Source organism: Leuresthes tenuis, unplaced genomic scaffold (assembly GCF_036924035.1).
Source record: "Leuresthes tenuis unplaced genomic scaffold, fLeuTen1.0.hap1 SCAF_61, whole genome shotgun sequence".
NCBI classification, from domain to species: Eukaryota; Metazoa; Chordata; class Actinopteri; order Atheriniformes; family Atherinopsidae; genus Leuresthes; species Leuresthes tenuis.
The window spans coordinates 274,042-345,876 of NW_027325415.1; the positions used below are offsets into that span (position 1 = coordinate 274,042).

General features: G+C 42.4%; 10 non-coding genes across 10 annotated transcripts; 8 read left to right on the forward strand and 2 right to left on the reverse strand.

Moving 5' to 3' along the window:
- Positions 1–9,199: 9,199 nt before the first annotated feature.
- On the forward strand, positions 9,200–9,313 carry LOC140285853 (U5 spliceosomal RNA). Its single transcript, XR_011910797.1, has one exon. It is a non-coding gene; the product is annotated as a U5 spliceosomal RNA (small nuclear RNA).
- Positions 9,314–9,621: 308 nt separating this feature from the next.
- LOC140285841 (U2 spliceosomal RNA) lies at positions 9,622–9,805 on the forward strand. The gene has a single exon (XR_011910787.1). It is a non-coding gene; the product is annotated as a U2 spliceosomal RNA (small nuclear RNA).
- A 2,271-nt stretch (positions 9,806–12,076) lies between these two features.
- On the forward strand, positions 12,077–12,190 carry LOC140285849 (U5 spliceosomal RNA). Its single transcript, XR_011910793.1, has one exon. It is a non-coding gene; the product is annotated as a U5 spliceosomal RNA (small nuclear RNA).
- Positions 12,191–12,506: 316 nt separating this feature from the next.
- Positions 12,507–12,697, forward strand: LOC140285828 (U2 spliceosomal RNA). The gene has a single exon (XR_011910775.1). It is a non-coding gene; the product is annotated as a U2 spliceosomal RNA (small nuclear RNA).
- A 16,272-nt stretch (positions 12,698–28,969) lies between these two features.
- Positions 28,970–29,083, forward strand: LOC140285850 (U5 spliceosomal RNA). The gene has a single exon (XR_011910794.1). It is a non-coding gene; the product is annotated as a U5 spliceosomal RNA (small nuclear RNA).
- A 308-nt stretch (positions 29,084–29,391) lies between these two features.
- On the forward strand, positions 29,392–29,575 carry LOC140285838 (U2 spliceosomal RNA). The gene has a single exon (XR_011910784.1). It is a non-coding gene; the product is annotated as a U2 spliceosomal RNA (small nuclear RNA).
- A 3,251-nt stretch (positions 29,576–32,826) lies between these two features.
- On the reverse strand, positions 32,827–32,940 carry LOC140285859 (U5 spliceosomal RNA). Its single transcript, XR_011910801.1, has one exon. It is a non-coding gene; the product is annotated as a U5 spliceosomal RNA (small nuclear RNA).
- A 13,820-nt stretch (positions 32,941–46,760) lies between these two features.
- On the forward strand, positions 46,761–46,874 carry LOC140285846 (U5 spliceosomal RNA). Its single transcript, XR_011910790.1, has one exon. It is a non-coding gene; the product is annotated as a U5 spliceosomal RNA (small nuclear RNA).
- A 308-nt stretch (positions 46,875–47,182) lies between these two features.
- Positions 47,183–47,366, forward strand: LOC140285840 (U2 spliceosomal RNA). Its single transcript, XR_011910786.1, has one exon. It is a non-coding gene; the product is annotated as a U2 spliceosomal RNA (small nuclear RNA).
- A 3,248-nt stretch (positions 47,367–50,614) lies between these two features.
- On the reverse strand, positions 50,615–50,728 carry LOC140285860 (U5 spliceosomal RNA). Its single transcript, XR_011910802.1, has one exon. It is a non-coding gene; the product is annotated as a U5 spliceosomal RNA (small nuclear RNA).
- Positions 50,729–71,835: the final 21,107 nt, after the last annotated feature.

The window sequence follows — 71,835 nt, forward strand, 5'->3', positions numbered from 1 at the left end:
TTTTGTGTCCCCACTGTCCATAATGTAGAAAAGAGAGAAAAAAGCCTTTCTGATTTGGTGTGTGTGCTCATAGTGCAGAGTGTAGAGAAAAGAAAGCCGTTTTGGTGTCACGGGTGTTGTGACTTACACACACACATTTCTAAATTGAGAAAGGAAATTATTTTAGAGGAAGCACTAGAGTTTAGATCCCACATTTGTTGATAGGCATTCATTTATTTCTTCACTTCTGATGAAGTTTCAACAATAAACAACAAACTTTGTATTATGAGAAAGAACTTCTTCAGCAATAAGCATCTCTCGACATATGACGAAATACAGATTTTGCTATAAAATTAATTCCTTCTATCAGCCTGACTTAAAACTGTTTGTCCTCCTTATTTATCCACTTCAAATCAAGTTACAACAATTAAAAAAAATTTGTAGTTTGAGAAGAACAACTTAATCTTCAGCAATCAGTATAAAAAGAGGTGCAAATGCCAACCATACATACCTAAAAGGTGGAGCGGAAGTATTCAGCTGCAAGTAGGTGTGAATGTTCGACCATAATTTGTAAAAAGCGGGTAAGAAAAGGTTCGAATGCCCGACTATATATTAACAAAAGCGGGAGGAGAGGTCTTCGGATGAGAGTGGGTGAGAATTTCCAACCATAATCTATAAAATACGGTGAAAAAAAATATGTGAATGCCTCATAGAACACTAAAAGCGGAAGTGTTCGGCTGCAAGAAGGTGTGAATGTCCGACTATATTTGGTGAAAAGCAGGTGAAGCAAGGTCTGAATGCCCAACCTTACATCATCAAAAGCGAGATCAGAGGTGTTTGGCTGCAAGAAGGCCATAGTTTGCCAAAAGCGGGTAAGGTGCGAATGACCGACTAAATATCAACAAAAGTGGGGGCGGAGGTCTTCGGATGCAAGTGGGTGTGAATATCCCACCATACAAGTATGGTGGAGAGGAAGCTGTGAATGGCCGACCATAGTAAAAGGCGGGTGAGAGAAGGTGCGAATGTCAAACCATACATAATCAAAACAGGGAGCGGAGGTGTTCTGCTGTAAGAAGGTGTGAATGTCCAACCATAGTTGGTAAAAAGCGGGTAAGAAAAGGTTAAAATACCCGACTGTACACAATCAATAGCGGGAGCGGAGTTGTTCGGCTACTAAAAGGTGTGAAAGTCCGACCATGGTTTGTAAAAAGCGGGTAAGAAAAGGTGCAAATGCCCGACAATGTATGATCAAAAGAGGGAGTGGAGGTTTTCGGCTGCAAGAAGGTCTGAATGTCCAACCATAATTTGAAAAAACCGGGGAAGAAAAGGCTCGAAAGCCCGACTATACACCATCAAAAGTGGGAGCGGAGGTGTTCAGCTGCAAGACGGTCTGAATGTCCATCAATAATTGCTAGAAAACATGAAATAAAATTTTCGAATATCAAACTGCACATGATCATAAGCGGGAGAGGAGGTGTTCAGCTGCAAGAAGGTGTGAATGTCTACCCATAATTACTGAAAAATGGGTAAGAAAAGGTGCGAATGCCTAACCATACATCATCAAAAGAGGGAGCGGAGGTGTTCCGCTGTAAGACGGTGTGAATGTCCGACCATAGATGGTAAAAAGCGGGTAAGAAAAGGTTAAATTACCCGACTGTACACAATCAAAAGAGGGAGCGGAGTTGTTCAGCTAAGAGAAGGTGTGAAAGTCCGACCTTGGTTTGTAAAAAGCGGGTAAGAAAAGGTTCGTATGCCCGAATATACACCATCAAAAGCGGAAGCTGAGGTGTTCGGCTGCAAGATATTGTGAACGTCCGACCAAAGTTTGTAAAAAGCAGTTAAGAAAAGGTTCGAATATCTAACCAAACATAATCAAAAGCGGGAGCAGAGCTGTTCGACTGCAAGTAGGTGTGAATGTCAGATCATAATTTGCAAAAAGCTGATGAGAAAGGGTGAGAATGCCCGACTATACACCATCAAATGCGGTAGCGGAGTTGTTCGGCTGTGAGTAGGTGTGAATCTCCAACCAGAATTGCTGAAAAATGTGTTAGAAAAGGTAAGAATGCCGGTCCATACATCATCAAAAGCGAGAGAGGTGGTGTTCGGCTGCAAGTAGGTGTGAATGTCCAGCCATAATTACTCACAAACGGGTAAGAAAAGGTAGTATTGCCAGACCATATATGATCAAAACAGGGAGCGGAGGTGGTTCAGCTGCAAGAAGGTTTGAATGTCAAACTAAAGTTCAAATATATTAACAAAAGCGGGAGGAGAGGTCTTCGGATGAAAGTGGTTGAAAATTTCCAACCATAATGTATAAAATGCGGTGAAAAAAAAGGTGTGATAGAACACTAAAAGGTGGAGCGGAAGTGTTCGGCTGCAAGAAGGTGTGAATGTCCGACTATATTTGGTGAAAAGCAGGTGAAGCAAGGTCTGAATGCCCAACCTTACATCATCAAAAGCAAGATCAGAGTTGTTAGGCTGCAAGAAGGCCATAGTTTGCCAAAAGCGGGTAAGGTGCGAATGTCCGACTAAATATCAACAAAATTTGGGGCGGAGGTTTTCGGATGCAAGTGGGTGTGAATATCCCACCATACAAGTATGGTGGAGAGGAAGCTGTGAATAGCCGACCATAGTTTGGAAAAAGTGGGTAAGAAAAGGTTTGAATGCCCGAACATACACCATCAAAAGAGGGAGCGGAGGTGTTCCGCTGTACGAAGGTGTGAATGTCCGACCATACTTGGTAAAAAGCGGGTAAGAAAAGGTTAAAATACCCGACTGTACACAATCAATAGCGGGAGCGGATGTGTTCGGCTACAAGGTGTGACAGTCCGACCATGGTTTGTAAAAAGCGGGTAAGAAAAGGTGCGAATGTCCGACAATGTATGATCAAAAGAGAGAGCGGAGGTTTTCGGATACACGAAGGTTTGAATGTCCTACCAAAGTTTGTAAAAAGCGGGTAAGAAAAGGTTCGAATGCCCGACTATACACCATAAAAAGCGGGAGCGGAGGTGTTCCGCTGTAAGACGGTGTGAATGTCCGACCATAGTTGGTAAAAAGCGGGTAAGAAAAGGTTAAAATACCCGACTGTACACAATCAATAGCGGGAGCGGAGTTGTTCGGCTACAAGAAGGTGTGAAAGTCCGACCATGGTTTGTAAAAAGCAGTTAAGAAAACGTTCGAATATCCAACCAAACATAATCAAAAGCGGGAGCAGAGCTGTTCGACTGCAAGTAGGTGTGAACGTCCAGCCATAATTACTCACAAACGGAGGAAGAAAAGGTAGTATTGCCAGACCATACATGATCAAAACAGGGAGCGGAGGTTCAGCTGCAAGGTGTTAATGTCTGACTATAGTTTGTAAAAAGCGGGTAAGACAAGGTGCGAATGCCCAACAATGTATGATCAAAAGAGAGAGCGGAGGTGTTCGGCTGCAAGGTCTGAATGTCCAACCATAATTTGTAAAAACCGGGTAAGAAAAGGCTCGAAAGCCCGACTATACATCATCAAAAGCGGGAGCGGAGGTGTTCAGCTGCAAGAAGGTGTGAATGTTCGACTAAAGTTTGTAAAAAGCTGGTAAGACAAGGAGCGATGTCCCGACATTGTATGATCAAAAGCGGGAGCGGAGGTGTCCAGCTGTGAGTAGGTGTGAATGTCCGACCATAATTGCTGAAAAATGTGTTAGAAAAAGGTAAGAATACTGGACCATACATCATCAAAAGCGGGAGAGTTGGTGTTCGGCTGCAAGAAGGTGTGAAAGTCCGACAATGGTTTGTAAAAAGCGGGTAAAAAAAGGTTCAAATGCCCGAATATACATCATCAAAAGCGGAAGCGGAGGTGTTCGGATGCAAGAAGGTGTGAACGTCCGACCAAAGTTTGTAAAAAGCAGTGAAAAGCGAGAAAAAGCATTTCGTGAGTTCTGCATGATTTGGGATTTTGCTTATAAAATGCATTACTTCACTCAAACTATGTTAAAACTGATTTGTCCTTCATATTTACCATGTCTAGAAATATTTAAACAAAAAAACAACGTTGTACTTTGCAGTAAAAGAAAGAGCAAATCTAAAGTTTCAGGAATCCGAGTATAAGCCTGCTTTCATGAGTACTGCACGATTTCGGATTTTGCTATAAAATGAATTGCTTTGCTCAAACCAAGTTAAAACTGCTTTGTCCTTCCATATTCATCAATGTCTAGATCGACTTCAACAAAGAAAAACATTGGACTTTGCAGTAGAAGAAGTTGAAATCCATCTACACATTGATAAATATGAAGGACAAAGCAGTTCCCACTTGCCCATAAGAAAATAAGCTTATTCTCGGATTCCTGATCCTTCAGTGTTGCTCTTTCTTCTACTGCAAAATACAATGTTGTTCTTTGTTGAAGTCGATCTAGACATTGATAAATATGAAGGAAAAAGCAGTTTTAACTTGGTTTGAGTGAATGAATTCATTTTATACATAAAATCCGAAATCGTGCAGAACTCATGAAAATAAGCTTATTCTCGGATTCCTAAAACTTTTGATTGGCTCTTTCTTTTACTGCAAAGTACAACGTTGTTTTTTTTGTTTAAATATATCGAGACATTGATAAATATGAAGGTAAAAGCCGTTTTAACATAGTTTGAGTGAAGGAATTGATTTTATAGATAAAATCCCAAATCATGCAGAACTCCTCAAAAGGGGCGTATGGCTTAATCACAAGTGTGGTTCTTTCTCATTCAGGGTAGTATGAGGAAGTTTATGCTTGAAATATATGTAGAAATGGGTACATATGAAGGACAAAGCAGTGTTAACTTAGTTTGAGTGAAGGAATTCATTTTATACATAAAATCCCAAATCATGCAGAACGTATGAAAAGAAGCTTATTCTCGGATTCCTGATCCTTCAGTTTTGCTCTTTCTTCTACTGCAAAATACAATGTTGTTCTTTGTTGAAGTCGATCTAGACATTGATAAATATGAAGGAAAAAGCAGTTTTAACTTGGTTTGAGTGAATGAATTCATTTTATACATAAAATCCGAAATCGTGCAGAACTCATGAAAATAAGCTTATTCTCGGATTCCTAAAACTTTTGATTTGCTCTTTCTTTTATTGCAAAGTACGTTGTTTTTTTTGTTTAAATCTATCGAGACATTGATATATATGAAAGTAAAAGCCGTTTTAACATAGTTTGAGTGAAGGAATTAATTTTATAGATAAAATCCCAAATCATGCAGAACTCCTCAAAAGGGAGGTATGGCTTAATCACAAGTGTGGCTCTTTCTCATTCAGGGTAATATGAGGAAGTTTATGCTTGAAATATATGTAGAAATGGGTACATATGAAGGAAAAGGCAGTGTTAACTTAGTTTGCGTGAAGAAATTCATTTTATACATAAAATCCGAAATCGTGCAGAACTCATGAAAATAAGCTTATTCTCGGATTCCTAAAACTTTTGATTTGCACTTTCTTTTACTGCAAAGTACAACGTTGTTTTTTGTTGAAATCTATGTAGACATTGATTACATTCACACCTACTTGCAGTCGAACACCTTCTCATCCACTTATGATCATGTGCGGTTGGGCTTTCGCACCTTTTCTTAACCATTTTTCAGTAATTATGGGTGGACATTCAGACCTTCTTGCAGCCGAAAACCTCCGCTCCTCTTTTGATCATACATTGTCGGGCATTCACACCTTGTCTTACCCGCTTTTTACAAACTTTAGTCGGACATTCAAACCTTCTTGCAGCTGAACCACCTCCGCTCCCTGTTTTGATCATATATGGTCTGGCAATAGTACCTTTTCTTACCCGTTTGTGAGTAATTATGGCTGGACATTCACACCTACTTGCAGCCGAAAAACCACCTCTCCCGCTTTTGATGATGTATTGCCCGGCATTCTAGTCTTTTCTATCACATTTTTCAGCAATTATGATCTGACATTCACACCTACTTGCAGTCGAACAACTCTGCTCCCGCTTTTGATTATGTTCGGTTGTATATTCAAACCTTTTCTTAACTGCTTTTTACAAACTATGGTCGGACGTTCACACGTTCTTGCAGCCGAACACCCCGGCTTCCGCTTTTGATGGTATATATTCGGGTATTCGAACCTTCTCTTACCCGCATTTTACAAACCATGGTTGGACTTTCATACCTTCTTGTAGCCGAACAACTCCACTCCTGCTTTTGATGATTTATGGTTGGACATTCGCATCTTTTCCTACCCATTTTTCAGTAATTATGGGTGGATATTCACATCTTCTTGCAGCTGAACACCTCCTCTCCCGCTAATGATCATGTAAGGTTTGATATTCGAAAATTTTCTTTCATGTTTTAAAGCAATTATTAATGGACATTCACACCTACTTGCAGCCGAACACCACCTCTCCCGCTTTTGATGATGTATGGACCGGCATTCTTACCTTTTCTAACACATTTTTCAGCAATTATGGTTGGAGAATCACACCTACTCACACCCGAACAACTCCGCTCCCGCATTTGATGGTGTATAGTCGGGATTTCTCACCCTTTCTCATCAGCTTTTTGCAAATTATTCTCTGACATTCACACCTACTTGCAGTCGAACAGCTCTGCTCCCGCTTTTGATTATGTTTGGTTAGATATTCGAACCTTTTCTTAACTGCTTTTTTACAAACTTTGGTCGGACGTTCACACCTTCTTGCAGCCGAACACCTACGCTTCCGGTTTTGATAGTGTATTTTCGGGCATACGAACCTTTTCTTACCCGCTTTTTACAAACCATGGTCGGACTTTCACACCTTCTCTTAGCTGAACAACTCCGCTCCCTCTTTTGATTGTGTACAGTCGGGTATTTTACCCTTTTCTTACCCGCTTTTTACCAACTATGATCGGACATTCACACCGTCTTACAGCGGAACACCTCCGCTCCCTCTTTGATGGTGTATGTTCGGGTATTCAAACCTTTTCTTACCCGCTTTTTCCAAACTATGGTCGGCTATTCACAGCTTCCTCTCCACCATACTTGTATGGTTGGATATTCACACCCACTTGCATCCGAAGACCTCTGCCCCAAATTTTGTTGATATTTAGTCGGACATTCTCACCTTACCCGCTTTTGGCAAACTATGGCCTTCTTGCAGCCAAACACCTCTGATCTCGCTTTTGATGATGTAAGGTTGGGCATTCAGACCTTGCTTCACCTGCTTTTCACCAAATATAGTCGGACATTCACACCTTCTTGCAGCCGAACACTTCCGCTTTTAGTGTTCTATGAGGCATTCACATATTTTTTTTCACCGTATTTTATAGATTATGGTTGGAAATTCTCACCCACTCTCATCCGAAGACCTCTCCTCCCGCTTTTGTTAATATATAGTCGGGCATTCGAACCTTTTTTTACCCGCTTTTTACAAATTATGGTCGAACATTCACACCTACTTGCAGCTGAATACTTCCGCTCCACCTTTTAGGTATGTATGGTTGGCATTTGCACCTCTTTTTATACTGATTGCTGAAGATTAAGTTGTTCTTTCTCAAACTACAAATTTTTTTTAATTGTTGTAACTTGATTTGAAGTGGATAAATAAGGAGGACAAACAGTTTTAAGTCAGGCTGATAGAAGGAATTAATTTTATAGCAAAATCTGTATTTCGTCATATGTCGAGAGATGCTTATTGCTGAAGAAGTTCTTTCTCATAATACAAAGTTTGTTGTTTATTGTTGAAACTTCATCAGAAGTGAAGAAATAAATGAATGCCTATCAACAAATGTGGGATCTAAACTCTAGTGCTTCCTCTAAAATAATTTCCTTTCTCAATTTAGAAATGTGTGTGTGTAAGTCACAACACCCGTGACACCAAAACGGCTTTCTTTTCTCTACACTCTGCACTATGAGCATACACACCAAATCAGAAAGGCTTTTTTCTCTCTTTTCTACATTATGGACAGTGGGGACACAAAACCGCTCTCTCTCTTTTTTTTTTTTTATCGTGTGCCAGGGCGTTGTCTCACGTATTAGATTATGCTTAAGATACGAATGGGTTTATCAGTCACATCAGAATCCATACATACTGATCCTCCCGTAATAAAATGGTCGGATCTTATCAAACACACTTTGTTTCTTGTGACAATCAAGTCAGCGAAACAGCGTATACACGTCAAGACACTGAATCAAGTTTGCCACAAGAACTCATAAGTTTGGCAGTATTGCTCTGCCGTCAGCAATCATACACCCATTTTATTTTCGTGAGACATGTGCAAGCACCTGTTCATCTACTGTTCTATCACTATGAATTAGTGATCTATTATCAATAAGGATACTTCTACAACTACTATCAAAGTATGTCCGGACTTCTTATGTTGTCAGTTGCTATATATGAATAAGTGGGTAGCTACTGACAAGCATTAAGCATGTCACACAGCACAAACATATAACATTTCAGGACACACCACACAGTTAACAACCACAGTGAAGCGTGTCAAAGCCCAAACATGTAACATTCAACAGGACACTTACACAACACATTCAAATCAAACAGTCAGACAACATACAAGAACATATACCCCAGCCGGCATTGCTCCCTGCCTATTTTCGTACAGCACACTATGTGTGCGCACACCTTTATTCACAAACTCTTCAACTTATACTCTTTTACCGAAGCTGCTACAGCTCGATTGGCCGAATACCCTTAGATCCTATTTCGGTGAATTTGACATCTGCCTTACATGTAACAGATTAGCGGTTTAGCAGTTTTAATTTAGTTTGAGTGAAGGAATTCATTTTATAGCAAAATCCGAAATCTTGAAGAACTCATGAAAGTAAGCTTATTCTCGGATTCCTGAAACTTTAGATTTGCTCTTTCTTTTACTGCAAAGTACAACGTTGTTTTTTTTTTGTTTAAATCTTTCTAGACATGGTAAATATGAAGGACAAAGCAGTTTTAACATAGTTTGAGTGAAGGAATTCATTTTATAGATAAAATCCCAAGAGTCTGCTGAGAAAAGAGAGTGAATGCGAAGTAGACTTTAACACGGCTCTGGGAGCGAGCCGAGTGTGGGCTAACCGGGAGAATTGCTTGAAAGAAACGCGACACCGAATGAGCGGTCAGAACAAAGCCTCAATACGGTGTTCCCGTGGTGTTTTTGTTGCTGCCTTGTCGATTGCACAGGGGCAAGCGTTTCAACCAAGCAACGCTCACCATGGGGAAGGTGGCTATGGCAACTAGCCTGATGCCCTGCTCCCGCAGTGACGGATAATCGTACTCTGGTTTCTCTTCATAACATACAAGTCTTTCGCCTTTTACTAAAGACTTTCGTGGAGAGCAGCACTAATGAGTTGTTTCTATTTTTGGCAGGCTTTACCTTTGCAGGTGAAGCCCTTTCTGTCTGTGCAAAAGAAATCTTGTTACTGTGCAGAGTGACTTCTCTGAGTAGAGTCGCCTTACTTGTTGCGATTGTGCCGATGTTCGAAGCTGGAGTGCAAAGTTGTTGCTTGAATGGTGCTTGCTGGAGCATGCGGGAGTGCAAAGTTATACCATTTAAAAGGGCTGAAGAGTGCTCAGTGCAGCGGGTGGGCGGAGGTGCAATGTGACACTCTGGCCACCTATGGCCATAAAAAGAACACTGCTACAAGTGCGCATTGTGCCAGCAAGGGCCCTCGGACCTGAAACAGTGGACAGTTATCGCTTCTCGGTCTTTTGGCTAAGATCAAGTGTAGTATCTGTTCTTATCAGTTTAATATGTCCTCTATACGAGGACTACATATTAAATGGATTTTTAAGAATAGGAGTTGAAAAAGAAGCTTGCTCCGTTCACTCCAAGCATTGACCCAGTACTGCAGTGCCGCTGGGAACGGTGCGCTCTTCTCTGCTCTTGTGAAAAAGCAAACAGCGGTGCAGGATGGAAGTTTCAGGGAGCCCAAGATGAAACTTTCTTTTAATCTGCTGAGAAAAGAGAGTGAATGCGAAGTAGACTTTAACACAGCTCTGGGAGCGAGCCGAGTGTGGGCTAACCGGGAGAATTGCTTGAAAGAAACGCGACACCGAATGAGTGGTCAGAACAAAGCCTCAATACGGTTTTCCCGTGGTGTTTGTGGCTGCCTTGTCTTTTGCACAGAGTAAAAGACAAGGCAGCCATCGAATAGGGCCCAATTGTTCCTACTTGGTCAGCCGAGGAGCAAGGGGGGGGAGCAAGCGTCTCAACCAAGCAAATCTCACCAAGTAGGAACAATCGGGCCCTATTCGATGGCTGCAACACCTGAAAGAGATATTGATGCGAGACCCGATCAAAAGCTTTTTCAAAGTCTAAATTTAAGATGACAAGCCGGGTGTTTCTGTCTCTAGCGTAATCAATGATGTCTCGAATCAGTACGAGGCTGTCGGTGAGTTGTCTCTCTGAGATGGCACAAGCCTGGTCTGGGTGAATTACCTCCTCTAAAACAGAGGACATCCGTGTCGTTAAAACCTTGCTAAAAAGTTTACAGTCAAAGTTTAAAAATGTGATGGGCCTCCAATTCTTTAGGTCAGTCTTATCATTTTTATCAGAAGTGAAGAAATAAATGAATGCCTATCAACAAATGTGGGATCTAAACTCTAGTGCTTCCTCTAAAATAATTTCCTTTCTCAATTTAGAAATGTGTGTGTGTAAGTCACAACACCCGTGACACCAAAACGGCTTTCTTTTCTCTACACTCTGCACTATGAGCACACACACCAAATCAGAAAGGGTTTTTTCTCTCTTTCCTACATTATGGACTGTGGGGACACAAAACCGCTCTCTCTTTTTTTTTTTATCGTGTGCCAGGGCGTTGTCTGACGTATTAGATTGTGCTTAAGATACGAATGGGTTTATCAGTCACATCAGAATCCATACATACTGATCCTCCCGTAATAAAATGGTCGGATCTTATCAAACACACTTTGTTTCTTGTGACAATCAAGTCAGCGAAACAGCGTATACACGTCAAGACACTGAATCAAGTTTGCCACAAGAACTCATAAGTTTGGCAGTATTGCTCTGCCGTCAGCAATCATACATCCATTTTATTTTCGTGAGACATGTGCAGGCACCTGTTCATCTACTGTTCTATCACTATGAATTAGTTTATCTATTATCAATAAGGATACTTCTACAACTACTCTATCAAAGTATGTCCGGACTTCTTACGTTGTCAGTTGCTATATATGAATAAGTGGGTAGCTACTGACAAGCATTAAGCATGTCACACAGCCCAAACATATAACATTTCAGGACACACCACACAGTTAACAACCACAGTGAAGCGTGTCAAAGCCCAAACATGTAACATTCAACAGGACACTTACACAACACATTCAAATCAAACAGTCAGACAACATACAAGAACATATACCCCAGCCGGCATTGCTCCCTGCCTATTTTCCTACAGCTCACTATGTGTGCGCACACCTTTATTCACAAACTCTTCAACTTATACTCTTTTACCGAAGCTGCTACAGCTCGATTGGCCGAATACCGAATAATCCTAATTCGGTGAATTTGACATCTGCCTTACATGTAACAGATTAGCGGTTTAGCAGTTTTAATTTAGTTTGAGTGAAGGAATTCATTTTATAGCAAAATCCGAAATCGTGAAGAACTCATGAAAGTAAGCTTATTCTCGGATTCCTGAAACTTTAGATTTGCTATTTCTTTTACTGCAAAGTACAACGTTGGTTTTTTTGTTTAAATCTTTCTAGACATGGTAAATATGAAGGACAAAGCAGTTTTAACATAGTTTGAGTGAAGGAATTCATTTTATTGATAAAATCCCAAGAGTCTGCTGAGAAAAGAGAGTGAATGCGAAGTAGACTTTAACACGGCTCTGGGAGCGAGCCGAGTGCGGGCTAACCGGGAGAATTGCTTGAAAGAAACGCGACACCGAATGAGCGGTCAGAACAAAGCCTCAATACGGTTTTCCCGTGGTGTTTTTGTTGCTGCCTTGTCTTTTGCACAGAGTAAAAGACAAGGCAGCCATCGAATAGGGCCCGATTGTTCCTACTTGGTCAGCCGAGGAGCAAGGGGGGGGGGGGCAAGCGTCTCAACCAAGCAAAGCTCACCATGGGGAAGGTGGCTATGCCAACTAGCCTGATGCCCTGCTCCCGCAGTGACGGATAATCGTACTCTGGTTTCTCTTCATAACGTACAAGTCTTTCGCCTTTTACTAAAGACTTCTGTGGAGAGCAGCACTAATGAGTTGTTTCTATTTTTGGCAGGCTTTACCTTTGCGGGTGAAGCCCTTTCTGTCTGTGCAAAAGAAATCTTGTTACTGTGCAGAGTGACTTCTCTGAGTAGAGTCGCCTTACTTGTTGCGACTGTGCCGATGTTCGAAGCTGGAGTGCAAAGTTGTTGCTTGAATGGTGCTTGCTGGAGCGTGCGGGAGTGCAAAGTTATACCATTTAAAAGGGCTGAAGAGTGCTCAGTGCAGCAGGTGGGCGGAGGTGCAAAGTGACACTCTGGCCACCTATGGCCATAAAAAGAACAGGGGTGTTAGCGGACAAGTGCGCATTGTGCCAGGAAGGGCCCTCGGACGTGAACCAGTGGACAGTTGTCGCTTCTCGGCCTTTTGGCTAAGATCAAGTGTAGTATCTGTTCTTATCAGTTTAATATCTGATATGTCCTCTATACGAGGACTACATATTAAATGGATTTTTAGCAATAGGAGTTGAAAAATTAGCTTGCTCCGTTCACTCCAAGCATTGACCCCGTACTGCAGTGCCGCTGGGAACGGTGCACTCTTCTCTACTCTTGTGAAAAAGCAAACAGCGGTGCAGGATGCAAGTTTCAGGGAGCCCAAGATGAAACTTTCTTTTAGTCTGCTGAGAAAAGAGAGTGAATGCGAAGTAGACTTTAACACGGCTCTGGGAGCGAGCCGAGTGCGGGCTAACCGGGAGAATTGCTTGAAAGAAACGCCATACCAAATGAGCGGTCAGAACAAAGCCTCAATACGGTGTTCCCGTTGTGTTTTTGTTGCTGCCGCTGTTTGCTTTTTCACAAGAGCGCACCTGTTGAGGGGGGGCCTGGGGGGGCCTGGGTGATGGTGGGTCTCAGGCCCGGGCTGCTGCGACTGGTGTGACCGGGTGGTTTGTTTGTTTGTTTTTTGTTGTTGTTTGTTTGTTTTTTGTAGAGGTCCTCCGGAGTGGGGTTGGGTTGAGTGGGGTGGGGCGGGATGGGTACCTTCTGGGGGTACAGTAGCTCCCAGAATATGGTCGCTGCAGGCCCCGAGCCTGGTGGACATCAGGCCCTCCTGTCCTGTGTTGGCTCCCTGGTAGCGGGGATGCCTATTGCAGCCAGTCCCTGGCTGCCCCCAGTGTATATCCCCATACCCCTCTCCCTTCTGGCTCCTGTACACAGCACACACTCACACATGAAGGGTTTTGGGGGCGTGTGTGTTCGGTGGGGTGTAGTGGACTCTGCAGTAGTTGCCCTCTGCAGTTCCCACCCCTGTTTTAATTACACCTTAGACATTACTACTTATCAAACACACTCACACACACACATTAGGTCTTGGGGGGTGGTTACACTGAGTGGCATCTGGTGGGCGGGGCTCTTTGGGTATGTAGGCTGCCCAGAGGGCCACGCTCCCAGTTCTACAAGTTTGGCTGCCCCTCAATTTTAATTGCTCACTATTAGAAAATATTGAAGAGCCAGAAGGGTGAGGGGAGGGGTCTTCTTCGCACACCCCTGCTTCCTGGTTGCTGCTCGGGGCGGGAGGGGCCAGGAGGATTAATTAATTGTTCTGCTGGTTTGGGGTCTGTGGTGGCTGGGGGGCTGCTGGCCCCCTGGTGTGCCCGCTGCACTACACCCCAGCGGAGTCGAGGGAGGGAGGACGTGTGGATGTATGGGACATGAAAGTGTGTGTGGTAATGATTGGGCCTGGATCTTGGACTTGCTGTCGCCTGGCCTGCCTGTGCTTCTCCCGATGGGGGGGGCGGCGTGGCCTCTCTCCGCTGCTCGCGACTTCACCCACCTGTGGGCACGTCTTGACTCCCAGGGCACTTGGCCAGGGGTGCTGGGGCAGGCACTGACCCACTGTGTGGCTGTCTGGGGCGCTTGGCCCTCCTGGGTATTGGGTGGGGCCTCTGCCGGGGGGTTTGGGGGCGCTCGGGCTCCTGGGGCCCGGATCCAGTGCACGGCCCATGTCTGGGCGGCTGGGGCCTGGCGACGTCGGTGGGCTGTTGCCCCTGGCTCCCGGAAGGCCTCTGCCCTATGCTTATGGGGGCTCTTTCCGGGGGCTTCCTCTGTAGTCTTCTGGGTGGATGCGTGGTTGCCCCTGCGGTGGGCTTCCTGGGTTCTGTGCTCTGTGGGGGCTGCTGGTGGCCTGGGTCTTGTGGCCCTCTCTGCCTGCTTCTGATTGCTTGGGGGGGCTGTGGATTGTGGCCCTGTACGCTTATACACTCATAACTAAGCACGGTTATCATGTAGGTCCTGTGCCATGGGTGTTGCATGTTCTCACACACACACAACCACATTCATTAGTCCAGTAGCATGGTCGCTAAGCAGTTGATGTATTATCATGTCGTCTCAGGTCATCTATATCCACAGCTGTGTTGTATGCGATGTATGTTCTGTTTTTCTCTTCTTTCCTCTTCTTCTTCTTCTTCTTTCCTTGTCCCCCGGTCCGGTTCAGTTCTATTACATGTCATATATTGTAAACAGAAATAAATATATTTATTATATATATAAAAATCATATTTACCATGTCTTGAAAGATTTAAACAAAAAAACCAACGTTGTACTTTGCAGTAAAAGAAATAGCAAATCTAAAGTTTCAGGAATCCAAGAATAAGCTTACTTTCATGAGTTCTTCACGATTTCGGATTTTGCTATAAAATGAATTCCTTCACTCAAACTAAATTAAAACTGCTAAACCGCTAATCTGTTACATGTAAGGCAGATGTCAAATTCACCGAAATAGGATCTAAGGGTATTCGGCCAATCGAGCTGTAGCAGCTTTGGTAAAAGAGTATAAGTTGAAGAGTTTGTGAATAAAGGTGTGCGCACACATAGTGAGCTGTAGGAAAATAGGCAGGGAGCAATGCCGGCTGGGGTATATGTTCTTGTATGTTGTCTGACTGTTTGATTTGAATGTGTTGTGTAAGTGTCCTGTTGAATGTTACATGTTTGGGCTTTGACACTTTACTGTGGTTGTTAACTGTGTGGTGTGTCCTGAAATGTTATATGTTTGGGCTGTGTGACATGCTTAATGCTTGTCAGTAGCTACCCACTTATTCATATATAGCAACTGACAACATAAGAAGTCTGGACATACTTTGATAGTAGTTGTAGAAGTATCCTTATTGATAATAGATAAACTAATTCATAGTGATAGAACAGTAGATGAACAGGTGCCTGCACATGTCTCACGAAAATAAAATGGGTGTATGATTGCTGACGGCAGAGCAATACTGCCAAACTTATGAGTTCTTGTGGCAAACTTGATTCAGTGTCTTGACGTGTATACGCTGTTTCGCTGACTTGATTGTCACAAGAAATAAAGTGTGTTTGATAAGATCCGACCATTTTATTACGGGAGGATCAGTATGTATGGATTCTGATGTGACTGATAAACCCATTCGTATCTTAAGCATAATCTAATACGTGAGACAACGCCCTGGCACACAATCAAAAAAAAAAAGAGAGAGCGGTTTTGTGTCCCCACAGTCCATAATGTAGAAAAGAGAGAAAAAAGCCTTTCTGATTTGGTGTGTGTGCTCACAGTGCAGAGTGTAGAGAAAAGAGAGAAAAGAAAGCCGTTTTGGTGTCACGGGTGTTGTGACTTACACACACACATTTCTGAATTGAGAAAGAAAATTATTTTAGAGGAAGCACTAGAGTTTAGATCCCACATTTGTTGATAGGCATTCATTTATTTCTTCACTTCTGATGAAGTTTCAACAATAAACAACAAACTTTGTATTATGAGAAAGAACCAGACTCATTCTTCAGGAATCCGAAAATAAGCTCTATTTTACGAGTTATGCACGAATTCGGATTCTCCTATAAAACGAATTCCTTAACTCTAACCAAGTTAAGACTGCTTTGTCCTTCATATTTATTCATGTCTAATCAAGTTTCAACGATATACAACGTTGTACTTTGTAGAATGAGAAAGAACTTCTTCAGCAATAAGCATCTCTCGACATATGACGAAATACAGATTTTGCTATAAAATTAATTCCTTCTATCAGCCTGACTTAAAACTGTTTGTCCTCCTTATTTATCCACTTCAAATCAAGTTTCAACAATTAAAAAAATGTTGTAGTTTGAGAAAAAACAACTTCATCTTAAGCAATCAGTAGGGTAAGAAAGGGTAAGAAAAGGTGCAAATGCCAACCATACATCACTAAAAGGTGGAGCGGAAGTATTCGGCTGCAAGTAGGTGCGAATGCCTGACAATGTATGATCAAAAGAGGGAGCGGAGGTTTTCGGCTGCCAGGTCTGAATGTCCAACCATAATTTGTAAAAACCGGGGAAGAAAAGGCTCGAAAGCCCGACTATACACCATCAAAAGCGGGAGCGGAGGTGTTCGGCTGCAAGTAGGTGTGAATGTTCGACCATAATTTGTAAAAAGCGGGTAAGAAAAGGTTCGAATGCCCGACTATATATTAACCAAAGCAGGAGGAGAGGTCTTCGGATACGAGTGGGTGAGAATTTACAACCATAATCTATAAAATGCGGTGAAAAAAAAGGTGTGAATACCCCATAGAACACTAAAAGGTAGAGCGGAAGTGTTCGGCTGCAAGAAGGTGTGAATGTCTGACCATAGTTTGTAAAAAGCGGGTAAGAAAAGGTTCGAATGCCCGAACATACACCATCAAAGGAGGGAGCGGAGGTGTTCCGCTGTAAGAAGGTGTGAATGTCCGACCATAGTTGGCAAAAAGCAGGTAAGAAAAGGTTAAAATACCCGATTGTACACAATCAATAGCGGGAGCAGAGTTGTTCCACTACTAAAAGGTGTGAAAGTCCGACCATGGTTTGTAAAAAGCGGGTAAGAAAAGGTGTGAATGCCCGACAATGTATGATCAAAAGAGGGAGAGGAGGTTTTCGGCTGAAACAAGGTCTGAATGTCCATCCATATTTTGTAAAAATCTGGGAAGAAAAGGCTCGAAAGCCCGACTATACACCATCAACAGCTGGAGCGGAGGTGTTCAGCTGCAAGAAGGTCTGAATGTCCATCAATAATTGCTAGAAAACATGGAAGAGAATTTTCGAATATCAAACCGCACATGATCATAAGCGGGAGAGGAGGTGTTCAAATGCAAGAAGGTGTGAATGTCCACCCATAATTACTGCAAAATGGGTAAGAAAAGGTACGAATGCCCAACCATACATGATCCTAACAGGGAGCGGAGGTGTTTGGCTGCGACAAGGTGTGTATGTACACCCATAATTAATGAAAAGCGGGCAACAAGTAGGTTTGAATACCCATCATCAAAAGCAGGAGTGGATGTGTTCGGCTACAAGAAGGTTTGAATGTCTGACCATAGTTTGTAAAAAGCGGGTAAGAAAAGGTTCGAATGCCCGAACATACACCATCAAAGGAGGGAGCGGAGGTGTTCCGCTGTAAGAAGGTGTGAATGTCCAACCATAATTGGCAAAAAGCAGGTAAGAAAAGGTTAAAATACCCTATTGTACACAATCAATAGCGGGAGCAGAGTTGTTCCGCTACTAAAAGGAGGTTTTCGGCAGAAAGAAGGTCTGAATGTCCATCCATAATTTGTAAAAATCGGGGAAGAAAAGGCTCGAAAGCCCGACTATACACCATCAACAGCTGGAGCGGAGGTGTTCAGCTGCAAGACGGTCTGAATGTCCATCAATAATTGCTAGAAAACATGGAAGAGAATTTTCGAATATCAAACCGCACATAATCATAAGCGGGAGAGGAGGTGTTAAAATGCAAAAAGGTGTGAATGTCCACCCATAATTACTGCAAAATGGGTAAGAAAAGGTACGAATGCCCAACCATACATCATCAAAAGCAGGAGTGGATGTGTTCGGCTACAAGAAGGTTTTAATGTCCGACCATAGTTTGTAAAAAACGGGTAAGAAAAGGTTCGAATGCCCGAACATACACCATCAAAAGAGGGAGCGGAGGTGTTCCACTGTAAGAAGGTGTGAATGTCTGACCATAGTTGGTAAAAAGCGGGTAAGAAAAGGTGAAAATACCCGACTGTACACAATCAATAGCGGGAGCGGAGTTGTTCGGCTACTAAAAGGTGTGAAAGTCCGACCCTGGTTTGTAAAAAGCGGGTAAGAGAAGGTGCGAATGCCCGACAATGTATGATCAAAAGAGGGAGCGGAGGTTTTCGGCTGCAAGAAGGTCTGAATGTCCAACAATAATTTTGTAAAAACCGGGGAAGAAAAGGCTCGAAAGCCCGACTATACATCATCAAAAGCGGGAGCGGAGGTGTTCACCTGCAAGAAGGTCTGAATGTCCATCAATAATTGCTAGAAAACATGAAAGAAAATTTTCGAATATCAAACCACACATCATCATAAGCGGGAGAGGAGGTGTTAAAATGCAAAAAGGTGTGAATGTCCACCCATAATTACTGCAAAATGGGTAAGAAAAGGTACGAATGCCCAACCATACATCATCAAAAGCAGGAGTGGATGTGTTCGGCTACAAGAAGGTTTTAATGTCCGACCATAGTTTGTAAAAAACGGGTAAGAAAAGGTTCGAATGCCCGAACATACACCATCAAAAGAGGGAGCGGAGGTGTTCCACTGTAAGAAGGTGTGAATGTCTGACCATAGTTGGTAAAAAGCGGGTAAGAAAAGGTGAAAATACCCGACTGTACACAATCAATAGCGGGAGCGGAGTTGTTCGGCTACTAAAAGGTGTGAAAGTCCGACCCTGGTTTGTAAAAAGCGGGTAAGAGAAGGTGCGAATGCCCGACAATGTATGATCAAAAGAGGGAGCGGAGGTTTTCGGCTGCAAGAAGGTCTGAATGTCCAACAATAATTTTGTAAAAACCGGGGAAGAAAAGGCTCGAAAGCCCGACTATACATCATCAAAAGCGGGAGCGGAGGTGTTCACCTGCAAGAAGGTCTGAATGTCCATCAATAATTGCTAGAAAACATGAAAGAAAATTTTCGAATATCAAACCACACATCATCATAAGCGGGAGAGGAGGTGTTCAGCTGCAAGAAGGTGTGAATGTCCGACCATAGTTTGTAAAAAATGGGTAAGAAAAGGTGCGAATGCTCAACCATACATCATCAAAAGCAGGAGTGGATGTGTTCGGCTAAATGAAGGTTTGAATGTCCGACCATAGTTCGTAAAATGCGGGTAAGAAAAGGTTCGAATGCCCAAACATACACCATCAAAAGAGGGAGCGGAGGTGTTCCGCTGTAAGACGGTGTGAATGTCCAACAATAGTTGGTATAAAGTGGGTAAGAAAAGGTTAAAATACCCGACTGTACACAATCAATAGCGGGAGCGGAGTTGTTCGGCTACAAGAAGGTGTGAAAGTCCGACCATGGTTTGTAAAAAGCGGGTAAGAAAAGGTTCGAATGCCCGAATATATACCATCAAAAGCGGAAGCGGAGGTGTTCGTCTGCAAGAAGGTGTGAATGTCCGACCAAAGTTTGTAAAAAGCAGTGAAGAAAAGTTTCGAATATCCAACCAAACATAATCAAAAGCGGGAGCGGAAGTGTTCGGCTGTGAGTAGGTGTGAATGTCAAACCATAATTGCTGAAAAATGTGTTAGAAAAGACTAGAATGCCGGACCATACATCATCAAAAGCGGGAAAAGTGGTGTTCGACTGCAAGTAGGTGTGAATGTCCAGCCATAATTACTCACAAACCGGTAAGAAAAGGTAGTATTGCCAGACCATACATTATCAAAACAGGGAGCGGAGGTGGTTCAGCTGCAAGGTGTGAATGTCTGACTAAAGTTTATAAAAAGCGGGTAAGACAAGGTGCGAATGCCTGACAATGTATGATCAAATGAGGGAGCGGAGGTTTTCGGCTGCAAGGTCTGAATGTACAACCATAATTTGTAAAAACCGGGGAAGAAAAGGCTCGAAAGCCCGACTATACACCATCAAAAGCGGGAGCGGAGGTGTTCGGCTGCAAGTAGGTGTGAATGTTCGACCATAATTTGTAAAAAGCGGGTAAGAAAAGGTTTGAATGCCCGACTATATATTAACAAAAGCAGGAGGAGAGGTCTTCGGATAAGAGTGGGTGAGAATTTCCAACCATAATCAATAAAATGCGGTGAAAAAAAAGGTGTGAATACCCCATAGAACACTAAAAGGTGGAGCAGAAGTGTTCGGCTGCAAGAAGGTGTGACTGTTCGACTATATTTAGTGAAAAGCAGGTGAAGCAAGGTCTGAATGCCCAACCTTACATCATCAAAAACGAGATCAGAGGTGTTTGGCTGCAAGAAGGCCATAGTTTGCCAAAAGCGGGTAAGCTGCGAATGACCGACTAAATATCAACAAAAGTGGGGGCGGAGGTCTTCGGATGCAAGTGGGTGTGAATATCCCACCATACAAGTATGGTGGAGAGGAAGCTGTGAATGGCCGACCATAGTAAAAAGCGGGTGAGAAAAGGTGCGAATGTCCAATCATACATGATCAAAACAGGGAGCGGAGGTGTTTGGCTGCGACAAGGTGTGTATGTCCACCCATAATTAATGAAAAGCGGGCAACAAGTAGGTTTGAATACCCATCATCAAAAGCAGGAGTGGATGTGTTCGGCTACAAGAAGGTTTGAATGTCTGACCATAGTTTGTAAAAAGCGAGTAAGAAAAGGTTCGAGTGCCCGAACATACACCATCAAAAGAGGGAGCGGAGGTGTTCCGCTGTAAGACGGTGTGAATGTCCAACAATAGTTGGTAAAAAGCGGGTAAGAAAAGGTTAAAATACCCGACTGCACACAATCAATAGCGGGAGCGGAGTTGTTCGGCTACAAGAAGGTGTGAAAGTCCGACCATGGTTTGTAAAAAGCGGGTAAGAAAAGGTGCGAATGCCCGACAATGTATGATCAAAAGAGGGAGTGGAGGTTTTCGGCTGCAAGAAGGTCTGAATGTCCAACCATAATTTGTAAAAACCGGGGAAGAAAAGGCTCGAAAGCCCGACTATACACCATCAAAAGTGGGAGCGGAGGTGTTCAGCTTCAAGACGGTGTTCAGCTTCAAGACGGTCTGAATGTCCATCAATAATTGCTAGAAAACATGAAAGAAAATTTTCAAATATCAAACTGCACATGATCATAAGCAGGAGAGGAGGTGTTCAGCTGCAAGAAGGTGTGAATGTCTACCCATAATTACTGAAAAATGGGTAAGAAAAAGTGCGAATGCCTAACCATACATCATCAAAAGAGGGAGCGGAGGTGTTCCGCTGTAAGACGGTGTGAATGTCCGACCATAGATGGTAAAAAGCGGGTAAGAAAAGGTTAAATTACCCGACTGTACACAATCAAAAGAGGGAGCGGAGTTGTTCAGCTAAGAGAAGGTGTGAAAGTCCGACCTTGGTTTGTAAAAAGCGGGTAAGAAAAGGTTCGTATGCCCGAATATACACCATCAAAAGCGGAAGCGGAGGTGTTCGGCTGCAAGATATTGTGAACGTCCGACCAAAGTTTGTAAAAAGCAGTTAAGAAAAGGTTTGAATATCCAACCATACATAATCAAAAGCGGGAGCAGAGCTTTTCGACTGCAAGTAGGTGTGAATGTCCAACCATAATTGCTGAAGAATGTGTTAGAAAAGGTAAGAATGCTGGACTATACATCATCAAAAGCGGTAGAGGTGGTGTTCGGCTGCAAAAAGGTGTGACTGTTCGACTAAAGTTTGTAAAAAGTGGGTAAGACAAGGTGCGAATGCCTGACAATGTATGATCAAAAGCGGGAGCGGAGGTGTTCAGCTGCAAGAAGGTCTACATGTCCATCAATAATTGCTAGAAAACATGAAAGAAACTTTTCGAAAATCAAACCGCACATGATCATAAGTGGGAGAGGAGGTGTTCAGCTGCAAGGTGTGAATGTCCACCCATAATTCCTGAAAAATGGGCAAAAAAAAGGTGTGAATGCCCAACCATACATCATCAAAAGCAGGAGTGGAAGTGTTCGGCTACAAGAAGGTGTGAACGTCCAACCAAAATATGTAAAAAGAAGTTAAGAAAAGGTTCGAATATCCAACCAAACATAATCAAAAGCGGGAGCAGAGCTGTTCGACTGCAAGTAGGTGTGAATGTCAGATCATAATTTGCAAAAAGCTGATGAGAAAGGGTGAGAATGCCCGACTATACATCATCAAATGCGGGAGCGGAGTTGTTCGGCTGTGAGTAGGTGTGAATCTCCGACCATAATTGCTGAAAAATGTGTTAGAAAAGGTAAAAATGCCGGTCCATACATTATCAAAAGCGAGATAGGTTGTGTTCGGCTGCAAGTAGGTGTGAATGTCCAGCCATAATTACTCACAAACGGGTAAGAAAAGGTAGTATTGCCAGACCATATATGATCAAAACAGGGAGCGGAGGTGGTTCAGCTGCAAGAAGGTTTGAATGTCAAACTAAAGTTCAAATATATTAACAAAAGCGGGAGGAGAGGTCTTCGGATGAAAGTGGTTGAAAATTTCCAACCATAATGTATAAAATGCGGTGAAAAAAAAGGTGTGATAGAACACTAAAAGGTGGAGCGGAAGTGTTCGGCTGCAAGAAGGTGTGAATGTCCGACTATATTTGGTGAAAAGCAGGTGAAGCAAGGTCTGAATGCCCAACCTTACATCATCAAAAGCAAGATCAGAGTTGTTAGGCTGCAAGAAGGCCATAGTTTGCCAAAAGCGGGTAAGGTGCGAATGTCCGACTAAATATCAACAAAATTTGGGGCGGAGGTTTTCGGATGCAAGTGGGTGTGAATATCCCACCATACAAGTATGGTGGAGAGGAAGCTGTGAATAGCCGACCATAGTTTGGAAAAAGCGGGTAAGAAAAGGTTTGAATGCCCGAACATACACCATCAAAAGAGGGAGCGGAGGTGTTCCGCTGTACGAAGGTGTGAATGTCCGACCATACTTGGTAAAAAGCGGGTAAGAAAAGGTTAAAATACCCGACTGTACACAATCAATAGCGGGAGCGGATGTGTTCGGCTACAAGAAGGTGTGACAGTCCGACCATGGTTTGTAAAAAGCGGGTAAGAAAAGGTGCGAATGTCCGACAATGTATGATCAAAAGAGAGAGCGGAGGTTTTCGGATACACGAAGGTTTGAATGTCCTACCATAGTTTGTAAAAAGCGGGTAAGAAAAGGTTCGAATGCCCGACTATACACCATAAAAAGCGGGAGCGGAGGTGTTCCGCTGTAAGACGGTGTGAATGTCCGACCATGGTTTGTAAAAAGCAGTTAAGAAAAGGTTCGAATATCCAACCAAACATAATCAAAAGCGGGAGCAGAGCTGTTCGACTGCAAGTAGGTGTGAATGTCCAGCCATAATTACTCACAAACGGGGGAAGAAAAGGTAGTATTGCCAGACCATACATGATCAAAACAGGTAGCGGAGGTTTGCTGCAAGGTGTTAATGTCTGACTATAGTTTGTAAAAAGCGGGTAAGACAAGGTGCGAATGCCCAACAATGTATGATCAAAAGAGAGAGCGGAGGTGTTCGGCTGCAAGGTCTGAATGTCCAACCATAATTTGTAAAAACCGGGTAAGAAAAGGCTCGAAAGCCCGACTATACATCATCAAAAGCGGGAGCGGAGGTGTTCAGCTGCAAGAAGGTGTGAATGTTCGACTAAAGTTTGTAAAAAGCTGGTAAGACAAGGAGCGATGTCCCGACATTGTATGATCAAAAGCGGGAGCGGAGGTGTCCGGCTGTGAGTAGGTGTGAATGTCCGACCATAATTGCTGAAAAATGTGTTAGAAAAGGTAAGAATACTGGACCATACATCATCAAAAGCGGGAGAGGTGGTGTTCGGCTGCAAGAAGGTGTGAAAGTCCGACAATGGTTTGTAAAAAGCGGGTAAAAAAAGGTTCAAATGCCCGAATATACATCATCAAAAGCGGAAGCGGAGGTGTTCGGATGCAAGAAGGTGTGAACGTCCGACCAAAGTTTGTAAAAAGCAGTGAAAAGCGAGAAAAAGCATTTCGTGAGTTCTGCATGATTTGGGATTTTGCTTATAAAATGCATTACTTCACTCAAACTATGTTAAAACTGATTTGTCCTTCATATTTACCATGTCTAGAAATATTTAAACAAAAAAACAACGTTGTACTTTGCAGTAAAAGAAAGAGCAAATCTAAAGTTTCAGGAATCCGAGTATAAGCCTGCTTTCATGAGTTCTGCACGATTTCGGATTTTGCTATAAAATGAATTGCTTTGCTCAAACCAAGTTAAAACTGCTTTGTCCTTCCATATTCATCAATGTCTAGATCGACTTCAACAAAGAAAAACATTGGACTTTGCAGTAGAAGAAGTTGAAATCCATCTACACATTGATAAATATGAAGGACAAAGCAGTTCCCACTTGCCCATAAGAAAATAAGCTTATTCTCGGATTCCTGATCCTTCAGTGTTGCTCTTTCTTCTACTGCAAAATACAATGTTGTTCTTTGTTGAAGTCGATCTAGACATTGATAAATATGAAGGAAAAAGCAGTTTTAACTTGGTTTGAGTGAATTAATTCATTTTATACATAAAATCCGAAATCGTGCAGAACTCATGAAAATAAGCTTATTCTCGGATTCCTAAAACTTTTGATTGGCTCTTTCTTTTACTGCAAAGTACAACGTTGTTTTTTTTGTTTAAATATATCGAGACATTGATAAATATGAAGGTAAAAGCCGTTTTAACATAGTTTGAGTGAAGGAATTGATTTTATAGATAAAATCCCAAATCATGCAGAACTCCTCAAAAGGGGCGTATGGCTTAATCACAAGTGTGGTTCTTTCTCATTCAGGGTAGTATGAGGAAGTTTATGCTTGAAATATATGTAGAAATGGGTACATATGAAGGACAAAGCAGTGTTAACTTAGTTTGAGTGAAGGAATTCATTTTATACATAAAATCCCAAATCATGCAGAACGTATGAAAAGAAGCTTATTCTCGGATTCCTGATCCTTCAGTTTTGCTCTTTCTTCTACTGCAAAATACAATGTTGTTCTTTGTTGAAGTCGATCTAGACATTGATAAATATGTAGGAAAAAGCAGTTTTAACTTGGTTTGAGTGAATGAATTCATTTTATACATAAAATCCGAAATCGTGCAGAACTCATGAAAATAAGCTTATTCTCGGATTCCGAAAACTTTTGATTTGCACTTTCTTTTACTGCAAAGTACAACGTTGTTTTTTGTTGAAATCTATCTAGACATTGATTACATTCACACCTACTTGCAGTCGAACACCTTCTCATCCACTTATGATCATGTGCGGTTGGGCTTTCGCACCTTTTCTTACCCATTTTTCAGTAATTATGGGTGGACATTCAGACCTTCTTGCAGCCGAAAACCTCCGCTCCTCTTTTGATCATACATTGTCGGGCATTCACACCTTGTCTTACCCGCTTTTTACAAACTTTAGTCGGACATTCAAACCTTCTTGCAGCTGAACCACCTCCGCTCCCTGTTTTGATCATATATGGTCTGGCAATAGTACCTTTTCTTACCCGTTTGTGAGTAATTATGGCTGGACATTCACACCTTCTTGCAGCCGAACACAACCTCTCCTGCTTTTGATGATATATGGTCCGGCCTTCTTACCTTTTCTAACACATTTTTCAGCAATTATGGTCGGACATTCACACCTACTCACAGACGAACACCTCCGCTCCCACATTTGATAGTGTATAGTCGGGCATTCTCACCCTTTCTCATCAGCTTTTTGCAAATTATGATCTGATATTCACACCTACTTGCAGTCGAACAGCTCTGCTCCCGCTTTTGATTAAGTTTGGTTGGATATTCGAACCTTTTCTTAATGCTTTTTACAAACTTTGGTCGGACGTTCACACCGTCTTGCAGCCGAACACCTCCGCTTCCGCTTTTGATGGTGTATAGTCGGGCATTCGAGCCTTTTCTTACCCACCTATTACTTACTATGGTTGGACATTCAAACCTTCTTGTAGCCGAACACATCCGCTCCTGCTTTTGATGATGTATGATTTGGCATTCGCACCTTTTCTTACCCATTTTTCAGTAATTATTGGTCGGACATTCAGACCTTCTTGCACCTGAACACCTCTGCTCCCGCTTTTGATGGTGTCTAGTCGGGCTTTCGAGCCTTTTCTTCCCCGATTTTTACAAATTATGGTTGGACATTCAGACCTTGCAGCCGAAAACCTCCGCTCCCTCTTTTGATCATACATTGTCGGGCATTCGCCCCTTGTCTTACACGGTTTTTACAAACTTTAGTCATACATTCACACCTTGCAGCTGAACCACCTCCATTCCCTGTTTTGATCATGTGTGGTCTGGAAATACTACCTTTTCTTCCCCCGTTTGTGAGTAATTATGGCTGGACATTCACACCTACTTGCAGCCGAAAAACCACCTCTCCCGCTTTTGATGATGTATTGTCCGGCATTCTAGTCTTTTCTATCACATTTTTCAACAATTATGATCTGACATTCACACCTACTTGCAGTCGAACAGCTCTGCTCCCGCTTTTGATTATGTTCGGTTGGATATTCAAACCTTTTCTTAACTGCTTTTTACAAACTTTGGTCGGACGTTCACACCTTCTTGCAGCCGAACACCCCCGCTTCCGCTTTTGATGGTATATATTCGGGTATTCGAACCTTCTCTTACCCGCTTTTTACAAACCATGGTTGGACTTTCATACCTTCTTGTAGCTGAACAACTCCACTCCTGCTTTTGATGATTTATGGTTGGACATTCGAATCTTTTCCTACCCATTTTTCAGTAATTATAGGTGGATATTCACATCTTCTTGCAGCTGAACATCTCCTCTCCCGCTAATGATCATGTAAGGTTTGATATTCGAAAATTTTCTTTCATGTTTTAAAGCAATTATTAATGGACATTCACACCTACTTGTAGCCGAACACCACCTCTCCCGCTTTTGATGATGTATGGACCGGCATTCTTACCTTTTCTAACACATTTTTCAGCAATTATGGTTGGAGAATCACACCTACTCACAGCCGAACAACTCCGCTACCGCATTTGATGGTGTATAGTCGGGATTTCTCACCCTTTTTCATCAGCTTTTTCTTTTCTTTTCTTTTCTTTTCTTTACCTTTTCTTAACTGCTTTTTTACAAACTTTGGTCGGACGTTCACACCTTCTTGCAGCCGAACACTTACACTTCCGGTTTTGATAGTGTATATTCGGGCATACGAACCTTTTCTTACCCGCTTTTTACAAACCATGGTCGGACTTTCACACCTTCTCTTAGCTGAACAACTCCGCTCCCTCTTTTGATTGTGTACAGTCGGGTATTTTAACCTTTTCTTACCCGCTTTTTACCAACTATGATCGGACATTCACACCGTCTTACAGCGGAACACCTCCGCTCCCTCTTTTGATGGTGTATGTTCGGGCATTCGAACCTTTTCTTACCCGCTTTTTACAAACCAGGGTTGGACTTTCACACCGTCTTACAGCGGAACACCTCCTCTCCCGCTTATGATCATGTACGGTTTGATATTCGAAAATTTACTTTCTTGTTTTAAAGCAATTATTGATGGACATTCAAACCTTCTTTTTGATGGTGTATAGTCGGGCTTTCGAGCCTTTTCTTCCCGGTTTTTACAAACCATGGTCGGACTTTCACACCTTCTTGTAGCCGAACAACTCCGCTCCTGCTATTGATTGTGTACAGTCGGGTATTTTAACCTTTTCTTACCCGCTTTTTACCAACTATGGTCGGACATTCACACCGTCTTACAGCGGAACACCTCTGCTCCCGCTTTTGATGGTGTATAGTCGGGCATTCGAACCTTTTCTTACCCGCTTTTTACAAACTATGGTTGGACTTTCACACCTTCTTGTAGCCGAACACATCCGCTCCCGCTATTGATTGTGTACAGTCGGGTATTCAAACCTTTTCTTACCCGCTTTTTCCAAACTATGGTTGGCTATTCACAGCTTCCTCTCCACCATACTTGTATGGTTGGATATTCACACCCACTTGCATCCGAAGACCTCTGCCCTAAATTTTTTTGATATTTAGTCGGACATTCGCACCTTACCCGCTTTTGGCAAACTATGGCCTTCTTGCAGCCAAACACCTCTGATCTCGCATTTGATGATGTAAGGTTTGGCATTCAGACCTTGCTTCACCTGCTTTTCACCAAATATAGTCGGACATTCACACCTTCTTGCAGCCGAACACTTCCGCTCCACCTTTTAGTGTTCTATCACACCTTTTTTTCACCGCATTTTATACATTATGGTCGGAAATTTTGACATCTGCCTTACATGTAACAGATTAGCGGTTTAGCAGTTTTAATTTAGTTTGAGTGAAGGAATTCATTTTATAGCAAAATCCGAAATCGTGAAGAACTCACGAAAGTAAGCTTATTCTCGGATTCCTGAAACTTTAGATTTGCTATTTCTTTTACTGCAAAGTACAACGTTGGTTTTTTTGTTTAAATCTTTCAAGACATGGTAAATATGAAGGACAAAGCAGTTTTAACATAGTTTGAGTGAAGGAATTCATTTTATTGATAAAATCCCAAGAGTCTGCTGAGAAAAGAGAGTGAATGCGAAGTAGACTTTAACACGGCTCTGGGAGCGAGCCGAGTGCGGGCTAACCGGGAGAATTGCTTGAAAGAAACGCGACACCGAATGAGCGGTCAGAACAAAGCCTCAATACGGTTTTCCCGTGGTGTTTTTGTTGCTGCCTTGTCTTTTGCACAGAGTAAAAGACAAGGCAGCCATCGAATAGGGCCCGATTGTTCCTACTTGGTCAGCCGAGGAGCAAGGGGGGGGGGGGGGTGGGGGGGGTGGGGGGGGGGTTGGGCAAGCGTCTCAACCAAGCAAAGCTCACCATGGGGAAGGTTGCTATGCCAACTAGCCTGATGCCCTGCTCCCGCAGTGACGGATAATCGTACTCTGGTTTCTCTTCATAACGTACAAGTCTTTCGCCTTTTACTAAAGACTTCTGTGGAGAGCAGCACTAATGAGTTGTTTCTATTTTTGGCAGGCTTTACCTTTGCGGGTGAAGCCCTTTCTGTCTGTGCAAAAGAAATCTTGTTACTGTGCAGAGTGACTTCTCTGAGTAGAGTCGCCTTACTTGTTGAGACTGTGCCGATGTTCGAAGCTGGAGTGCAAAGTTGTTGCTTGAATGGTGCTTGCTGGAGCATGCGGGAGTGCAAAGTTATACCATTTAAAAGGGCTGAAGAGTGCTCAGTGCAGCGGGTGGGCGGAGGTGCAACGTGACACTCTGGCCACCTATGGCCATAAAAAGAACACTGCTACAAGTGCGCATTGTGCCAGCAAGGGCCCTCGGACCTGAAACAGTGGACAGTTATCGCTTCTCGGCCTTTTGGCTAAGATCAAGTGTAGTATCTGTTCTTATCAGTTTAATATGTCCTCTATACGAGGACAACATATTAAATGGATTTTTAAGAATAGGAGTTGAAAAAGAAGCTTGCTCCGTTCACTCCAAGCCTCGACCCGGTACTGCAGTGCCGCTGGGAACGGTGCGCTCTCCTCTGCTCTTGTGAAAAAGCAAACAGCGGTGCAGGATGGAAGTTTCAGGGAGCCCAAGATGAAACTTTCTTTTAATCTGCTGAGAAAAGAGAGTGAATGTGAAGTGGACTTTAACACGGCTCTGGGAGCGAGCCGAGTGCGGGTTAACCGGGAGAATTGCTTGAAAGAAACGCGACACCGAATGAGTGGTCAGAACAAAGCCTCAATACGGTGTTCCCGTGGTGTTTGTGGCTGCCTTGTCTTTTGCACAGAGTAAAAGACAAGGCAGCCATCGAATAGATTGTTTCTACTTGGTCAGCCGAGGAGCGGGGGGGGGGGGGGGGGGCAAGCGTCTCAACCAAGCAAAGCTCACCAAGTAGGAACAATCGGGCCCTTTTCGATGGCTGCAACACCTGAAAGAGATATTGATGCGAGACCCGATCAAATGCTTTTTCAAAGTCTAAATTTAAGATGACAAGCTGGGTGTTTCTGTCTCTAGCGTAATCAATGATGTCTCGAATCAGTACGAGGCTGTCGGTGAGTTGTCTCCCTGAGATGGCACAAGCTTGGTCTGGGTGAATTACCTCCTCTAAAACAGAGGACATCCGTGTCGCTAAAACCTTGCAAAAAAGTTTACAGTCAAAGTTTAAAAGTGTGATGGGCCTCCAATTCTTTAGGTCAGTCTTATCATTTTTTTATAAAGTAGAGTCACTATTCCCACTCTAAAACTGTCAGGCAGTCGGTCGAGTTTTTCAAAATCTTTAAAAACATCTAAAATGTCTGATGATAAAAGGTCCCAATAGGTCAGATAGAATTCTGCAGGAAGCCCGTCTAAACCCGGAGCTCGACTTCTCTTAAAACCTGTTAGGCATTTTTTTAACTCTAAAGCAGTAAAATTCTGTGTCAAGTGTGCATTCTCTTTTACGGTTTTGTCAACGAATTTTAAGATTTCTGCCGATGTTTCCAAGTGCACTGGTTTCTCTTTGTACATGTTACTATAAAAGGTATGTACAGTTTCAATCATCTCTTGTGTGGATTTTGTTAAAAACCCATATTCTCTTTTTAGATTTTGAATACACTCCTTTTTATTTTCTTAACTTTCTTTCTTTTTCACCTTCCTCAATTTCCTGCTCCCTGCTTCTTACAAAAATTCCTTTACTCTTTATTTCTGCTAAAACTGACATTTCCTTTTTGACATCTTTGATTTCTTCTTTAAAGTCTATGCCACACTGATTTAGTTTAAAGTAGCGCTGTAAGCGTTTATGTAGTCCCATCATACATCTATTCTCTTTCCTTTTTTTACGTTTACCTTGCTGTTTAAAAAAAGTCTGGGTCGTTTCCTTCACCATTTCCCACCATTGTGCATGTGTTTCGTAGAGGTCTTGAAGGGTCTGCCACTCTTTATAACATTCCCTGTACTGACTGACTATGATTTCATCCTCCAACAGGGAACAGTTGAGTTTCCACAGACCACTTCCTACCGTCACACCAGAAGGGGGTGAAAGGGTGCAGGAGAGCATAAGGTGGTCTGAAAAGAAAACAGGGGTTAATCTAACATCAGTGGGTGGGCAATCTCTAGTAAAGAAATAATCAATGCGAGAGGCTCTGGTGCCATCATGACTAAACCAGGTGAAGCCCTCCTCTCTGGGATGCATGGTTTTAAAACAGTCAGTAAGCTTAAAATCCCTGCATATGCCCTGAAGTAAAATCGAAGTCTTATCCACTTTAAAATCTACCCCTGCTCTTTTTCTATCTTTCCTGCTCAAGATACAGTTAAAATCCCCTACTACAACTAAAGGTACTTGCCCTAGCATGTAAAGCTGTATATCTTCTAAAAGGTCATACCTTTCATTTTTTCCATTGAAACCATAAATATTTAAGAGGTTAAAGTCTTGCCCCATAAAATTCAAGTGTGCTAAAAGTGCCCGTCCGTCTCTCACCACTGTGCTACCTTTCACCAGAACATGCGGATTTTTAATTAGAATGGCCACACCATCATTTTTATTTTGATTTGAGCCACTCCATATCGATAAATGGGGCCACATTTCCTCCCATTGTCTATGGTTTTTTTAAAAAGGTAGTCCACATTCTTGTATTAAAAACACATCTGATTTTATGGAGTCTAAGAAGGATAAAATACTCTGGGCTCTTGTCTTTGATTTCACACTTCTCACATTTAGTGTTGAGAAGGTGAGAACCATTAAAAGCATAAAGGAAAGTAGGTATGTCATTTTCGTTTTTCTAAGTTATCAAAACAAATTACACACAGGTTATTTCTTGGGAAACTAGCTCTTCCTTCATTTCTTTAGGTGAAAAGTGAGTAGGGTGATCTATATTTCCTTTTCGGACTCTCGGTGTTGGCCTCTGACGCAATGTTGCATTTAACTTTGAGTCCCTGGGGGTTGATTGCAGAGCTGAAGTTAAAAAGGAGACCTCATTTGGTGAGTCGGAGGGGAAGACTCTAGGTTCTTCCACTGAAGAACTGTCTGAAAGGGACCTAACCCTTCCCCTCTTCTCTGATACCACTGGGGAATCAGAGGCTCAGATGCCGTCCTCTTCGGCTGTTGACCTTCGGGGAGGTGAGTATCTTCACTAGACTCACCTGTCTGCTCTTCCTCCTCATTTAGCGTAGCTCCACCCTCTGCCTGTGAATTCTCACAGACTTCAACACTGAGTGGTAAGGCCTCTACAGGCCCCTCCCCTTTTTGCTCCTCACTTCCAATCCAAGCTTTTGGCGGGAAGTTTGAATTTATTGGGTCAACCTCTTCACTTTGTTCACCAACTGCCACCTTTGGTCCTTCTCTTTGTTGGCTTGACTGTGGCTTTACCGTCTTTAATTTGTTGGCAAAATATTTAGGGCAATCTCTGAAGAGGTGATTTAATTCTCCACAGAGATTACATTTCCTGCCATTTGGACACTCTCCAAAAGTTTGCCCAATTTCTCTGCTCTTCCCACATAACACCTTGGTACAAGCCTCAATCAGGTGCCCATGCTCACCACACTTGCGGCAGAACTTGGGCTGCCCCTGGTAGTGGATGTAACCTCGGTTTTCAAGGTGGCCAGAGTGTCGCCCACCCGCTGCACTGAGCACTCTTCAGCCCTTTTAAATGGTATAACTTTGCACTCCCGCACGCTCCAGCAAGCACCATTCAAGCAACAACTTTGCACTCCAGCTTCGAACATCGGCACAGTCGCAACAAGTAAGGCGACTCTACTCAGAGAAGTCACTCTGCACAGTAAGAAGATTTCTTTTGCACAGACAGAAAGGGCTTCACCCGCAAAGGTAAAGCCTGCCAAAAATAGAAACAACTCATTAGTGCTGCTCTCCACAGAAATCTTTAGTAAAAGGCGAAAGACTTGTACGTTATGAAGAGAAACCAGAGTACGATTATCCGTCACTGCGGGAGCAGGGCATCAGGCTAGTTGGCATAGCCACCTTCCCCATGGTGAGCTTTGCTTGGTTGAGACGCTTGCTCCCCCCCCCCCCCCCTTGCTCCTCGGCTGACCAACTAGGAACAATCGGGCCCTATTCGATGGCTGCCTTGTCTTTTACTCTGTGCAAAAGACAAGGCAGCAACAAAAACACCACGAGAATCCCGTATTGAGGCTTTGTTCTGATCGCTCATTCGGTGTCGCGTTTCTTTCAAGCAATTCTCCCGGTTAGCCCACACTCGGCTCGCTCCCATAGCCGTGTTAAAGTCTACTTCGCATTCACTCTCTTTTCTCAGCAGACTCTTGGGATTTTATCTATAAAATGAATTCCTTCACTCAAACTATGTTAAAACTGCTTCGTCCTTAATATTTACCATGTCTAGAAAGATTTAAACAAAAAAAACAACGTTGTACTTTGCAGTAAAAGAAAGAGCAAATCTAAAGTTTCAGGAATCCGAGAATAAGCTTACTTTCATGAGTTCTTCACGATTTCGGATTTTGCTATAAAATGAATTCCTTCACTCATACTAAATTAAAACTGCTAAACCGCTAATCTGTTATATGTAAGGCAGATGTCAAATTCACCGAAATAGGATCAAAGGGTATTCGGCCAATCGAGCTGTAGCAGCTTCGGTAAAAGAGTATAAGTTGAAGAGTTTGTGAATAAAGGTGTGCGCACACATAGTGTGCTGTACGAAAATAGGCAGGGAGCAATGCCGGCTGGGGTATATGTTCTTGTATGTTGTCTGACTGTTTGATTTGAATGTGTTGTGTAAGTGTCCTGTTGAATGTTACATGTTTGGGCTTTGACACGCTTCACTGTGGTTGTTAACTGTGTGGTGTGTCCTGAAATGTTATATGTTTGGGCTGTGTGACATGCTTAATGCTTGTCAGTAGCTACCCACTTATTCATATATAGCAACTGACAACATAAGAAGTCCGGACATACTTTGATAGTAGTTGTAGAAGTATCCTTATTGATAATAGATCACTAATTCATAGTGATAGAACAGTAGATGAACAGGTGCTTGCACATGTCTCACGAAAATAAAATGGGTGTATGATTGCTGACGGCAGAGCAATACTGCCAAACTTATGAGTTCTTGTGGCAAACTTGATTCAGTGTCTTGACGTGTATACGCTGTTTCGCTGACTTGATTGTCACAAGAAACAAAGTGTGTTTGATAAGATCCGACCATTTTATTACGGGAGGATCAGTATGTATGGATTCTGATGTGACTGATAAACCCATTCGTATCTTAAGCATAATCTAATACGTGAGACAACGCCCTGGCACACGATAAAAAAAAAAAAAGAGAGAGAGCGGTTTTGTGTCCCCACTGTCCATAATGTAGAAAAGAGAGAAAAAAGCCTTTCTGATTTGGTGTGTGTGCTCATAGTGCAGAGTGTAGAGAACAGAAAGCCGTTTTGGTGTCACGGGTGTTGTGACTTACACACACACATTTCTAAATTGAGAAAGGAAATTATTTTAGAGGAAGCACTAGAGTTTAGATCCCACATTTGTTGATAGGCATTAATTTATTTCTTCACTTCTGATGAAGTTTCAACAATAAACAACAAACTTTGTATTATGAGAAAGAACTTCTTCAGCAATAAGCATCTCTCGACATATTACGAAATACAGATTTTGCTATAAAATTAATTCCTTCTATCAGCCTGACTTAAAACTGTTTGTCCTCCTTATTTATCCACTTCAAATCAAGTTACAACAATTAAAAAAAATTTGTAGTTTGAGAAAGAACAACTTAATCTTCAGCAATCAGTATAAAAAGAGGTGCAAATGCCAACCATACATACCTAAAAGGTGGAGCGGAAGTATTCAGCTGCAAGTAGGTGTGAATGTTCGACCATAATTTGTAAAAAGCGGGTAAGAAAAGGTTCGAATGCCCCACTATATATTAACAAAAGCGGGAGGAGAGGTCTTCGGATGAGAGTGGGTGAGAATTTCCAACCATAATCTATAAAATACGGTGAAAAAAAATATGTGAATGCCTCATAGAACACTAAAAGCGGAAGTGTTCGGCTGCAAGAAGGTGTGAATGTCCGACTATATTTGGTGAAAAGCAGGTGAAGCAAGGTCTGAATGCCCAACCTTACATCATCAAAAGCGAGATCAGAGGTGTTTGGCTGCAAGAAGGCCATAGTTTGCCAAAAGCGGGTAAGGTGCGAATGACCGACTAAATATCAACAAAAGTGGGGGCGGAGGTCTTCGGATGCAAGTGGGTGTGAATATCCCACCATACAAGTATGGTGGAGAGGAAGCTGTGAATGGCCGACCATAGTAAAAGGCGGGTGAGAGAAGGTGCGAATGTCAAACCATACATAATCAAAACAGGGAGCGGAGGTGTTCTGCTGTAAGAAGGTGTGAATGTCCAACCATAGTTGGTAAAAAGCGGGTAAGAAAAGGTTAAAATACCCGACTGTACACAATCAATAGCGGGAGCGGAGTTGTTCGGCTACTAAAAGGTGTGAAAGTCCGACCATGGTTTGTAAAAAGCGGGTAAGAAAAGGTGCAAATGCCCGACAATGTATGATCAAAAGAGGGAGTGGAGGTTTTCGGCTGCAAGAAGGTCTGAATGTCCAACCATAATTTGAAAAAACCGGGGAAGAAAAGGCTCGAAAGCCCGACTATACACCATCAAAAGTGGGAGCGGAGGTGTTCAGCTGCAAGACGGTCTGAATGTCCATCAATAATTGCTAGAAAACATGAAATAAAATTTTCGAATATCAAACTGCACATGATCATAAGCGGGAGAGGAGGTGTTCAGCTGCAAGAAGGTGTGAATCTCTACCCATAATTACTGAAAAATGGGTAAGAAAAGGTGCGAATGCCTAACCATACATCATCAAAAGAGGGAGCGGAGGTGTTCCGCTGTAAGACGGTGTGAATGTCCGACCATAGATGGTAAAAAGCGGGTAAGAAAAGGTTAAATTACCCGACTGTACACAATCAAAAGAGGGAGCGGAGTTGTTCAGCTAAGAGAAGGTGTGAAAGTCCGACCTTGGTTTCTAAAAAGCGGGTAAGAAAAGGTTCGTATGCCCGAATATACACCATCAAAAGCGGAAGCTGAGGTGTTCGGCTGCAAGATATTGTGAACGTCCGACCAAAGTTTGTAAAAAGCAGTTAAGAAAAGGTTCGAATATCTAACCAAACATAATCAAAAGCGGGAGCAGAGCTGTTCGACTGGAAGTAGGTGTGAATGTTAGATCATAATTTGCAAAAAGCTGATGAGAAAGGGTGAGAATGCCCGACTATACACCATCAAATGCGGTAGCGGAGTTATTCGGCTGTGAGTAGGTGTGAATCTCCAACCATAATTGCTGAAAAATGTGTTAGAAAAGGTAAAAATGCCGGTCCATACATAATCAAAATCGGGAGAGGTGGTGTTCAGCTGCAAGAAGGTCTAAATGTCCATCAATAATTGCTAGAAAACATGAAAGAAAATTTTCGAAAATCAAACCACACATGATCATAAGTGGGAGAGGAGGTGTTCAGCTGCAAGATATTGTGAACGTCCGACCAAAGTTTGTAAAAAGCAGTTAAGAAAAGGTTCGAATATCTAACCAAACATAATCAAAAGCGGGAGCAGAGCTGTTCGACTGCAAGTAGGTGTGAATGTCAGATCATAATTTGCAAAAAGCTGATGAGAAAGGGTGAGAATGCCCGACTATACACCATCAAATGCGGTAGCGGAGTTGTTCGGCTGTGAGTAGGTGTGAATCTCCAACCAGAATTGCTGAAAAATGTGTTAGAAAAGGTAAGAATGCCGGTCCATACATCATCAAAAGCGAGAGAGGTGGTGTTCGGCTGCAAGTAGGTGTGAATGTCCAGCCATAATTACTCACAAACGGGTAAGAAAAGGTAGTATTGCCAGACCATATATGATCAAAACAGGGAGCGGAGGTGGTTCAGCTGCAAGAAGGTTTGAATGTCAAACTAAAGTTCAAATATATTAACAAAAGCGGGAGGAGAGGTCTTCGGATGAAAGTGGTTGAAAATTTCCAACCATAATGTATAAAATGCGGTGAAAAAAAAGGTGTGATAGAACACTAAAAGGTGGAGCGGAAGTGTTCGGCTGCAAGAAGGTGTGAATGTCCGACTATATTTGGTGAAAAGCAGGTGAAGCAAGGTCTGAATGCCCAACCTTACATCATCAAAAGCAAGATCAGAGTTGTTAGGCTGCAAGAAGGCCATAGTTTGCCAAAAGCGGGTAAGGTGCGAATGTCCGACTAAATATCAACAAAATTTGGGGCGGAGGTTTTCGGATGCAAGTGGGTGTGAATATCCCACCATACAAGTATGGTGGAGAGGAAGCTGTGAATAGCCGACCATAGTTTGGAAAAAGTGGGTAAGAAAAGGTTTGAATGCCCGAACATACACCATCAAAAGAGGGAGCGGAGGTGTTCCGCTGTACGAAGGTGTGAATGTCCGACCATACTTGGTAAAAAGCGGGTAAGAAAAGGTTAAAATACCCGACTGTACACAATCAATAGCGGGAGCGGATGTGTTCGGCTACAAGGTGTGACAGTCCGACCATGGTTTGTAAAAAGCGGGTAAGAAAAGGTGCGAATGTCCGACAATGTATGATCAAAAGAGAGAGCGGAGGTTTTCGGATACACGAAGGTTTGAATGTCCTACCAAAGTTTGTAAAAAGCGGGTAAGAAAAGGTTCGAATGCCCGACTATACACCATAAAAAGCGGGAGCGGAGGTGTTCCGCTGTAAGACGGTGTGAATGTCCGACCATAGTTGGTAAAAAGCGGGTAAGAAAAGGTTAAAATACCCGACTGTACACAATCAATAGCGGGAGCGGAGTTGTTCGGCTACAAGAAGGTGTGAAAGTCCGACCATGGTTTGTAAAAAGCAGTTAAGAAAACGTTCGAATATCCAACCAAACATAATCAAAAGCGGGAGCAGAGCTGTTCGACTGCAAGTAGGTGTGAATGTCCAGCCATAATTACTCACAAACGGAGGAAGAAAAGGTAGTATTGCCAGACCATACATGATCAAAACAGGGAGCGGAGGTTCAGCTGCAAGGTGTTAATGTCTGACTATAGTTTGTAAAAAGCGGGTAAGACAAGGTGCGAATGCCCAACAATGTATGATCAAAAGAGAGAGCGGAGGTGTTCGGCTGCAAGGTCTGAATGTCCAACCATAATTTGTAAAAACCGGGTAAGAAAAGGCTCGAAAGCCCGACTATACATCATCAAAAGCGGGAGCGGAGGTGTTCAGCTGCAAGAAGGTGTGAATGTTCGACTAAAGTTTGTAAAAAGCTGGTAAGACAAGGAGCGATGTCCCGACATTGTATGATCAAAAGCGGGAGCGGAGGTGTCCAGCTGTGAGTAGGTGTGAATGTCCGACCATAATTGCTGAAAAATGTGTTAGAAAAAGGTAAGAATACTGGACCATACATCATCAAAAGCGGGAGAGTTGGTGTTCGGCTGCAAGAAGGTGTGAAAGTCCGACAATGGTTTGTAAAAAGCGGGTAAAAAAAGGTTCAAATGCCCGAATATACATCATCAAAAGCGGAAGCGGAGGTGTTCGGATGCAAGAAGGTGTGAACGTCCGACCAAAGTTTGTAAAAAGCAGTGAAAAGCGAGAAAAAGCATTTCGTGAGTTCTGCATGATTTGGGATTTTGCTTATAAAATGCATTACTTCACTCAAACTATGTTAAAACTGATTTGTCCTTCATATTTACCATGTCTAGAAATATTTAAACAAAAAAACAACGTTGTACTTTGCAGTAAAAGAAAGAGCAAATCTAAAGTTTCAGGAATCCGAGTATAAGCCTGCTTTCATGAGTACTGCACGATTTCGGATTTTGCTATAAAATGAATTGCTTTGCTCAAACCAAGTTAAAACTGCTTTGTCCTTCCATATTCATCAATGTCTAGATCGACTTCAACAAAGAAAAACATTGGACTTTGCAGTAGAAGAAGTTGAAATCCATCTACACATTGATAAATATGAAGGACAAAGCAGTTCCCACTTGCCCATAAGAAAATAAGCTTATTCTCGGATTCCTGATCCTTCAGTGTTGCTCTTTCTTCTACTGCAAAATACAATGTTGTTCTTTGTTGAAGTCGATCTAGACATTGATAAATATGAAGGAAAAAGCAGTTTTAACTTGGTTTGAGTGAATTAATTCATTTTATACATAAAATCCGAAATCGTGCAGAACTCATGAAAATAAGCTTATTCTCGGATTCCTAAAACTTTTGATTGGCTCTTTCTTTTACTGCAAAGTACAACGTTGTTTTTTTTGTTTAAATATATCGAGACATTGATAAATATGAAGGTAAAAGCCGTTTTAACATAGTTTGACTGAAGGAATTGATTTTATAGATAAAATCCCAAATCATGCAGAACTCCTCAAAAGGGGCGTATGGCTTAATCACAAGTGTGGCTCTTTCTCATTCAGGGTAGTATGAGGAAGTTTATGCTTGAAATATATGTAGAAATGGGTACATATGAAGGACAAAGCAGTGTTAACTTAGTTTGAGTGAAGGAATTCATTTTATACATAAAATCCCAAATCATGCAGAACGTATGAAAAGAAGCTTATTCTCGGATTCCTGATCCTTCAGTTTTGCTCTTTCTTCTACTGCAAAATACAATGTTGTTCTTTGTTGAAGTCGATCTAGACATTGATAAATATGAAGGAAAAAGCAGTTTTAACTTGGTTTGAGTGAATGAATTCATTTTATACATAAAATCCGAAATCGTGCAGAACTCATGAAAATAAGCTTATTCTCGGATTCCTAAAACTTTTGATTTGCTCTTTCTTTTATTGCAAAGTACGTTGTTTTTTTTGTTTAAATCTATCGAGACATTGATATATATGAAGGTAAAAGCCGTTTTAACATAGTTTGAGTGAAGGAATTAATTTTATAGATAAAATCCCAAATCATGCAGAACTCCTCAAAAGGGAGGTATGGCTTAATCACAAGTGTGGCTCTTTCTCATTCAGGGTAATATGAGGAAGTTTATGCTTGAAATATATGTAGAAATGGGTACATATGAAGGAAAAGGCAGTGTTAACTTAGTTTGCGTGAAGAAATTCATTTTATACATAAAATCCGAAATCGTGCAGAACTCATGAAAATAAGCTTATTCTCGGATTCCTAAAACTTTTGATTTGCACTTTCTTTTACTGCAAAGTACAACGTTGTTTTTTGTTGAAATCTATGTAGACATTGATTACATTCACACCTACTTGCAGTCGAACACCTTCTCATCCACTTATGATCATGTGCGGTTGGGCTTTCGCACCTTTTCTTAACCATTTTTCAGTAATTATGGGTGGACATTCAGACCTTCTTGCAGCCGAAAACCTCCGCTCCTCTTTTGATCATACATTGTCGGGCATTCACACCTTGTCTTACCCGCTTTTTACAAACTTTAGTCGGACATTCAAACCTTCTTGCAGCTGAACCACCTCCGCTCCCTGTTTTGATCATATATGGTCTGGCAATAGTACCTTTTCTTACCCGTTTGTGAGTAATTATGGCTGGACATTCACACCTTCTTGCAGCCGAACACAACCTCTCCCGCTTTTGATGATATATGGTCCGGCATTCTTACCTTTTCTAACACATTTTTCAGCAATTATGGTCGGACATTCACACCTACTCACAGACGAACACCTCCGCTCCCACATTTGACAGTGTATAGTCGGGCATTCTCACCCTTTCTCATCAGCTTTTTGCAAATTATTCTCTGACATTCACACCTACTTGCAGTCGAACAGCTCTGCTCCCGCTTTTGATTATGTTTGGTTAGATATTCGAACCTTTTCTTAACTGCTTTTTTACAAACTTTGGTCGGACGTTCACACCTTCTTGCAGCCGAACACCTACACTTCCGGTTTTGATAGTGTATATTCGGGCATACGAACCTTTTCTTACCCGCTTTTTACAAACCATGGTCGGACTTTCACACCTTTTAGTAGCCGAACAACTCCGCTCCCGCTATTGATTGTGTACAGTCGGGTATTTTAACCTTTTCTTACCCGCTTTTTACCAACTATGGTCGGACATTCACACCTTCGTACAGCGGAACACCTCCGCTCCCTCTTTTGATGGTGTATGTTCGGGTATTCAAACCTTTTCTTACCCGCTTTTTCCAAACCATGGTCGGCTATTCACAGCTTCCTCTCCACAATACTTGTATGGTTGGATATTCACACCCACTTGCATCCGAAGACCTCTGCCCCAAATTTTTTTGATATTTAGTCGGACATTCGCACCTTACCCACTTTTGGCAAACTATGGCCTTCTTGCAGCCAAACACCTCTGATCTCGCATTTGATGATGTAAGGTTTGGCATTCAGACCTTGCTTCACCTGCTTTTCACCAAATATAGTCGGACATTCACACCTTCTTGCAGCCGAACACTTCCGCTCCACCTTTTAGTGTTCTATCACACCTTTTTTTCACCGCATTTTATACATTATGGTCGGAAATTTTCAACCACTCTCATCCGAAGACCTCTCCTCCCGCTTTCTTTAATATATTTGAACTTTAGTCGGACATTCAAACCTTCTTGCAGCTGAACCACCTCCGCTCCCTGTTTTAATCATATATGGTCTGGCAATACTACCTTTTCTTACCCGTTTGTGAGTAATTATGGCTGGACATTCACACCTACTTGCAGCCGAACACAACCCCTCTCGCTTTTGATGATGTATGGACCGGCATTTTTACCTTTTCTAACACATTTTTCAGCAATTATGGTCGGAGATTCACACCTACTCACAGCCGAACACAACCCCTCTCGCTTTTGATGATGTATGGACCGGCATTTTTACCTTTTCTAACACATTTTTCAGCAATTATGGTCGGAGATTCACACCTACTCACAGCCGAACAACTCCGCTCCCGCATTTGATGATATATAGTCGGGCATTCTCACCCTTTCTCATCAGCTTTTTGCAAATTATGATCTGACATTCACACCTACTTGCAGTCGAACAGCTCTGCTCCCGCTTTTGATTATGTTTGGTTGGATATTCGAACCTTTTCTTAACTTCTTTTTACATATTTTGGTTGGACGTTCACACCTTCTTGTAGCCGAACACTTCCACTCCTGCTTTTGATGATGTATGGTTGGGCATTCACACCTTTTTTTTGCCCATTTTTCAGGAATTATGGGTGGACATTCACACCTTGCAGCTGAACACCTCCTATCCCACTTATGATCATGTGCGGTTTGATTTTCGAAAAGTTTCTTTCATGTTTTCTAGCAATTATTGATGGACATGTAGACCTTCTTGCAGCTGAACACCACCTCTCCCGATTTTGATGATGTATGGACCGGCATTTTTACCTTTTCTAACACATTTTTCAGCAATTATGGTTGGAGATTCACACCTACTCACAGCCAAACAACTCCGCTACCGCATTTGATGGTGTATAGTCGGGCATTCTCACCCTTTCTCATCAGCTTTTTGCAAATTATGATCTGACATTCACACCTACTTCCAGTCGAACAGCTCTGCTCCCGCTTTTGATTATGTTTGGTTAGATATTCGAACCTTTTCTTAACTGCTTTTTACAAACTTTGGTTGGACGTTCACACCTTCTTGTAGCCGAACACATGCACTCCTGCTTTTGATGATGTATGGTTGGGCATTCGCACCTTTTTTTTTACCCATTTTTCAGGTATTATTGGTGGATATTCACACCTTCTTGCAGCTGAACACCACCTCTCCCGATTTTGATTATGTATGGACCGGCATTTTTACCTTTTCTAACACATTTTTCAGCAATTATGGTTGGAGATTCACACCTACTCACAGCCAAACAACTCCGCTACCGCATTTGATGGTGTATAGTTGGGCATTCTCACCCTTTCTCATCAGCTTTTTGCAAATTATGATCTGACATTCACACCTACTTCCAGTCGAACAGCTCTGCTCCCGCTTTTGATTATGTTTGGTTAGATATTCGAACCTTTTCTTAACTGCTTTTTACAAACTTTGGTTGGACGTTCACACCTTCTTGTAGCTGAACACATGCACTCCTTCTTTTGATGATGTATGGTTGGGCATTCGCACCTTTTTTTTTACCCATTTTTCAGGTATTATGGGTGGACATTCACACCTTCTTGCAGCTGAACACCACCTCTCCCGATTTTGATTATGTATGGACCGGCATTTTTACCTTTTCTAACACATTTTTCAGCAATTAAGGTTGGAGATTCACACCTACTCACAGCCGAACAACTCCGCTACCGCATTTGATGGTGTATAGTCGGGCATTCTCACCCTTTCTCATCAGCTTTTTGCAAATTATGATCTGACATTCACACCTACTTGCAGTCGAACAGCTCTGCTCCCGCTTTTGATTATGTTTGGTTAGATATTCTAACCTTTTCTTAACTGCTTTTTACAAACTTTGGTCGGACGTTCACAATATCTTGCAGCCGAACACCTCCGCTTCCACTTTTGATGGTGTATATTCGGGCATACGAACCTTTTCTTACCCGCTTTTTACAAACCAAGGTCGGACTTTCACACCTTCTCTTAGCTGAACAACTCCGCTCCCTCTTTTGATTGTGTACAGTCGGGTAATTTAACCTTTTCTTACCCGATTTTTACCATCTATGGTCGGACATTCACACCGTCTTACAGCGGAACACCTCCGCTCCCTCTTTTGATGATGTATGGTTAGGCATTCGCACCTTTTCTTACCCATTTTTCAGTAATTATGGGTAGACATTCACACCTTCTTGCAGCTGAACACCTCCTCTCCCGCTTATGATCATGTGCAGTTTGATATTCGAAAATTTTCTTTCATGTTTTCTAGCAATTATTGATGGACATTCAGACCGTCTTGCAGCTGAACACCTCCGCTCCCACTTTTGATGGTGTATAGTCGGGCTTTCGAGCCTTTTCTTCCCCGGTTTTTACAAATTATGGTTGGACATTCAGACCTTCTTGCAGCCGAAAACCTCCACTCCCTCTTTTGATCATACATTGTCGGGCATTCGCACCTTTTCTTACCTGCTTTTTACAAACCATGGTCGGACTTTCACACCTTTTAGTAGCCGAACAACTCCGCTCCCGCTATTGATTGTGTACAGTCGGGTATTTTAACCTTTTCTTACCTGCTTTTTACCAACTATGGTTGGACATTCACACCTTCTTACAGCAGAACACCTCCGCTCCCTGTTTTGATTATGTATGGTTTGACATTCGCACCTTCTCTCACCCGCCTTTTACTATGGTCGGCCATTCACAGCTTCCTCTCCACCATACTTGTATGGTGGGATATTCACACCCACTTGCATCCGAAGACCTCCGCCCCCACTTTTGTTGATATTTAGTCGGTCATTCGCACCTTACCCGCTTTTGGCAAACTATGGCCTTCTTGCAGCCAAACACCTCTGATCTCGCTTTTGATGATGTAAGGTTGGGCATTCAGACCTTGCTTCACCTGCTTTTCACCAAATATAGTCGGACATTCACACCTTCTTGCAGCCGAACACTTCCGCTTTTAGTGTTCTATGAGGCATTCACATATTTTTTTTCACCGTATTTTATAGATTATGGTTGGAAATTCTCACCCACTCTCATCCGAAGACCTCTCCTCCCGCTTTTGTTAATATATAGTCGGGCATTCGAACCTTTTCTTACCCGCTTTTTACAAATTATGGTCGAACATTCACACCTACTTGCAGCTGAATACTTCCGCTCCACCTTTTAGGTATGTATGGTTGGCATTTGCACCTCTTTTTATACTGATTGCTGAAGATTAAGTTGTTCTTTCTCAAACTACAATTTTTTTTTAATTGTTGAAACTTGATTTGAAGTGGATAAATAAGGAGGACAAACAGTTTTAAGTCAGGCTGATAGAAGGAATTAATTTTATAGCAAAATCTGTATTTCGTCATATGTCGAGAGATGCTTATTGCTGAAGAAGTTCTTTCTCATTCTACAAAGTACAACGTTGTTTATCGTTGAAACTTGATTAGACATGAATAAATATGAAGGACAAAGCAGTCTTAACTTGGTTTGAGTTAATGAATTCGTTTTATAGGAGAATCCAAATTCGTGCATAACTCATAAAATAGAGCTTATTTTCGGATTCCTGAAGAATGAGTCTGGTTCTTTCTCATAATACAAAGTTTCTTGTTTATTGTTGAAACTTCATCAGAAGTGAAGAAATAAATGAATGCCTATCAACAAATGTGGGATCTAAACTCTAGTGCTTCCTCTAAAATAATTTCCTTTCTCAATTTAGAAATGTGTGTGTGTAAGTCACAACACCCGTGACACCAAAACGGCTTTCTTTTCTCTACACTCTGCACTATGAGCACACACACCAAATCAGAAAGGCTTTTTTCTCTCTTTTCTACATTATGGACTGTGGGGACACAAAACCGCTCTCTCTTTTTTTTTTTGATTGTGTGCCAGGGCGTTGTCTCACATATTAGATTATGCTTAAGATACGAATGGGTTTATCAGTCACATCAGAATCCATACATACTGATCCTCCCGTAATAAAATGGTCGGATCTTATCAAACACACTTTGTTTCTTGTGACAATCAAGTCAGCGAAACAGCGTATACACGTCAAGACACTGAATCAAGTTTGCCACAAGAACTCATAAGTTTGGCAGTATTGCTCTGCCGTCAGCAATCATACACCCATTTTATTTTCATGAGACATGTGCAGGCACCTGTTCATCTACTGTTCTATCACTATGAATTAGTTTATCTATTATCAATAAGGATACTTCTACAACTACTATCAAAGTATGTCCAGACTTCTTATGTTGTCAGTTGCTATATATGAATAAGTGGGTAGCTACTGACAAGCATTAAGCATGTCACACAGCCCAAACATATAACATTTCAGGACACACCACACAGTTAACAACCACAGTGAAGTGTCAAAGCCCAAACATTCAACAGGACACTTACACAACACATTCGAATCAAACAGTCAGACAACATACAAGAACATATACCCCAGCCGGCATTGCTCCCTGCCTATTTTCTTACAGCTCACTATGTGTGCGCACACCTTTATTCACAAACTCTTCAACTTATACTCTTTTACCGAAGCTGCTACAGCTCGATTGGCCGAATACCCTTAGATCCTATTTCGGTGAATTTGACATCTGCCTTACATGTAACAGATTAGCGGTTTAGCAGTTTTAATTTAGTTTGAGTGAAGAAATTCATTTTATAGCAAAATCTGAAATCGTGAAGCACTCATGAAAGTAAGCTTATTCTCGGATTCCTGAAACTTTAGATTTGCTCTTTCTTTTACTGCAAAGTACAACGTTGTTTTTTTTGTTTAAATCTTTCTAGACATGGTAAATATGAACGACAAAGCAGTTTTAACATAGTTTGAGTGAAGGAATTCATTTTATAGATAAAATCCCAAGAGTCTGCAGAGAAAAGAGAGTGAATGCGAAGTAGACTTTAACTAGGCTATGGGAGCGAGCCGAGTGTCGGCTAACCGGGAGAATTGCTTGAAAAAAACGCGACACCGAATGAACGGTCAGAACAAAGCCTCAATACGGGATTCTCGTGGTGTTTTTGTTGCTGCCTTGTCTTTTGCATAGAGTAAAAGACAAGACAGCCATCGAATAGGGCCCGATTGTTCCTACTTGGTCAGCCGAGGAGCAAGGGGGGGGGGGGGGGGGGGGGGGGCAAGCGTCTCAACCAAGCAAAGCTCACCATGGGGAAGGTGGCTATACCAACTAGCCTGATGCCCTGCTCCCGCAGTGACGGATAATCGTACTCTGGTTTCTCTTCATAACATACAAGTCTTTCGCCTTTTACTAAAGACTTCCGTGGAGAGCAGCACTAATGAGTTGTTTCTATTTTTGGCAGGCTTTACCTTTGCAGGTGAAGCCCTTTCTGTCTGTGCAAAAGAAATCTTCTTACTGTGCAGAGTGACTTCTCTGAGTAGAGTCGCCTTACTTGTTGCGATTGTGCCGATGTTCGAAGCTGGAGTGCAAAGTTGTTGCTTGAATGGTGCTTGCTGGAGCATGCGGGAGTGCAAAGTTATACCATTTAAAAGGGCTGAAGAGTGCTCAGTGCAGCGGGTGGGCGGAGGTGCAACGTGACACTCTGGCCACCTATGGCCATAAAAAGAACACTGCTACAAGTGCGCATTGTGCCAGCAAGGGCCCTCGGACCTGAAACAGTGGACAGTTATCGCTTCTCGGCCTTTTGGCTAAGATCAAGTGTAGTATCTGTTCTTATCAGTTTAATATGTCCTCTATACGAGGACAACATATTAAATGGATTTTTAAGAATAGGAGTTGAAAAAGAAGCTTGCTCCGTTCACTCCAAGCCTCGACCCGGTACTGCAGTGCCGCTGGGAACGGTGCGCTCTCCTCTGCTCTTGTGAAAAAGCAAACAGCGGTGCAGGATGGAAGTTTCAGGGAGCCCAAGATGAAACTTTCTTTTAATCTGCTGAGAAAAGAGAGTGAATGCGAAGTGGACTTTAACACGGCTCTGGGAGCGAGCCGAGTGCGGGCTAACCGGGAGAATTGCTTGAAAGAAACGCGACACCGAATGAGTGGTCAGAACAAAGCCTCAATACGGTGTTCCCGTGGTGTTTGTGGCTGCCTTGTCTTTTGCACAGAGAAAAAGACAAGGCAGCCATCGAATGGATTGTTTCTACTTGGTCAGCCGAGGAGCAGGGGGGGGGGGGGGGCAAGCGTCTCAACCAAGCAAAGCTCACCAAGTAGGAACAATCGGGCCCTTTTCGATGGCTGCAACACCTGAAAGAGATATTGATGCGAGACCCGATCAAATGCTTTTTCAAAGTCTAAATTTAAGATGACAAGCCGGGTGTTTCTGTCTCTAGCGTAATCAATGATGTCTCGAATCAGTACGAGGCTGTCGGTGAGTTGTCTCCCTGAGATGGCACAAGCTTGGTCTGGGTGAATTACCTCCTCTAAAACAGAGGACATCCGTGTCGCTAAAACCTTGCTAAAAAGTTTACAGTCAAAGTTTAAAAGTGTGATGGGCCTCCAATTCTTTAGGTCAGTCTTATCATTTTTTTTATAAAGTAGAGTCACTATTCCCACTCTAAAACTGTCAGGCAGTCGGTCGAGTTTTTCAAAATCTTTAAAAACATCTAAAATGTCTGATGATAAAAGGTCCCAATAGGTCAGATAGAATTCTGCAGGAAGCCCGTCTAAACCCGGAGCTCGACTTCTCTTAAAACCTGTTAGGCATTTTTTTAACTCTAAAGCAGTAAAATTCTGTGTCAAGTGTGCATTCTCTTTTACGGTTTTGTCAACGAATTTTGAGATTTCTGCCGATGTTTCCAAGTGCACTGGTTTCTCTTTGTACATGATACTATAAAAGGTATGTACAGTTTCAATCATCTCTTGTGTGGATTTTGTTAAAAACCCATCTTCTCTTTTTAGATTTTGAATACACTCCTTTTTATTTATAACTTTCTTTCTTTTTCACCTTCCTCAATTTCCTGCTCCCTGCTTCTTACAAAAATTCCTTTACTCTTTATTTCTGCTAAAACTGACATTTCCTTTTTGACATCTTTGATTTCTTCTTTAAAGTCTATGCCACACTGATTTAGTTTAAAGTAGCGCTGTAAGCGTTTATGTAGTCCCATCATACATCTATTCTCTTTCCTTTTTTTACGTTTACCTTGCTGTTTAAAAAAAGTCTGGGTCGTTTCCTTCACCATTTCCCACCATTGTGCATGTGTTTCGTAGAGGTCTTGAAGGGTCTGCCACTCTTTATAACATTCCCTGTACTGACTGACTATGATTTCATCCTCCAACAGGGAACAGTTGAGTTTCCACAGACCACTTCCTACCGTCACACCAGAAGGGGGTGAAAGGGTGCAGGAGAGCACAAGGTGGTCTGAAAAGAAAACAGGGGTTAATCTAACATCAGTGGGTGGGCAATCTCTAGTAAAGAAATAATCAATGCGAGAGGCTCTGGTGCCATCATGACTAAACCAGGTGAAGCCCTCCTCTCTGGGATGCATGGTTTTAAAACAGTCAGTAAGCTTAAAATCCCTGCATATGCCCTGAAGTAAAATCGAAGTCTTATCCACTTTAAAATCTACCCCTGCTCTTTTTCTATCTTTCCTGCTCAAGATACAGTTAAAATCCCCTCCTACAACTAAAGGTACTTGCCCTAGCATGTAAAGCTGTATATCTTCTAAAAGGTCATACCTTTCATTTTTTCCATTGAAACCATAAATATTTAAGAGGTTAAAGTCTTGCCCCATAAAATTCAAGTGTGCTAAAAGTGCCCGTCCGTCTCTCACCACTGTGCTACCTTTCACCAGAACATGCGGATTTTTAATTAGAATGGCCACACCATCATTTTTATTTTGATTTGAGCCACTCCATATCGATAAATGGGGCCACATTTCCTCCCATTGTCTATGGTTTTTTAAAAAAGGTAGTCCACATTCTTGTATTAAAAACACATCTGATTTTATGGAGTCTAAGAAGGATAAAATACTCTGGGCTCTTGTCTTTGATTTCACACTTCTCACATTTAGTGTTGAGAAGGTGAGAACCATTAAAAGCATAAAGGAAAGTAGGTATGTCATTTTCGTTTTTCTAAGTTATCAAAACAAATTACACACAGGTTATTTCTTGGGAAACTAGCTCTTCCTTCATTTCTTTAGGTGAAAAGTGAGTAGGGTGATCTATATTTCCTTTTCGGACTCTCGGTGTTGGCCTCTGACGCAATGTTGCATTTAACTTTGAGTCCCTGGGGGTTGATTGCAGAGCTGAAGTTAAAAAGGAGACCTCATTTGGTGAGTCGGAGGGGAAGACTCTAGGTTCTTCCACTGAAGAACTGTCTGAAAGGGACCTAACCCTTCCCCTCTTCTCTGATACCACTGGGGAATCAGAGGCTCAGATGCCGTCCTCTTCGGCTGTTGACCTTCTGGGAGGTGAGTATCTTCACTAGACTCACCTGTCTGCTCTTCCTCCTCATTTAGCGTAGCTCCACCCTCTGCCTGTGAATTCTCACAGACTTCAACACTGAGTGGTGAGGCCTCTACAGGCCCCTCCCCTTTTTGCTCCTCACTTCCAATCCAAGCTTTTGGCGGGAAGTTTGAATTTATTGGGTCAACCTCTTCACTTTGTTCACCAACTGCCACCTTTGGTCCTTCTCTTTGTTGGCTTGACTGTGGCTTTACCGTCTTTAATTTGTTGGCAAAAGATTTAGGGCAATCTCTGAAGAGGTGATTTAATTCTCCACAGAGATTACATTTCCTGCCATTTGGACACTCTCCAAAAGTTTGCCCAATTTCTCTGCTCTTCCCACATAACACCTTGGTACAAGCCTCAACCAGGTGCCCATGCTCACCACACTTGCGGCAGAACTTGGGCTGCCCCTGGTAGTGGATGTAACCTCCGTTTTCAAGGTGGCCAGAGTGTCGCCCACCCGCTGCACTGAGCACTCTTCAGCCCTTTTAAATGGTATAACTTTGCACTCCCGCACGCTCCAGCAAGCACCATTCAAGCAACAACTTTGCACTCCAGCTTCGAACATCGGCACAGTCGCAACAAGTAAGGCGACTCTACTCAGAGAAGTCACTCTGCATAGTAAGAAGATTTCTTTTGCACAGACAGAAAGGGCTTCACCCGCAAAGGTAAAGCCTGCCAAAAATAGAAACAACTCATTAGTGCTGCTCTCCACAGAAATCTTTAGTAAAAGGCGAAAGACTTGTACGTTATGAAGAGAAACCAGAGTACGATTATCCGTCACTGCGGGAGCAGGGCATCAGGCTAGTTGGCATAGCCACCTTCCCCATGGTGAGCTTTGCTTGGTTGAGACGCTTGCTCCCCCCCCCCCTTGCTCCTCGGCTGACTAACTAGGAACAATCGGGCCCTATTCGATGGCTGCCTTGTCTTTTACTCTGTGCAATAGACAAGGCAGCAACAAAAACACCACGAGAATCCCGTATTGAGGCTTTGTTCTGATCGCTCATTCGGTGTTGCGTTTCTTTCAAGCAATTCTCCCGGTTAGCCCACACTCGGCTCGCTCCCATAGCCGTGTTAAAGTCTACTTCGCATTCACTCTCTTTTCTCAGCAGACTCTTGGGATTTTATCTATAAAATGAATTCCTTCACTCAAACTATGTGAAAACTGCTTTGTCCTTAATATTTACCATGTCTAGAAAGATTTAAACAAAAAATACAACGTTGTACTTTGCAGTAAAAGAAAGAGCAAATCTAAAGTTTCAGGAATCCGAGAATAAGCTTACTTTCATGAGTTCTTCACGATTTCGGATTTTGCTATAAAATGAATTCCTTCACTCAAACTAAATTAAAACTGCTAAACCGCTAATCTGTTATATGTAAGGCAGATGTCAAATTCACCGAAATAGGATCAAAGGGTATTCGGCCAATCGAGCTGTAGCAGCTTCGGTAAAAGAGTATAAGTTGAAGAGTTTGTGAATAAAGGTGTGCGCACACATAGTGTGCTGTACAAAAATAGTTAGGGAGCAATGCCGGCTGGGGTATATGTTCTTGTATGTTGTCTGACTGTTTGATTTGAATGTGTTGTGTAAGTGTCCTGTTGAATGTTACATGTTTGGGCTTTGACACGCTTCACTGTGGTTGTTAACTGTGTGGTGTGTCCTGAAATGTTATATGTTTGGGCTGTGTGACATGCTTAATGCTTGTCAGTAGCTACCCACTTATTCATATATAGCAACTGACAACGTAAGAAGTCCGGACATACTTTGATAGAGTAGTTGTAGAAGTATCCTTATTGATAATAGATAAACTAATTCATAGTGATAGAACAGTAGATGAACAGGTGCCTGCACATGTCTCACGAAAATAAAATGGATGTATGATTGCTGACGGCAGAGCAATACTGCCAAACTTATGAGTTCTTGTGGCAAACTTGATTCAGTGTCTTGACGTGTATACGCTGTTTCGCTGACTTGATTGTCACAAGAAACAAAGTGTGTTTGATAAGATCCGACCATTTTATTACGGGAGGATCAGTATGTATGGATTCTGATGTGACTGATAAACCCATTCGTATCTTAAGCATAATCTAATACGTGAGACAACGCCCTGGCACACGATAAAAAAAAAAAAAGAGAGAGAGCGGTTTTGTGTCCCCACAGTCCATAATGTAGAAAAGAGAGAAAAAAGCCTTTCTGATTTGGTGTGTGTACTCATAGTTCAGAGTGTAGAGAAAAGAAAGCCGATTTGGTGTCACGGGTGTTGTGACTTACACACACACATTTCTAAATTGAGAAAGGAAATTATTTTAGAGGAAGCACTAGAGTTTAGATCCCACATTTGTTGATAGGCATTCATTTATTTCTTCACTTCTGATGAAGTTTCAACAATAAACAACAAACTTTGTATTATGAGAAAGAACCAGACTCATTCTTCAGGAATCCGAAAATAAGCTCTATTTTATGAGTTATGCACGAATTCGGATTCTCCTATAAAACGAATTCATTAACTCAAACCAAGTTAAGACTGCTTTGTCCTTCATATTTATTCATGTCTAATCAAGTTTCAACGATAAACAACGTTGTACTTTGTAGAATGAGAAAGAACTTCTTCAGCAATAAGCATCTCTCGACATATGACGAAATACAGATTTTGCTATAAAATTAATTCCTTCTATCAGCCTGACTTAAAACTGTTTGTCCTCCTTATTTATCCACTTCAAATCAAGTTTCAACAATTAAAAAAAATTTGTAGTTTGAGAAAGAACAACTTAATCTTCAGCAATCAGTATAAAAAGAGGTGCAAATGCCAACCATACATACCTAAAAGGTGGAGCGGAAGTATTCAGCTGCAAGTAGGTGTGAATGTTCGACCATAATTTGTAAAAAGCGGGTAAGAAAAGGTTCGAATGCCCGACTATATATTAACAAAAGCGGGAGGAGAGGTCTTCGGATGAGAGTGGGTGAGAATTTCCAACCATAATCTATAAAATACGGTGAAAAAAAATATGTGAATGCCTCATAGAACACTAAAAGCGGAAGTGTTCGGCTGCAAGAAGGTGTGAATGTTCGACCATAATTTGTAAAAAGCGGGTAAGAAAAGGTTCGAATGCCCGACTATATATTAACAAAAGGGGGAGGAGAGGTCTTCGGATGAGAGTGGGTGAGAATTTCCAACCATAATCTATAAAATACGGTGAAAAAAAATATGTGAATGCCTCATAGAACACTAAAAGCGGAAGTGTTCGGCTGCAAGAAGGTGTGAATGTCCGACTATATTTGGTGAAAAGCAGGTGAAGCAAGGTCTGAATGCCCAACCTTACATCATCAAAAGCGAGATCAGAGGTGTTTGGCTGCAAGAAGGCCATAGTTTGCCAAAAGCGGGTAAGGTGCGAATGACCGACTAAATATCAAAAAAATTGGGGGCGGAGGTCTTCGGATGCAAGTGGGTGTGAATATCCCACCATACAAGTATGGTGGAGAGGAAGCTGTGAATGGCCGACCATAGTAAAAGGCGGGTGAGAGAAGGTGCGAATGTCAAACCATACATAATCAAAACAGGGAGCGGAGGTGTTCTGCTGTAAGAAGGTGTGAATGTCCAACCATAGTTGGTAAAAAGCGGGTAAGAAAAGGTTAAAATACCCGACTGTACACAATCAATAGCGGGAGCGGAGTTGTTCGGCTACTAAAAGTCCGACCATGGTTTGTAAAAAGCGGGTAAGAAAAGGTGCGAATGCCCGACAATGTATGATCAAAAGAGGGAGTGGAGGTTTTCGGCTGCAAGAAGGTCTGAATGTCCAACCATAATTTGTAAAAACCGGGGAAGAAAAGGCTCGAAAGCCCGACTATACACCATCAAAAGTGGGAGCGGAGGTGTTCAGCTGCAAGACGGTCTGAATGTCCATCAATAATTGCTAGAAAACATGAAAGAAAATTTTCGAATATCAAACTGCACATGATCATAAGCGGGAGAGGAGGTGTTCAGCTGCAAGAAGGTGTGAATGTCTACCCATAATTACTGAAAAATGGGTAAGAAAAGGTGCGAATGCCTAAACATACATCATCAAAAGAGGGAGCGGAGGTGTTCCGCTGTAAGACGGTGTGAATGTCCGACCATAGATGGTAAAAAGCGGGTAAGAAAAGGTTAAATTACCCGACTGTACACAATCAAAAGAGGGAGCGGAGTTGTTCAGCTAAGAGAAGGTGTGAAAGTCCGACCTTGGTTTGTAAAAAGCGGGTAAGAAAAGGTTCGTATGCCCGAATATACACCATCAAAAGCGGAAGCGGAGGTGTTCGGCTGCAAGATATTGTGAACGTCCGACCAAAGTTTATAAAAAGCAGTTAAGAAAAGGTTCGAATATCTAACCAAACATAATCAAAAGCGGGAGCAGAGCTGTTCGACTGGAAGTAGGTGTGAATGTCAGATCATAATTTGCAAAAAGCTGATGAGAAAGGGTGAGAATGCCCGACTATACACCATCAAATGCGGTAGCGGAGTTGTTCGGCTGTGAGTAGGTGTGAATCTCCAACCATAATTGCTGAAAAATGTGTTAGAAAAGGTAAAAATGCCGGTCCATACATAATCAAAATCGGGAGAGGTGGTGTTCAGCTGCAAGAAGGTCTGAATGTCCATCAATAATTGCTAGAAAACATGAAAGAAAATTTTCCAAAATCAAACCACACATGATCATAAGTGGGAGAGGAGGTGTTCAGCTGCAAGAAGGTGTGAATGTCCACCCATAATACCTGAAAAATGGGTAAAAAAAAGGTGCGAATGCCCAACCATACATCATCAAAAGCAGGAGTGCATGTGTTCGGCTACAAGAAGGTGTGAACGTCCAACCAAAGTTTGTAAAAAGCCGTTTAGGAAAGGTTCGAATATCCAACCATACATAATCAAAAGCGGGAGCAGAGCTGTTCGACTGCAAGTAGGTGTGAATGTCAGATCATAATTTGCAAAAAGCTGATGAGAAAGGGTGAGAATGCCCGACTATACACCATTAAATGCGGTAGCGGAGTTGTTCGGCTGTGAGTAGGTGTGAATCTCCAACCATAATTGCTGAAAAATGTGTTAGAAAAGGTAAAAATGCCGGTCCATACATAATCAAAATCGGGAGAGGTGGTGTTCAGCTGCAAGAAGGTCTAAATGTCCATCAATAATTGCTAGAAAACATGAAAGAAAATTTTCGAAAATCAAACCACACATGATCATAAGTGGGAGAGGAGGTGTTCAGCTGCAAGATATTGTGAACGTCCACCCATAATACCTGAAAAATGGGTAAAAAAAAAGGTGCGAATGCCCAACCAGACATCATCAAAAGCAGGAGTGCATGTGTTCGGCTACAAGAAGGTGTGAACGTCCAACCAAAGTTTGTAAAAAGCAGTTAAGAAAAGGTTCGAATATCCAACCATACATAATCAAAAGCGGGAGCAGAGCTGTTCGACTGCAAGTAGGTGTGAATGTCAGATCATAATTTGCAAAAAGCTGATGAGAAAGGGTGAGAATGCCCGACTATACACCATCAAATGCGGGAGCGGAGTTGTTCGGCTGTGAGTAGGTGTGAATCTCCGACCATAATTGCTGAAAAATGTGTTAGAAAAGGTAAGAATGCCGGTCCATACATCATCAAAAGCGAGAGAGGTTGTGTTCGGCTGCAAGTAGGTGTGAATGTCCAGCCATAATTACTCACAAACGGGTAAGAAAAGGTAGTATTGCCAGACCATATATGATCAAAACAGGGAGCGGAGGTGGTTCAGCTGCAAGAAGGTTTGAATGTCCGACTAAAGTTCAAATATATTAACAAAAGCGGGAGGAGAGGTCTTCGGATGAGAGTGGTTGAAAATTTCCAACCATAATCTATAAAATGCGGTGAAAAAAAGGTGTGATAGAACACTAAAAGGTGGAGCGGAAGTGTTCGGCTGCAAGAAGGTGTGAATGTCCGACTATATTTGGTGAAAAGCAGGTGAAGCAAGGTCTGAATGCCCAACCTTACATCATCAAAAGCGAGATCAGAGGTGTTTGGCTGCAAGAAGGCCATAGTTTGCCAAAAGCGGGTAAGGTGCGAATGTCCGACTAAATATCAACAAAATTTGGGGCGGAGGTCTTCGGATGCAAGTGGGTGTGAATGTCCGACTATATTTGGTGAAAAGCAGGTGAAGCAAGGTCTGAATGCCCAACCTTACATCATCAAAAGCGAGATCAGAGGTGTTTGGCTGCAAGAAGGCCATAGTTTGCCAAAAGTGGGTAAGGTGCGAATGACCGACTAAATATCAACAAAAGTGGGGGCGGAGGTCTTCGGATGCAGGTGGGTGTGAATATCCCACCATACAAGTATGGTGGAGAGGAAGCTGTGAATGGCCGACCATAGTAAAAGGCGGGTGAGAGAAGGTGCGAATGTCAAACCATACATAATCAAAACAGGGAGCGGAGGTGTTCTGCTGTAAGAAGGTGTGAATGTCCAACCATAGTTGGTAAAAAGCGGGTAAGAAAAGGTTAAAATACCCGACTGTACACAATCAATAGCGGGAGCGGAGTTGTTCGGCTACTAAAAGGTGTGAAAGTCCGACCATGGTTTGTAAAAAGCGGGTAAGAAAAGGTGCAAATGCCCGACAATGTATGATCAAAAGAGGGAGTGGAGGTTTTCGGCTGCAAGAAGGTCTGAATGTCCAACCATAAATTGTAAAAACCGGGGAAGAAAAGGCTCGAAAGCCCGACTATACACCATCAAAAGTGGGAGCGGAGGTGTTCAGCTGCAAGACGGTCTGAATGTCCATCAATAATTGCTAGAAAACATGAAAGAAAATTTTCGAATATCAAACTGCACATGATCATAAGCGGGAGAGGAGGTGTTCAGCTGCAAGAAGGTGTGAATGTCTACCCATAATTACTGAAAAATGGGTAAGAAAAGGTGCGAATGCCTAACCATACATCATCAAAAGAGGGAGCGGAGGTGTTCCGCTGTAAGACGGTGTGAATGTCCGACCATAGATGGTAAAAAGCGGGTAAGAAAAGGTTAAATTACCCGACTGTACACAATCAAAAGAGGGAGCGGAGTTGTTCAGCTAAGAGAAGGTGTGAAAGTCTGACCTTGGTTTGTAAAAAGCGGGTAAGAAAAGGTTCGTATGCCCGAATATACACCATCAAAAGCGGAAGCGGAGTTGTTCGGCTGTGAGTAGGTGTGAATCTCCAACCATAATTGCTGAAAAATGTGTTAGAAAAGGTAAAAATGCCGGTCCATACATAATCAAAATCGGGAGAGGTGGTGTTCAGCTGCAAGAAGGTGTGAATGTACACCCATAATACCTGAAAAATGGGTAAAAAAAAAGGTGCGAATGCCCAACCATACATCATCAAAAGCAGGAGTGCATGTGTTCGGCTACAAGAAGGTGTGAACGTCCAACCAAAGTTTGTAAAAAGCAGTTAAGAAAAGGTTTGAATATCCAACCATACATAATCAAAAGCAGGAGCAGAGCTGTTCGACTGCAAGTAGGTGTGAATGTCAGATCATAATTTGCAAAAAGCTGATGAGAAAGGGTGAGAATGCCCGACTATACACCATCAAATGCGGGAGCGGAGTTGTTCGGCTGTGAGTAGGTGTGAATCTCCGACCATAATTGCTGAAAAATGTGTTAGAAAAGGTAAGAATGCCGGTCCATACATCATCAAAAGCGAGAGAGGTTGTGTTCGGCTGCAAGTAGGTGTGACTGTTCGACTAAAGTTTGTAAAAAGTGGGTAAGACAAGGTGCGAATGCCTGACAATGTATGATCAAAAGCGGGAGCGGAGGTGTTCAGCTGCAAGAAGGTCTACATGTCCATCAATAATTGCTAGAAAACATGAAAGAAACTTTTCGAAAATCAAACCGCACATGATCATAAGTGGGATAGGAGGTGTTCAGCTGCAAGGTGTGAATGTCCACCCATAATTCCTGAAAAATGGGCAAAAAAAAGGTGTGAATGCCCAACCATACATCATCAAAAGCAGGAGTGGAAGTGTTCGGCTACAAGAAGGTGTGAACGTCCAACCAAAATATGTAAAAAGAAGTTAAGAAAAGGTTCGAATATCCAACCAAACATAATCAAAAGCGGGAGCAGAGCTGTTCGACTGCAAGTAGGTGTGAATGTCAGATCATAATTTGCAAAAAGCTGATGAGAAAGGGTGAGAATGCCCGACTATACATCATCAAATGCGGGAGCGGAGTTGTTCGGCTGTGAGTAGGTGTGAATCTCCGACCATAATTGCTGAAAAATGTATTAGAAAAGGTAAAAATGCCGGTCCATACATCATCAAAAGCGAGAGGGGTTGTGTTCGGCTGCAAGTAGGTGTGAATGTCCAGCCATAATTACTCACAAACGGGTAAGAAAAGGTAGTATTGCCAGACCATATATGATCAAAACAGGGAGCGGAGGTGGTTCAGCTGCAAGAAGGTTTGAATGTCCGACTAAAGTTCAAAAATATTAAAGAAAGCGGGAGGAGAGGTCTTCGGATGAGAGTGGTTGAAAATTTCCGACCATAATGTTTAAAATGCGGGTAAGGTGCGAATGTCCGACTAAATATCAAAAAAATTTGGGGCAGAGGTCTTCGGATGCAAGTGGGTGTGAATATCCAACCATACAAGTATGGTGGAGAGGAAGCTGTGAATAGCCGACCATAGTTTGGAAAAAGCGGGTAAGAAAAGGTTTGAATACCCGAACATACACCATCAAAAGAGGGAGCGGAGGTGTTCCGCTGTACGAAGGTGTGAATGTCCGACCATAGTTGGTAAAAAGCGGGTAAGAAAAGGTTAAAATACCCCACTGTACACAATCAATAGCGGGAGCGGATGTGTTCGGCTACAAGAAGGTGTGAAAGTCCGACCATGGTTTGTAAAAAGCGGGTAAGAAAAGGTGCGAATGTCCGAAAATTTATGTTCAAAAGAGAGAGCGGAGGTTTTCGGATACAAGAAGGTTTGAATGTCCCACCATAGTTTGTAAAAAGCGGGTAAGAAAAGGTTCGAATGCCCGACTATACACCATCAAAAGTGGGAGCAGAGATGTTCCGCTGTAAGACGGTGTGAATGTCCGACCATAGTTGGTAAAAAGCGGGTAAGAAAAGGTTAAAATACCCGACTGTACACAATCAATAGCAGGAGCGGAGTTGTTCGGCTACAAGAAGGTGTGAAAGTCCGACCATGGTTTGTAAAAACCGGGAAGAAAAGGCTCGAAAGCCCGACTATACACCATCAAAAAGAAGGTTTGAATGTCCATCAATAATTGCTTTAAAACAAGAAAGTAAATTTTCGAATATCAAACCGTACATGATCATAAGCGGGAGAGGAGGTGTTCCGCTGTAAGACGGTGTGAATGTCCGACCATAGTTGGTAAAAAGCGGGTAAGAAAAGCTTAAAATACCCGACTGTACACAATCAATAGCGGGAGCGGAGTTGTTCGACTACTAAAAGGTGTGAAAGTCCGACCCTGGTTTGTAAAAAGCGGGTAAGAAAAGGTTCGAATGCCCGAACATACACCATCAAAAGAGGGAGCGGAGGTGTTCCGCTGTAAGACGGTGTGAATGTCCGACCATAGTTGGTAAAAAGCGGGTAAGAAAAGGTTAAAATACCCGACTGTACACAATCAATAGCAGGAGCGGAGTTGTTCGGCTACAAGAAGGTGTGAAAGTCCGACCATGGTTTGTAAAAACCGGGAAGAAAAGGTTCGAATGCCCGACTATACACCATCAAAAAGAAGGTTTGAATGTCCATCAATAATTGCTTTAAAACAAGAAAGTAAATTTTCGAATATCAAACCGTACATGATCATAAGCGGGAGAGGAGGTGTTCCGCTGTAAGACGGTGTGAATGTCCGACCATAGTTGGTAAAAAGCGGGTAAGAAAAGGTTAAAATACCCGACTGTACACAATCAATAGCGGGAGCGGAGTTGTTCGGCTACTAAAAGGTGTGAAAGTCCGACCCTGGTTTGTAAAAAGCGGGTGAGAAAAGGTTCGAATGCCCGAACATACACCATCAAAAGAGGGAGCGGAGGTGTTCCGCTGTAAGACGGTGTGAATGTCCGATCATAGTTGGTAAAAAGCGGGTAAGAAAAGGTTAAAATACCCGACTGTACACAATCAAAAGAGGGAGCGGAGTTGTTCAGCTAAGAGAAGGTGTGAAAGTCCGACCATGGTTTGTAAAAAGCGGGTAAGAAAAGGTGCGAATGTCCGACAATGTATGATCAAAAGAGAGAGCGGAGGTTTTCGGATACACGAAAGTTTGAATGTCCTACCATAGTTTGTAAATAGCGGGTAAGAAAAGGTTCGAATGCCCGACTATACACCATAAAAAGCGGGAGCGGAGGTGTTCCGCTGTAAGACGGTGTGAATGTCCGACCATAGTTGGCAAAAAGCGGGTAAGAAAAGGTTAAAATACCCGACTGTACAAAATCAATAGCGGGAGCGGAGTTGTTCGGCTACAAGAAGGTGTGAAAGTCCGACCATGGTTTGTAAAAAGCAGTTAAGAAAAGGTTCGAATATCCAACCAAACATAATCAAAAGCGGGAGCAGAGCTGTTCGACTGCAAGTAGGTGTGAATGTCCAGCCATAATTACTCACAAACGGGGGAAGAAAAGGTAGTATTGCCAGACCATACATGATCAAAACAGGGAGCGGAGGTTCAGCTGCAAGGTGTGAATGTCTGACTATAGTTTGTAAAAAGCGGGTAAGACAAGGTGTGAATGCCCGACAATGTATGATCAAAAGAGAGAGCGGAGGTGTTCGGCTGCAAGGTCTGAATGTCCAACCATAATTTGTAAAAACCGGGTAAGAAAAGGCTCGAAAGCCCGACTATACATCATCAAAAGTGGGAGCGGAGGTGTTCAGCTTCAAGAAGGTGTGAATGTTCGACTAAAGTTTGTAAAAAGCTGGTAAGACAAGGAGCGATGTCCCGACATTGTATGATCAAAAGCGGGAGCGGAGGTGTCCAGCTTTGAGTAGGTGTGAATGTCCGACCATAATTGCTGAAAAATGTGTACCATTTTACTGGACCATACATCATCAAAAGCGGGAGAGGTGGTGTTCGGCTGCAAGAAGGTGTGAAAGTCCGACAATGGTTTGTAAAAAGCGGGTAATAAAAGGTTCGAATGCCCGAATATACATCATCAAAAGCGGAAGCGGAGGTGTTCGGATGCAAGAAGGTGTGAACGTCCGACCAAAGTTTGTAAAAAGCAGTGAAAAGCGAGAAAAAGCTTTTCGTGAGTTCTCTATGATTTGGGATTTTGCTTATAAAATGCATTACTTCACTCAAACTATGTTAAAACTGATTTGTCCTTCATATTTACCATGTCTAGATCGACTTCAACAAAGAAAAACATTGGACTTTGCAGTAAAAGAAAGAGCAAATCTAAAGTTTCAGGAATCCGAGTATAAGCCTGCTTTCATGAGTTCTGCACGATTTCGGATTTAGCTATAAAATGAATTGCTTTGCTCAAACCAAGTTAAAACTGCTTTGTCCTTCCATATTCAATGTCTAGATCGACTTCAACAAAGAAAAACATTGGACTTTGCAGTAGAAGAAGTTGAAATCCATCTACACATTGATAAATATGAAGGACAAAGCAGTTCCCACTTGCCCATAAGAAAATAAGCTTATTCTGGGATTCCTGATCCTTCAGTTTTGCTCTTTCTTCTACTGCAAAATACAATGTTGTTCTTTGTTGAAGTCGATCTAGACATTGATAAATATGAATGAAAAAGCAGTTTTAACTTGGTTTGAGTGAAGGAATTGATTTTATAGATAAAATCCCAAATCATGCAGAACTCCTCAAAAGGGGCGTATGGCTTAATCACAAGTGTGGCTCTTTCTCATTCAGGGTAGTATGAGGAAGTTTATGCTTGAAATATATGTAGAAATGGGTACATATGAAGGACAAAGCAGTGTTAACTTAGTTTGAGTGAAGGAATTCATTTTATACATAAAATCCGAAATCGTGCAGAACGTATGAAAAGAAGCTTATTCTCGGATTCCTGATCCTTCAGTTTTGCTCTTTCTTCTACTGCAAAATACAATGTTGTTCTTTGTTGAAGTCGATCTAGACATTGATAAATATGAAGGAAAAAGCAGTTTTAACTTGGTTTGAGTGAATTAATTCATTTTATACATAAAATCCGAAATCGTGCAGAACTCATGAAAATAAGCTTATTCTCGGATTCCTAAAACTTTTGATTTGCTCTTTCTTTTATTGCAAAGTACAACGTTGTTTTTTGTTTAAATCTATCGAGACATTGATAAATATGAAGGTAAAAGCCGTTTTAACATAGTTTGAGTGAAGGAATTGATTTTATAGATAAAATCCCAAATCATGCAGAACTCCTCAAAAGGGGCGTATGGCTTAATCACAAGTGTGGCTCTTTCTCATTCAGGGTAGTATGAGGAAGTTTATGCTTGAAATATATGTAGAAATGGGTACATATGAAGGGCAAAGCAGTGTTAACTTAGTTTGAGTGAAGGAATTCATTTTATACATAAAATCCGAAATCGTGCAGAACGTATGAAAAGAAGCTTATTCTCGGATTCCTGATCCTGCAGTTTTGCTCTTTCTTCTACTGCAAAATACAATGTTGTTCTTTGTTGAAGTCGATCTAGACATTGATAAATATGAAGGAAAAAGCAGTTTTAACTTGGTTTGAGTGAATTAATTCATTTTATACATAAAATCCGAAATCGTGCAGAACTCATGAAAATAAGCTTATTCTCGGATTCCTAAAACTTTTGATTTGCTCTTTCTTTTATTGCAAAGTACAACGTTGTTTTTTGTTTAAATCTATCGAGACATTGATAAATATGAAGGTAAAAGCCGTTTTAACATAGTTTGAGTGAAGGAATTAATTTTATAGATAAAATCCCAAACCATGCAGAACTCCTCAAAAGGGGCGTATGGCTTAATCACAAGTGTGGCTCTTTCTCATTCAGGGTAGTATGAGGAAGTTTATGCTTGAAATATATGTAGAAATGGGTACATATGAAGGACAAAGCAGTGTTAACTTAGTTTGCGTGAAGAAATTCATTTTATACATAAAATCCGAAATCGTGCAGAACTCATGAAAATAAGCTTATTCTCGGATTCCTGGATATTCACACCTTCTTGCAGCTGAACACCTCCTCTCCCGCTAATGATCATGTAAGGTTTGATATTCGAAAATTTTCTTTCATGTTTTAAAGCAATTATTAATGGACATTCACACCTACTTGCAGTCGAACAGCTCTGCTCCCGCTTTTGATTATGTTTGGTTAGATATTCGAACCTTTTCTTAACTGCTTTTTCACAAACTTTGGTCGGACGTTCACACCTTCTTGCAGCCGAACACCTACGTTTCCGGTTTTGATAGTGTATATTCGGGCATACGAACCTTTTCTTACCCGCTTTTTACAAACTTTAGTCGGACATTAACACCTTCTTGCAGCTTAACCACCTCCGCTCCCTTTTTTGATCATGTATGGTCTGGCAATACTACCTTTTCTTACCCATTTGTGAGTAATTATGGCTGGACATTCACACCTACTTGCAGCCGAACACCACCTCTCCCGCTTTTGATGATGTATGGACCGGCATTCTTACCTTTTCTAACACATTTTTCAGCAATTATGGTTGGAGATTCACACCTACTCACAGCCGAACACCTCCGCTCCCGCATTTGATGGTGTATATTCGGGCATACGAACCTGTTCTTACCCGCTTTTTAAAAACCATGGTCGGACTTTCACACCTACTAACAGCCGAACACCTCCGCTCCCGCATTTGATGGTGTATATTCGGGCATACGAACCTGTTCTTACCCGCTTTTTACAAAATATGGTCGGACTTTCACATCTTCTTGTAGCCGAACACATCCGCTCCCGCTATTGATTGTGTACAGTCGGGTATTTTAACCTTTTCTTACCCGCTTTTTACCAAGTATGGTCGGACATTCACACCTTCGTACAGCAGAACACCTACGCTCCCTCTTTTGATGGTGTATGTTTGGGCATTCAAACCTTTTCTTACCCGCTTTTTCCAAACTATGGTCGGCTATTCACAGCTTCCTCTCCACCATAGTTGTATGTTGGGATATTCACACCCACTTGCATCCGAAGACCTCCACCCCAAATTTTGTTGATATTTAGTCTGACATTCGCACCTTACCCGCTTTTGGCAAACTATGGCCTTCTTGCAGCCAAACACCTCTGATCTCGCTTTTGATGATGTAAGGTTGGGCATTCAGACCTTGCTTCACCGGCTTTTCACCAAATATAGTCGGACATTCACACCTTCTTGCAGCCGAAAACTTCCGCTCCACCTTTTAGTGTTCTATCACACCTTTTTTTCACCGCATTTTATAGATTATGGTCGGAAATTTTCAACCACTCTCATCCGAAGACCTCTCCTCCCGCTTTTGTTAATATATTTGAACTTTAGTCGGACATTCAAACCTTCTTGCAGCTGAACCACCTCCGCTCCCTGTTTTGATCATATATGGTCTGGCAATACTACCTTTTCTTACCCGTTTGTGAGTAATTATGGCTGGACATTCACACCTACTTGCAGCCGAACACAACCTCTCTCGCTTTTGATGATGTATGGACCGGCATTCTTACCTTTTCTAACACATTTTTCAGCAATTATGGTTGGAGAATCACACCTACTCACAGCAGAACAACTCCGCTACCGCATTTGATGGTGTATAGTCGGGATTTCTCACCCTTTCTCATCAGCTTTTTGCAAATTATTCTCTGACATTCACACCTACTTGCAGTCGAACAGCTCTGCTCCCGCTTTTGATTATGTTTGGTTAGATATTCGAACCTTTTCTTAACTGCTTTTTCACAAACTTTGGTCGGACGTTCACACCTTCTTGCAGCCGAACACCTACGCTTCCGGTTTTGATAGTGTATATTCGGGCATACGAACCTTTTCTTACCCGCTTTTTACAAACCATGGTCGGACTTTCACACCTTCTCTTAGCTGAACAACTCCGCTCCCTCTTTTGATTGTGTACAGTCGGGTATTTTAACCTTTTCTTACCCGCTTTTTACCAACTATGATCGGACATTCACACCGTCTTACAGCGGAACACCTCAGCTACCTCTTTTGATGGTGTATGTTCGGGCATTCGAACCTTTTCTTACCCGCTTTTTAAAACCAGGGTCGGACTTTCACACCTTTTAGTAGCCGAACAACTCCGCTCCCGCTATTGATTGGGTAAAGTCGGGTATTTTAACCTTTTCTTACTCGCTTTTTACCAACTATGGTCGGACATTCACACCTTCTTACAGCGGAACACCTCCGCTACCTCTTTTGATGGTGTATGTTTGGGCATTCGAACCTTTTCTTACCCGCTTTTTAAAACCAGGGTCGGACTTTCACACCTTTTAGTAGCCGAACAACTCCGCTCCCGCTATTGATTGTGTACAGTCGGGTATTTTAACCTTTTCTTACCCGCTTTTTACCAACTATGGTCGGACATTCACACCTTCTTACAGCGGAACACCTCCGCTCCCTCTTTTGATGGTGTATGTTTGGGCATTCGAACGTTTTCTTACCCGCTTTTTACAATCTATGGTCGGACATTCAAACCTTCTTGTAGCCGAACACATCCATTCGTGCATTTGATGATGTATGGTTGGGAATTCGCACCTTTTCTTACCCATTTTTCAGTAATTATGGGTGGACATTCACACCTTCTTGCAGCTGAACACCTCCTCTCCCGCTTATTATCATGTGCGGTTTGATATTCGAAAATTCTCTTTCATGTTTTCTAGCAATTATTGATGGACATTCAGACCTTCTTGCAGCTGAACACCTCCGCTCCAGCTTTTGATTATGTATAGTCGGGCTTTCGAGCCTTTTCTTCCCCGGTTTTTACAAATTATGGTTGGACATTCAGACCTTCTTTCAGCCGAAAACCTCCGCTCCCTCTTTTGATCATACATTGTCGGGCATTCGCACCTTTTCTTACCCGCTTTTTACAAACTTTAGTCGGACATTAACACCTTCTTGCAGCTTAACCACCTCCGCTCCCTTTTTTGATCATGTATGGTCTGGCAATACTACCTTTTCTTACCCATTTGTGAGTAATTATGGCTGGACATTCACACCTACTTGCAGCCGAACACCACCTCTCCCGCTTTTGATGATGTATGGACCGGCATTCTTACCTTTTCTAACACATTTTTCAGCAATTATGGTTGGAGATTCACACCTACTCACAGCCGAACACCTCCGCTCCCGCATTTGATGGTGTATATTCGGGCATACGAACCTGTTCTTACCCGCTTTTTACAAACCATGGTCGGACTTTCACACCTACTCACAGCCGAACACCTCCGCTCCCGCATTTGATGGTGTATATTCGGGCATACGAACCTGTTCTTACCCGCTTTTTACAAAATATGGTCGGACTTTCACATCTTCTTGTAGCCGAACACATCCGCTCCCGCTATTGATTGTGTACAGTCGGGTATTTTAACCTTTTCTTACCCGCTTTTTACCAAGTATGGTCGGACATTCACACCTTCGTACAGCAGAACACCTACGCTCCCTCTTTTGATGGTGTATGTTTGGGCATTCAAACCTTTTCTTACCCGCTTTTTCCAAACTATGGTCGGCTATTCACAGCTTCCTCTCCACCATAGTTGTATGTTGGGATATTCACACCCACTTGCATCCGAAGACCTCCACCCCAAATTTTGTTGATATTTAGTCGGACATTCGCACCTTACCCGCTTTTGGCAAACTATGGCCTTCTTGCAGCCAAACACCTCTGATCTCGCTTTTGATGATGTAAGGTTGGGCATTCAGACCTTGCTTCACCGGCTTTTCACCAAATATAGTCGGACATTCACACCTTCTTGCAGCCGAACACTTCCGCTCCACCTTTTAGTGTTCTATCACACCTTTTTTTCACCGCATTTTATAGATTATGGTCGGAAATTTTCAACCACTCTCATCCGAAGACCTCTCCTCCCGCTTTTGTTAATATATTTGAACTTTAGTCGGACATTCAAACCTTCTTGCAGCTGAACCACCTCCGCTCCCTGTTTTGATCATATATGGTCTGGCAATACTACCTTTTCTTACCCGTTTGTGAGTAATTATGGCTGGACATTCACACCTACTTGCAGCCGAACACAACCTCTCTCGCTTTTCATGATGTATGGACCGGCATTCTTACCTTTTCTAACACATTTTTCAGCAATTATGGTTGGAGAATCACACCTACTCACAGCAGAACAACTCCGCTACCGCATTTGATGGTGTATAGTCGGGATTTCTCACCCTTTCTCATCAGCTTTTTGCAAATTATTCTCTGACATTCACACCTACTTGCAGTCGAACAGCTCTGCTCCCGCTTTTGATTATGTTTGGTTAGATATTCGAACCTTTTCTTAACTGCTTTTTCACAAACTTTGGTCGGACGTTCACACCTTCTTGCAGCCGAACACCTACGCTTCCGGTTTTGATAGTGTATATTCGGGCATACGAACCTTTTCTTACCCGCTTTTTACAAACCATGGTCGGACTTTCACACCTTCTCTTAGCTGAACAACTCCGCTCCCTCTTTTGATTGTGTACAGTCGGGTATTTTAACCTTTTCTTACCCGCTTTTTACCAACTATGATCGGACATTCACACCGTCTTACAGCGTAACACCTCCGCTACCTCTTTTGATGGTGTATGTTCGGGCATTCGAACCTTTTCTTACCCGCTTTTTAAAACCAGGGTCGGACTTTCACACCTTTTAGTAGCCGAACAACTCCGCTCCCGCTATTGATTGTGTACATTCGGGTATTTTAACCTTTTCTTACTCGCTTTTTACCAACTATGGTCGGACATTCACACCTTCTTACAGCGGAACACCTCCGCTCCCTCTTTTGATGGTGTATGTTTGGGCATTCGAACCTTTTCTTACCCGCTTTTTACAAACTATGGTCGGACATTCAAACCTTCTTGTAGCCGAACACATCCACTCGTGCATTTGATGATGTATGGTTGGGAATTCGCACCTTTTCTTACCCATTTTTCAGTAATTATGGGTGGACATTCACACCTTGCAGCTGAACACCTCCTCTCCCGCTTATTATCATGTGCGGTTTGATATTCGAAAATTCTCTTTCATGTTTTCTAGCAATTATTGATGGACATTCAGACCTTCTTGCAGCTGAACACCTCCGCTCCAGCTTTTGATGGTGTATAGTCGGGCTTTCGAGCCTTTTCTTCCCCGGTTTTTACAAATTATGGTTGGACATTCAGACCCTCTTTCAGCCGAAAACCTCCGCTCCCTCTTTTGATCATACATTGTCGGGCATTCGCACCTTTTCTTACCCGCTTTTTACAAACTTTAGTCGGACATTAACACCTTCTTGCAGCTTAACCACCTCCGCTCCCTGTTTTGATCATGTATGGTCTGGCAATACTACCTTTTCTTACCCATTTGTGAGTAATTATGGCTGGACATTCACACCTACTTGCAGCCGAACACCACCTCTCCCGCTTTTGATGATGTATGGACCGGCATTCTTACCTTTTCTAACACATTTTTCAGCAATTATGGTTGGAGATTCACACCTACTCACAGCCGAACACCTCCGCTCCCGCATTTGATGGTGTATATTCGGGCATACGAACCTGTTCTTACCCGCTTTTTACAAACCATGGTCGGACTTTCACATCTTCTTGTAGCCGAACACATCCGCTCCCGCTATTGATTGTGTACAGTCGGGTATTTTAACCTTTTCTTACCCGCTTTTTACCAAGTATGGTCGGACATTCACACCTTCGTACAGCAGAACACCTACGCTCCCTCTTTTGATGGTGTATGGTTGGGCATTCAAACCTTTTCTTACCCGCTTTTTCCAAACTATGGTCGGCTATTCACAGCTTCCTCTCCACCATAGTTGTATGTTGGGATATTCACACCCACTTGCATCCGAAGACCTCCACCCCAAATTTTGTTGATATTTAGTCGGACATTCGCACCTTACCCGCTTTTGGCAAACTATGGCCTTCTTGCAGCCAAACACCTCTGATCTCGCTTTTGATGATGTAAGGTTGGGCATTCAGACCTTGCTTCACCGGCTTTTCACCAAATATAGTCGGATATTCACACCTTCTTGCAGCCGAACACTTCCGCTCCACCTTTTAGTGTTCTATCACACCTTTTTTTCACCGCATTTTATAGATTATGGTCGGAAATTTTCAACCACTCTCATCCGAAGACCTCTCCTCCCGCTTTTGTTAATATATTTGAACTTTAGTCGGACATTCAAACCTTCTTGCAGCTGAACCACCTCCGCTCCCTGTTTTGATCATATATGGTCTGGCAATACTACCTTTTCTTACCCGTTTGTGAGTAATTATGGCTGGACATTCACACCTACTTGCAGCCGAACACAACCTCTCTCGCTTTTGATGATGTATGGACCGGCATTCTTACCTTTTCTAACACATTTTTCAGCAATTATGGTTGGAGAATCACACCTACTCACAGCAGAACAACTCCGCTACCGCATTTGATGGTGTATAGTCGGGATTTCTCACCCTTTCTCATCAGCTTTTTGCAAATTATTCTCTGACATTCACACCTACTTGCAGTCGAACAGCTCTGCTCCCGCTTTTGATTATGTTTGGTTAGATATTCGAACCTTTTCTTAACTGCTTTTTCACAAACTTTGGTCGGACGTTCACACCTTCTTGCAGCCGAACACCTACGCTTCCGGTTTTGATAGTGTATATTCGGGCATACGAACCTTTTCTTACCCGCTTTTTACAAACCATGGTCGGACTTTCACACCTTCTCTTAGCTGAACAACTCCGCTCCCTCTTTTGATTGTGTACAGTCGGGTATTTTAACCTTTTCTTACCCGCTTTTTACCAACTATGATCGGACATTCACACCGTCTTACAGCGTAACACCTCCGCTACCTCTTTTGATGGTGTATGTTCGGGCATTCGAACCTTTTCTTACCCGCTTTTTAAAACCAGGGTCGGACTTTCACACCTTTTAGTAGCCGAACAACTCCGCTCCCGCTATTGATTGTGTACAGTCGGGTATTTTAACCTTTTCTTACTCGCTTTTTACCAACTATGGTCGGACATTCACACCTTCTTACAGCGGAACACCTCCGCTCCCTCTTTTGATGGTGTATGTTTGGGCATTCGAACCTTTTCTTACCCGCTTTTTACAAACTATGGTCGGACATTCAAACCTTCTTGTAGCCGAACACATCCACTCGTGCATTTGATGATGTATGGTTGGGAATTCGCACCTTTTCTTACCCATTTTTCAGTAATTATGGGTGGACATTCACACCTTGCAGCTGAACACCTCCTCTCCCGCTTATTATCATGTGCGGTTTGATATTCGAAAATTCTCTTTCATGTTTTCTAGCAATTATTGATGGACATTCAGACCTTCTTGCAGCTGAACACCTCCGCTCCAGCTTTTGATGGTGTATAGTCGGGCTTTCGAGCCTTTTCTTCCCCGGTTTTTACAAATTATGGTTGGACATTCAGACCTTCTTTCAGCCGAAAACCTCCGCTCCCTCTTTTGATCATACATTGTCGGGCATTCGCACCTTTTCTTACCCGCTTTTTACAAACTTTAGTCGGACATTAACACCTTCTTGCAGCTTAACCACCTCCGCTCCCTGTTTTGATCATGTATGGTCTGGCAATACTACCTTTTCTTACCCATTTGTGAGTAATTATGGCTGGACATTCACACCTACTTGCAGCCGAACACCACCTCTCCCGCTTTTGATGATGTATGGACCGGCATTCTTACCTTTTCTAACACATTTTTCAGCAATTATGGTTGGAGATTCACACCTACTCACAGCCGAACACCTCCGCTCCCGCATTTGATGGTGTATATTCGGGCATACGAACCTGTTCTTACCCGCTTTTTACAAACCATGGTCGGACTTTCACACCTACTCACAGCCGAACACCTCCGCTCCCGCATTTGATGGTGTATATTCGGGCATACGAACCTGTTCTTACCCGCTTTTTACAAAATATGGTCGGACTTTCACATCTTCTTGTAGCCGAACACATCCGCTCCCGCTATTGATTGTGTACAGTCGGGTATTTTAACCTTTTCTTACCCGCTTTTTACCAAGTATGGTCGGACATTCACACCTTCGTACAGCAGAACACCTACGCTCCCTCTTTTGATGGTGTATGTTTGGGCATTCAAACCTTTTCTTACCCGCTTTTTCCAAACTATGGTCGGCTATTCACAGCTTCCTCTCCACCATAGTTGTATGTTGGGATATTCACACCCACTTGCATCCGAAGACCTCCACCCCAAATTTTGTTGATATTTAGTCGGACATTCGCACCTTACCCGCTTTTGGCAAACTATGGCCTTCTTGCAGCCAAACACCTCTGATCTCGCTTTTGATGATGTAAGATTGGGCATTCAGACCTTGCTTCACCGGCTTTTCACCAAATATAGTCGGACATTCACACCTTCTTGCAGCCGAACACTTCCGCTCCACCTTTTAGTGTTCTATCACACCTTTTTTTCACCGCATTTTATAGATTATGGTCGGAAATTTTCAACCACTCTCATCCGAAGACCTCTCCTCCCGCTTTTGTTAATATATTTGAACTTTAGTTGGACATTCAAACCTTCTTGCAGCTGAACCACCTCCGCTCCCTGTTTTGATCATATATGGTCTGGCAATACTACCTTTTCTTACCCGTTTGTGAGTAATTATGGCTGGACATTCACACCTACTTGCAGCCGAACACAACCTCTCTCGCTTTTGATGATGTATGGACCGGCATTCTTACCTTTTCTAACACATTTTTCAGCAATTATGGTTGGAGAATCACACCTACTCACAGCAGAACAACTCCGCTACCGCAT